General features: G+C 47.9%; 1 protein-coding gene across 2 annotated transcripts; it reads right to left on the bottom strand.

The window, feature by feature from the left end:
- Positions 1 to 524: 524 nt before the first annotated feature.
- Positions 525 to 60,102, bottom strand: OLFM2 (olfactomedin 2; the record flags this gene model as incomplete). 2 transcript variants are annotated; one of them, XM_084250579.1, is made up of 6 exons in its annotated part: positions 525 to 1,348; positions 2,439 to 2,545; positions 2,875 to 3,094; positions 3,338 to 3,484; positions 4,973 to 5,122; positions 60,037 to 60,102. In XM_084250579.1, the coding sequence occupies 6 exons, from the start codon at positions 60,100 to 60,102 to the stop codon at positions 671 to 673; spliced, it is 1,368 nt and encodes a 455-aa protein (XP_084106705.1). In that variant the 3' UTR covers positions 525 to 670. The 2 variants fall into 2 exon arrangements, with proteins under 2 accessions (XP_084106705.1, XP_084106704.1); XM_084250578.1 differs by lacking the exon at positions 60,037 to 60,102 and adding an exon at positions 44,649 to 44,783.
- Between the last annotated feature and the right edge of the window lie 11,987 nt (positions 60,103 to 72,089).

Raw genomic sequence — 72,089 nt, forward strand, 5'->3', positions numbered from 1 at the left:
TTCATAGCTATTTCGATCAGATTGTTTTTAGGTGACCTGTTTTTGATCGAAACAACAGGTTTGTGTCTATCCATCTATATTCCCAGAAAACTCACCCTTCCAGGACCCCCTATGGCCCAGTTATAAACCTTGTGGCATGGGACAAGGAGGCCCGATTAGAATGGCTCTCCAGGCTCAACTTACCCTTCACCTCTGCCCCTCTGGACACACAGAGCAACCAGAGGATCAAATGTCAAAGGTCCCGTTTATTCCAGCAACCCAGAAAGAAAAAGTGTAAATAGAAAAAGAAACAGATCCATGCACTCAACTCCTTAGGGAGACGGGGAGCAGGATGGGTGCAGAGTGGGGAGAGAATAGTGGGTGGGGGGCAAAGAGAGAGGGCAGAGAGACAGTGAAAGAGCTGGAAAGTCCAATCAATAAAAAGACATTCAGAGAAAGGCAGAAAGACAAGTGGAGTATCAAAATCAGATCAATAAAGGAGAACATTGAGAAAATGCACAAATAGAAATGTAAAAGCAGAGAATGAAAGCTCTCAAGTGGGGATAGGGGGGAAAAAAAGGACAGGAGGAGAGAGAGCGCCACAGAGACGGAAGATAAACTTGAAGGGACACAGGCAGAGCAGAAAGGGCCCCCAGTGGCCATCGTGTGGCAGCATGATCTGGGGCCACCTCTAGGGGTCCCCAGCAGTGCTGATGACATGGAAGAGGGTGACATTGTAGAGCACCTGGTGGCCATTGTTCCAGGTGTAGAGGGCCCGCTCCCGGGGGTTGTAATCCAGCATGGAGATGTGGGAGTACTGGTTGTGGAAGGGCACGTCCGTGTACTCATAGCTGGACGTGTTGGTGAAGTAGGCGAAGTAGACCTTGGCTCCAGCCAGGTGGGAGTTGGTCACGTAAAGCACACCACAGATCATGAAGGCCTCACCGGCACTGCGCTTGGGGTAGCCAGTGTCCCAGGACCGCATGACCTCGAGCGTGTGCGGGTCCAGCCGGCTGACCACGATGTTGCCTGCATTCTGATTGGTGGTGTACACAGCCCAGAGCCCGCTCTCGTCCACCATGAAGTCCATGTCGGAGAAGCCGCCCCAGGAATAGGGGAAGGTGTTGTTGTAGCCGGCCCCTGGGAGGCTCCTCTGCACCAGCACAGAGCGTGAGCGGAAGTGGTATTTGACCACCACATTGCTCTGGTACTTGTTATAGAACAGGGAGCCATTGTACACCACGTGGCCTGTGCCTGCCCAAGGCTGGGGCAGCAGGTGCTGGATAAAGTTCTGGCCTTTGATGAAGTCTCCCAGAGTGCGGAACTCCAGGACTCGGCGACCCTTGTAATAGCCATCCATGTACCAGACCTACGGGAGAGCTGCTGGTCATGGGGGGGACCACAGCCAATGACCCAGAGGTTCCAGCAACCACTCAGGCATCAACCATGACCATCAGGGATCAACAGTCACTAAGTGTTCATTACTCAGAATGGGACTTCTAGTCACCATTCATGACCAATCATGACAAGGCTAGTGACAAGGATGATTGGTCTTGAAATAGGCACAAAACGAACAGTGTTTGATTCCTAAACATATGGGGGATTACAGTCTCTAGTCACACTCTGACTAGACTCTAGTCCACTGGTCATTGGATGTGGGGTAGTTAGAGGCTATTGGACAGGCTTTGAGTGATAAGAGGTCACTTGAGTTCATTGCGCATAGGTAACCCCTCTGACTACAAGGTGACCGGGTGTGGCATCATCACTCACTAATAATGGTCATGTGAATTAGCATTTGTGAGTGTCCTTACTAGTTCTGGTTTTTGTGCTAAGCATCTTTAAAACTTAATGCTAAAGTCATCATGACCATTTTTTAAATCAAGTGTCAGACACTAAGGAACCTGCTTGAGGTGTCCTGGCTAAGAATTGGTAAAAGCAGTATGCAAAATCCAAATCCCAAACCCAATCACTTGGTTGCACCACCATAACCCCTGGGAGGCCAACAATCAGCAAGCCAACCATCAAGCAGGGTGGAGCTAGTTACTACTAATCTGTGACACCCAGTGTCCCCCCAATGCCCAATATCAGTCACTAGGATTGTCACTGCGCAGCTAATGGATGGTTGCTGTGGGTCAGAGGTGATGTGCCATCATGACTGTGGAGGCCACTGAGTAGTGTTGGGAGCCCTCTAGCCCTTGGAAAGGCACTGGGCACTGGGTGGTTACTTAGAGATCAATGATCATTGGGAGTTAGTTAACGGTGCTCATTAAAGGTAAACAGACTTGGGATTCACATGGCTGGAAGTTTCTTGGTCACTAGATAGTTAAGGGGAGGTACATGGACCCCAGAGATCACAGGACACTAAGAGTATCACTGTTATAGAACTGCTAGGCAACTGTGGACAGCCACAGGCTAAGTCCTCCCTGGCTCTGACTCTAGGGGTGGGCACAACCACTTACCCGGCTATCTGCGCTGGGGGCCATCGTGTCAGTCATCCAGGAGCCAAAGCGGGACCCCATGGCCCGAATGGTGATGGGGTTACTGACTCCAGTCAGCTTCCCACAGCCTGAGAGACAGAAACAGGGAGGAGATGAGGGTGGGGGGTGGGAAGAGCCAAGGGAGGCAGGGCAAGGATGAGGCGGAGTCAGAAAACTCGGAAAATCTGAGACCAAGGATGAGGATGCTTTGGAAATCTGGTCCTAAAAATGGAGTCAGATTGGAGGTGAGGGGCTGGAAGTGAAATGACAGGGCCGTTTACAGCTAACTCCTAGGCTTATTTTGGACTTTGCATAGGGAGATCAGAAGTCAAAGACTTCAAAACCATGTCCCACTTATGGGCACATAGATGGGATTGGGCATGGAGGTCAAGGGTCAGGGTCAAGGGTCAAGGCATACCCAGTTTCTGGGCACAGGCGTGGAGCCGGGCCTCCAGAGCCATCACCCGCTGCTGCAGGTCCTCGTACCCGTATGCGCCCATCTCCTCCTGGATGGCTGCAAGGCTGCCAGAGAGATTCCTCACCTCCTCCCTCAGGCGCACGATGGTCCGTGTGTCTGCCTTGTACTGCTCCAGGACTGAGCTCAGGGGCAGCAGCTCTGTCATCCTGTCCTTCAGCTCCTGCCCACCAAGACAGAACCTTTGCTGATCCTGGCCTCTCACCTTTGACCCAAACCTGACCCCAACCTTTGACACATGCTTCATTTTTTCTTTGATGTATAACTGACCCTTGACCTTTGGCCCATACAGAGTCCTACACCCCCACCAATCCTCAATTCTTCCCAGACAACACCTTACTGGGAATTAATGGGCACTGATCCCAAAACTTCCCTTGGCCTCTGACCTGAACCCAGAAAGACCTACCTGAAAGCTCTTGGCTGAGAGAGATCCATCAGCGGCTCGGAGCCGTGTGTCCAGGCTCCTCATGGGGGTCTCCATGCTACGTACATACTGGAGGTCACGGTAGGTCCGCAACTCAAGGACCTCCATGGACTGGGAGACATTCTGGACCTAGGACCAGGGAGGGTGAGGGAGAGCCAGACCCCTGTCCCAAAGACACCATGGGCAAGCTGGCAGAGCCAAAAGTCAAGCACCCAACCAACAACCTTCTTTCCCTGATCTTACCAGCAGCTTATCCCATCCATCCATTAACTCCCAACTCATCTGGCCATCTCTCCCCTTCTGCCTGGTCTCCCTGTTGTCCATACAGTCAATAGCCAGTTTTCCATACAGTAGCCAAAGGGAGCTTTTCACAAGGAAGACCGGCTCACTTCCTCCCCCAACAGACCCGGTGCTGGTCCTGCATTCATCCACTCAGACCACTAGTTCCCTTCACTCCTAGACTTGGGCCCCGTCCCCCCTGGGGCCTCTGCCCTTGTTGACCCCTCTACTGGGTTGCTCTCACACCAGCTCCTTCTCATCCTTCTGGTCTCGAATCCTCCTCAGAGTGACCCTCTGACCGTCCTGCAAGTAGCCCCTACCCTCTCTCCCTTTACCTGGTGATTTTCTTCTCAGCTGTGACTATCATTTGCCTCCTTCAGGTGGGACCTCAGAGGCAAACATCGTATCTAGCTTGTCGGCAGCTGAATCCCCTGTGCCCAAAACCAGCCCTAATAGATGCTCAATAAATGCTTTTTTGGCTAAACGAGTGAACTGAAATTCCCTTGCCCTGGCCTCTCCTATCCTACACTGACAGCCCCAAAGCTCCCACCTCCACCTGGCCAAAGGGAGCTCCACATGACTGAGGTGGCAAACCCACAGAGAAAGCTGTATGCCTGCTGAAATATATATATTTTCATGACATGAAGTTTGCAGAAGCTGAACAGCCAGATACCATCCTGGATGTCACAAAACATTTTTATAGCCATAGTCAGCAACCACTGGACACCACATGGACACCCCAGATGGCCAGGGAAAGCAATTCTGGTGGTATGGGCACAAAGGCTCCTGCAGCTAGTGGACGGGAGATCCCAGGGCCAAAACGGGTCTCTTCCCTTCCCTCCCAGGCCCATTTCCTCCTTTAGATGATGATGGTGGGAGGCTGTGGTCCCTTTTAACACTGAGCTGTTAGAGGTGACTAACGGCAGTTCCGCTGGGCAGTGGCATGGGACATAATGAGTCTATAAAGGACACGGAAACACCAGGGAGACATTAAACAGAGATGTTTTATATGACCATGATGAGAAGGGGAAGGAATCTGAGCTTGGGATGAAGGGTGAGACCCTCCCCAGAGGACACAAAATGCCTTCTGAGTGGATGAGACTCGCAAACTGAAGAGCTGAGTGGGCTCTTTAGTGCACAGCCGGGCTGCAGACTGGGTCCTCCTTCCTGTCTACACACAGCATTCAGCATCTCCAAAATATACACTTGTAGGTGAGCCAGGTTATCCGCCAGCTCTGAGTGAACCGCACGGCAGATCTGGCCCAGGGCTGACCTGGATGGGGAAAGAGGGCAGATTGGAACCAGAAGACATTCCTGGGGAACGTGGAGGAGCCTTACCTTCTCCATCAGCTGCCGCAGCTCCCGGCTTCGGCCATCTCGGGAGCAAGTGCTCTGTGCAGGGATCACAGCCGTGCAGATGCATTTTCCGTCAGGGGCTTGAGCGGAGGTGTACAGCTGCCAGCCTTCCTCTGGGCTTTGGAAGAGAGTCTGCGGGGAAGTTGATGTTAGAGAGCAGATACCCAATTGGGAATCCATTCGACCCCTGCTGGGAGAGAAAGGGGACCCCGGGAAACAGGTGCCCTTGGCCGGGCCCCCTGGAATGTGCTAGGCCATGTTCTGAGTGCCAACTAAAGGAGCTCCATTTACAGATGACGAGACTGAGCTATAAGGGGGTAAGGAACACGGCAAGGAATTATGGAGTTCCAACCTTTCCACAAGAGAGGAATTTTTTTTAAAAAAATATTTTTTTATCCATGCATACAAGACCTGGGGTACAGGCCAGAGGTGCGGGGGGGTGAGAGGATTCACCAGAGACAAGAGTGGGGAACAGAACAGGCAGATTGACTGAAATACACTGCTGAGGGGAGCAGTGGCGAGTCAGGAGAGGTCTGCTGTGCCATGTGGGTTGCTCCCTGGCCAGGTCAGGGGATCGAACTCGTGCTGCAGTGGCTGCAGACAGCTTCACAGTTTGCGTCTTTACCCGTTGCACCACCAGGGAGGCCCAGGAATTCATTTTCTTACACACATTCACCTCCAAAACCATCATCAGAACATAAACCCACTTTATGTTTATGTCAGAAGTGGACCTTCCTTTCTGTTCCTCCAACCCAGGGTGACACATGGACTCCAGATATACCTGGGGGGGGGTCACTAAACAACCCTGTTTTCACCCCCCCATTCCCACTCTCCCGGTCCCTGCCCCTGAGAAGATTGGACAAGGTTATGGCTAAAGGTGACAGAATCCTCACAGACACTTCTGTGAGGCCTCTGACCTTTGGCCCAAACCTGACCCCAACCTTTGATGCATGCTTCACCTTTTTTCTTTGATGTACAACTGACACTTGACCTTTGGCCCATATGGACAGGGCCCTATACCCCAGCCTTTGACTCCTTCCAAATTACATTTCTAGTCAGTTAATGCTGCTCAGATAATCAGGTATCGTTTTATGGCTATCTCCCAAGGCATGCTCCAGGAACACTGGCAATCTTACCAGGTATGTCAGGGAAGGGGTGCTGGATGGTCAAATAAGTTTCTACATTGCCAGGTGAAACAAGTTTCTTTAATGCAGGACTTATCAGAACCTTTAAAATGCTAATGTGAAGGGAACAGCAGGGTGGACACTTTAGGCAACAAAAATTCTGAACGATCTGGAGGGATCTGAGAAACATTGAAAAGCAGGGAAATCCAGACAGCCAATCTCATAACTTTCCAAACTCATAAAAAAATACCTAGCAAGTGCCTGTCTTATGCCAGGCATAGTTTTTGAGCTAAGGATGCGAAGGAGAAGGGTAAGGAAAACATCTGGTCAATGCCCATAGACTTGGTGGAGCAGATATCAAACATATGACTCCACTGATAACTCCAGAACAATATGCTGCAGTGAATTCCCCAAACTACTCCCAAAAAGAAAGTGCAGGGAATAAAGATCTTCCCCAAGCTTCATGTCTCAGAGAAGAGACATTTCACCCCAACTTGAGGGATGAATAAGCCTGGAGAAGGGGAGCACAGGGAATGGGACAATTTTGGCACCACAAATTCTGAACAATCTGGACATATCTGAGAATCATGCAAAAAGCATTGAATATTCAATAAATGAAACATGCTGGGCCCCCAAATCAGGTCCCCTAGGTCTTCCCCAGGACATAGTCACAGGTCCCAATATTTTTTTATCGGGGCATGATGGTCTTTGTTCTAGAAATTTCATTAAGCTCCTTCTGTATGTCAGACTGTATTCTGGATATTAAAGACACAGCAGTAAACAAAACACACACAAACGTTCCTCAAGGGATTACATTAGAAAGAGAGAAATACACAAATAAGTAAATATCAAGTATTTAAAGAGTGATGAGTGCTAACAGGAGAAGCAATGCGTGCTATCAGGAGAAGCAATGCAGTGACGAAATTATGATGGACACTGTATTCGGGGGGTACTTAGGGATTGAGTAGTTAAGGTGACCTGGGAAGTCCTCCATGAGACAGTGTAATTTGAGTCAAGACTTGAAGGAAGTGAAGGAGAAGCCATGCAGATATCTGGGGAAGGAACTTCTAGGCAGAGAAAATAGCAAATGCAAAGGCCCTGAGGCAGGACCATGCCTGTGCTTGGAAAACCTGGAGGAAACTGCCTTGGACGTAGCAAAGTGAACAAGCAATGAGGGCAGGGAGGAATGGGGCAGCACATTCAGGACCTGTGGATCACAGGGAGGACTTAGGCTTTTGCTTTGAATGGGATGGGAGCCATGAAGGGCTCTGAACAAAGAACAGCTTGTCACTTGACTCAGGTACCCTCTGGCTACTATAGGGAAAACAAACTGTGTGAGGTGCGGGTGGGAGGACGAGGGCAGGAGACCAGAGTGGAGGTTCAGGCAAGCCACAATGGGTGACAGCCAGAGGGGTAGAAGACAGTGGAAGATTCTGACCCTACCCAGAGATTCTGATAAAAGTCCAAGTGTCCTACAGGGAATTAAGCCCACAATAACTGGTCTGTTGCACAATTGTTACTGATAGCCCAGCAGAGGCTTTTCCCGCAAGCTATAGCAGAGATAAACCAGGCTCTGGGTTCCCAGCAATCCCAAAGACTCCAACTATTGGCCCACCCTTTTTTCTCCCACTCACTCAAGTCTTTTTTTTTTTAAAAAAAAAAAGCATATTAGAATGTGAGCAAATGATATAATTGTACAGATGAGCTTGACTCCTCCACTAATTTATAAGGAAAACAAACCATTCATAAATGCCATCTGAAACTATTGTGATTAGTCATTCCTTTCGCCTTATGTACACCCTTCTGGAGCTTGGGAAACCCCCTGTTTACAAGTCCACGTCTCCCCATGGAGGACTGAACTCACTCACCACCCCAGCCCTCTTTGCACACAGGGATGATTCAGGTGGAGTCACCATTCAGGATCCCATACTGTCTTTGCACTGGGCAGGCAAAGGTCTCTCCCACCCAGCAGTGCCCAGCAATGCTCCTAGGAGCTAGTGAGCCAGTTCTTAAAAAAAAAAAAAAAAAAAAAAAAACCTCCATGAACATGAGCCTAAGTATCCCACTCTGTGCACCCCCGGCACTGATCCCCAAGCAGTTTGGACAGAACCCCCAGAAGAGTCTAATTTATACAGATACAGAACAGCCCAGTTCAACATAATTAACATCTCCTTCCTACATTTCCTACTGTCCTTTGAAGCAAACAAGCCATTTTCTCTCAACATATGAAATATTGAATTGTAAAAGAGAAGCAAGATTTAAGTGGCGCACAGAGAAGGTCTCCACGGCTTTCCTAAAATAATTGTCTGCGTTGGACACACCTCGCCAGAGCATTCTCTGCAGCAGTGTAATTAAATGCCTGGGGTTGGTTGCCAAGTCTGAGCAGAGCCAAGATCCTGAGTTTCGCCTGTCAGGTTCAAGTTCAAACATACAGTCAAGCTCGTGTCCTGGGAACAGTTAGAATGTCCTGGAGAGTTTCTTGTTTGAGAGTCTAAATGCCAGCTCTTCCAGGCTGGGTTTAGCTCGGAACCAAAGTCACAATCTTGGAGGACACAGCCCAAGGGATAGAGAACAGCCTAGACTAAAGGAAACGCTTGTAACAGCAGGTGTGAGAGTCCGGGAACTCTCCAGGGATAGAAATCTCTGCTCCAGCAGCCTGTCTCACTTTGGATGTCACAAATGCATTGGAGAAGCCAGCTGATCTCTTGGCTGAGCTGCCGGTTCCAAGTTTAATATTCCTGCTAATGGGTTCTAAGAGGCCAAGCTTTGCCCTCAAGTAGCTGCTCCGCAAATTGTCTTTTCTGGCTGGAATTTTTCAAATACTTCTGCATAGGCTGTTGTCCCAATTAAACAACATTCTCCATAACAGGTCCAGGATGGACTGAGTATGAGACATGCAGGGAAAGTGTTTCTCACTGCGGTGCCCAGGATCATTGTCTCAGGTGGCCACCTAAGATCTTAATTCAAAAACAATTCCCAGATGCCCTGGGAGGAGAGGGATTGCTATTTGATCCCATGGGCAGCCATCCACTGAGTACTGGCTAACAGGGATTAGCCAACAGGAATAGAGCAAGTGGCTGACTCTTAATAACACAAAGATATGATTGCCTTTGAGGCTGGATAATTTAATCAGGAGGCAGAAGTGGTTTGGAGCTTATATATTTATTTGTAACCTGCCTAGCTCCAGAGAGGACTCCAAGTGGTTTACAAGGATATGTAAAATACCACACGATAGCTCCAATTAAATAGGAGAGCAGGAATTAGATGTTTCTGGAGGGCAGCCTGCCAACCCATAGCCAAAGCCTTAAGATTTCTGCATTTGCTTTGAACACAGCCAATCTGAGCCTATGAATTTAGCCCAGGGAAATTGTATGGGCAAGCACAAAATTGCTGCAAGGATGCTCATGAAAATGTTGTTTAAATGGACAACTGGAATTTTTTTTACCTCCGCTTGCCTGGCAATCAGGGAGCTGACTTCCAAACTTGAGGTGCCTCCACAGGAGGGACTACTACACAGCCATTAAAATTGGGGGTCGGTGGCAATTTTTATTGACTTCTTTAAATTTATCTTTCTAAATCTTCTACACAAAGCACATACTGTTCTTGTAAAGTTTTTTTTCAGTTCCTTAACATTTCCTTGCAAGGGACAAACGGAAGACAAAAGTGGGGGCATGGACAGAGCCAGAAGGGAGGCTAAGAAAAACTTATCTTTTTAAAACCTAAACAACCAGCATATGGTTGGGCCCTAAATGGGACTCTAAGCTCCTCAGCAGCCAACTCAAAAAGGGAAAGCTGGTCATTTGTGCGGCTTTCAGGCTCTTGAAACAAAAGCGCAGCAGATGCTCAGGAGAAAACTTAACTATTTTTGGTACCAAGAACAGGCAAGGATCTCTCCCACAGTCCTCCCAAAAGGAACCCTTGTGATGTCACCAGCATCGTCCCAGACAACATCCTTACTATAGAAATGACTGGTTCCCTCTGGATAGTTCTTACTCCTATTTCCATGGTAGAGCAGAGCGGGGTGGTTACGAGCAGGGTTTTGGGGTCAGGGAGTCTGGTGTTTTGTCCTGCCTTAGCCATTCACTTGCTGTGTGACCTGATCATGCTGTTTTAACTTCTCTGTGCTTGTTTCTGTACCTGTAAAATGGACAGGATAACTGAACCACCTCACAGGATTGATGGGAAGCTTGAATGAGTTAATATGCATACAAGTAACTACAGTAGTCACCAGCATGTAGTGAGCGCTACATGTTTGCTATTATTATTATATTAGCACTCACATAACACTCTAAAGCCAACACAGTAACTTCACGAAGTCACACTTGACGTGGGCACTGAATGGGGATGATCTGGGAGAACACATGGAGGTCCAGTGGAGTTGGGGTGGAGGCTGCAAGACAATGAGAGTCAAAGGAAATTGGAGGGTGGAGAGAAATGAGTGAGAAAGGTAAGCCCAGAGGAAGAGGGGGTGACACTTGCTCCATCCCAGGCCCCATATGTCCCCATCAGCTTCCTCTCCTAGAGTATCTCCTTGATAGTTTGGTGGAGGGGAGTCCTATTTCATCTTAACAATCATGCAGATTCTCTTGGGCCCACCTTCTAGCCGCCTCCACACTTCTAGGAACACACCATGCTTTTCCCCACCCCAGGCCTGTGCGCTAGCTGGTCCTCCTACCAGTCACATTCATCCCATCTCAGAGCCAAACTCTTCCCTATTCCTGGGGCTCATGCATAAATGTCTCTTCTAAAATCAACCTCCACTGTCCCTACCCATGTTACCCACCTCTCCAGACATTCTGAACATTTTCCTGACACCTCTGTAAGTCAAGCATATTCAAAATTCTTTGCATGCTTTAACCAATTTAATTCTCACAATGTTAGGAGGCAGGCCCTGACACTATTCCCCTTAGATAAGGTGGAAACTGGAGGAGAGGGATCAAGTCTCACTTGGATCATCACAGCCTGTAAGTGGCAAAGCTGGGATTTGAACCCCAGCCTTCTGGCTTCACAGTCTACACTACATGCTGCACCTCCTCTTATAGCCCGGGACACAATGGCCATTAAGACCTCACTGGTGTTACCAGTGGCTCAAGATCTGCCTTTGCCCCCCGACAGGAAACGGCGTGGGGCTGGGGAGCTGAATCCCTGGGGCCTGAAGCCATGAATGTTTGTTGAGTAACCTGAATCTGGTCAACAAACAGCACACAAACATCCTCACAGATCTGCTACACATATCCTCTGCTGCCACCTGACTGGCTCTCTCTATCCCCAGAGAGCCGGAGGCCAGACTTCAGACAGGTGATCATCAGCCGCAGAGGTGGTGGTGGCTTTTCTCTGACTGCTGGGATGGCAGAGGAGCTGTGATGAATGATCCGGGACATGCTTATCTGCCACATCTGAGCTGTGATGAGGCCATGTCCCTTTGGTGGGCTTGAGATAATAGCAGGCTGCCCCTGTCACACCTTGAGGTATTGAGTAAATCCCCTCTGAGTGATAAGCTTGACAGGTCTTAAAGAAGATATCAGCTTTCCAGTGCCAAGAGGGAGACCAGGGCCTCCTTCAGCTTGAGCAGCTGGGGCTTTGCCTGAGAGAGCGTGTGGCTAGTGGAAAGGACTGACTTGAGTCCATACATTTACTCATTCATCCATTCACCCACTCATTCATTCATTCACTCCCTTCCAACACAGTCAACCCATCTTGCCTGGAGAGGCTATCCAGGCTGGCAGCATGGCACAAACTCTCTCTCTAAAGTCACCACGTCTTGGCAGAGTATGCTCAGCACCCCCTGAGTTTAGATTCCAGGATGCCTTAGGCTTTGCCATCACAGTGCAGTCTACACCACAATCAGTGAATCAATGAAACAGACTTTCTTGGGAAGAGACACAGGTCTCAGAATTCAACTGACTTTCCCCTGCCCTGGAGTCCTCAAGTCCACAGGGGTGTGGGAAAGGTTTGTCTTGTGCCATAATTTACAGATGCTGCCTACTCCTTCTAAGAGTGACCGGGATTGTATTAGAATCTCACCATGGATCCTGACAGACAGCCCTAAAAGTAGGGTTTATGGACAGCTTCAAGGCCATGTCAGCCATTAGGGAAGCTGACTTTGAGATATTTCTCACTGCCCACCCCACCACTCAAAAACACCTGATCTTAGATCATTCTGGGAGAAAACAAGCTCGCTGGAGCCTCCTATGTCTCAGCGAACTCCTTTCAGATCTTTGATGAACCCTGGGCTCTTACTGCTCCGGGACCTTTGAATGTATTGCCCATCCCCACAATCATCCAGGTGAACCATGATGAGGGCTCACACCAATGTAGATACAATAGGGACAGAAAAGTAGGTAGATTCTTGTGTTTTAAAGACAGAGCACACAGGATAGAGGGACCAGATATGGAGTGGGAAGGAAAGAGGGGAGTTGAGGATGACTCCAACTTTTTCGGCCTGAGCAAAGGAGTGGATGGATGGATGCATGGATGCATGGAGATATCATTTACTGAGATGGAGAAGGCTGGCAGAGGGGCCAATGGAAAGTGAAGGAGAGGATTTGGGGAGATGGCAATTCAGAGTTCAGTCTGAAGATATGTTCAGTTTGTGATGCTTATAATCACATCCAAGTAAAAATGCCATGGCCACACCTCGGGAGTAGAGCAGAGAGGGCTTGTCTAGAGATATGCATTTGGGTGTTGTCAGCAGAGAGATGGAACTAAAAGTCATGAGCATGGATGAAGGAGAGGCTGCGTCCCAAACATCTCCCACTGGGGTTTCATACTTTATCACTCATAGAACTCGCTCTTTGCAGCAGACTAAATATTTCTAGTTCCTCAAAATTCTATATGTTGAAACCTATTCCCCAATGTGATAGTATTTGAAGATGAGTGTTTTGGGAGCAAGTCTAGTGCCCTTAAAGGTAAGTTCCTAAGAAGTGCAAATCAAAACCACAATGAGACACCATCTTACACCAGTAAGAATGGCACATATTAAAAAAAACAGCAACAACAAATGTTGGCGAAGATGTGGAGAAAAGGGAACTCTCCTGCACTGCTGGTGGGAATGCAAACTGGTCCAACCACTATGGAAAGCTGTGTGGATGTTCCTCAAACTACTAAAAATGGAGCTACCATATGATCCAGCAATTCCACTCCTAGGTATTTACCCAAAGGACACAAAAACATTAATTCAAAAGGACACCTGCACCCCTATGTTTACTGCAGCAACTATTTGCAATAGGTAAGCTATGGAAACAACCCAAATGCCCCAAAATAGATGACTGGATCAAGAAGATGTGGTACATATACACAATGGAATATTATTCAGCAATCAGAAAAGATAAACTCGTGCCATTTGCAGCAAAATGGATGGAGCTGGAAGGGATCATGCTCAGTGAAATAAGCCAGAAAGAAAAAGAAAAATACCAGATGGTTTCACTTATCGGAGGATTGCAGAGGATCCAAATAAGGGATTGGGAGAAAAAAAAGAAGTTATTAAAATAAAGTGAAAATCAAAATCAACAAGCAACTATAAACTAGAGACATTCTGCAGGGAGTGGAGAGGGGAGTTGGATCAAAACGGGTGGGAAGAGCACAAGGGACTATGGTGATGGTACACAGGTGAATTGGTGGTAGGAATTTCATGGCGCCTATAACTGAGATGAGAAAGCATACATTGTAAAAAAAAAAAAATGAAGAACGATGTAAAAAATATTTTAAAAATGTAAAAAATTAAATTAAAAAAAAAATAAGGTAAGTCCCTAAACCATTCTCCTCCTCTCTGTGAACCAGGAAACAGCCTCACCAGACACTGAATCTCTGGTGCCCTCACCCTGGACTTCCTGATCTCTAGAACTGTGCAAAATAAATATTCGTAGTTTCAACTGGCATCTCTGGTATTTTTGCTACAGCAGCCTGAAAAGACTAAGCTACTTTCTAAGAAGGTTTACAAGTATTAAATCTTTTTTTATATATATAAAGGACTGGCAAGTGATTATTCTTTTCTTTTTTTTTAAAGATTTATTTATTTATGCATAGAGGAACTGGGGTCTAGGCCAGAGGTACTGTGGGTGAGAGGATTCACCAGCGAGAGTGGGGAGCAGAACAGGCAGAGGGACCAAAGACACTGCTGAGACAGAAGAAGTCTGCCTCGCCATGTGGGTATTTCCTTGGCTGGCTGGGGATGGAACTTGTGCTGCAGTGGCTGTGGACAGCTCCACAGTGCTGTGCTTAATCCCTTGCGCCACCAGGGAGGCCCCACAAGCATTAAATCTTTAGAACCTTCCCTCCCCAGTAAGGTAGGTACTAACACTGTCTCCATTTACAGATGAAGCACAAAGAGGAAAGTCAGTTGCCCAAACTCAGGGGTTAAGTCTCCAAGTTGGGATTTGAACACTGATCCTTCAGACTCTCCATTCCTCTCTGTCAGCCACTATGCTGGGGAAGAGAAGTTCCTCCCTCTGTAGCAGCTCAAGCCTTAGGCCATCTGATCCATTCTCTCAAGAGAAACCAGAGCCATCTTTTGATGCATCATCCCCACATTAGGCCCTCTATGGCTCCCAGTGCCCTCGGTATAAACCCCAACCACCACCCAGACCAGTCCTGTCAGTTGGGCCCTGCTGAATTCTCAGTCTCACCACTAGCCTGTCTGCAGCCAGTTATTTTTGTTTTTCTTCCTACCTCAGGACCTTTGTCCATGCTGTGTTCTTTGCTTAGGATGCTCTCTACCTCCCTCTGGTGTAGGGGAAAGTTTCCCCCTCTGGATGTGGGGGAAAGATGCTCAAGTCTCAACCTAGTGGGGTGCTTTGAGTCCAAGTTGGATTCCCCCCTCCCTCCTACCTAAATGTTCCTCTGGCATTTCAGTATCTTCTGCCAGCACATGCACACACAGAGCCCTGTGACAATGGGACATGACAATTCTATGCAAAGGAAGGTCCTTTAGCATCCCATCAGTGGTAACCACCACCAGCAGGGCAGTTAACATGGGTGGCATGCATCCTATTCTAAATGTTTTGCCACTATTTTCTCACCAATCCTCTATGTAGAAGGACCACAATAAATGTTCAAGTTCTGGATCTTCCACTTCTTCATGAATTCCTAAACAAATCACTTTTCCTCTGTCATTTTGTAAAATGGGGCTGTGCCCCAGCCCCCACTTCCATGCACACACACACACACACACACACACACACACTGTGTAAGCTGTGTGACAACTTAATTTTCATTTCTTTTCCCTTCTCCACCCTGGCTTTGTAAGGTTCAGAACTGCATTTCCCATATTCACTTGCTCCCTGGTTTCCAAGAAGGTTCAGTCAATAGGAGGCATTGATGGAAGTTGGGCCAAAGGGCAGGACAAAGAGAGAAGCAGGGGTATCCTCCCCCTCCCCACTCTGTCTCCCAGGCTCAGGCCTCGGCTCCATGTCCTCTCTAGCTTCAGCTCCCACCAGTAGTCCCACTCTTGAGCTCTATTTATACCACCTCTTGTATCTGAACCCCAGTCTTTCTCTCTCTTTCTCCCCCTCTCTCTCTTATTGCTAATCTCTGGGTTTCATCACACTACCCTAAATAGTTTCTCATTTCTTTGTAACCAATTCACTCAATTAAAAATCTCTGAACTGGGCCTTCCTGGTGGCCAGAGGTTAAGTCTCAGTGCTATCACACCTATGGCCTGGGTTCAAACCCCAGCCAGGGAGCTGACCCACATATGGAGCAGCAGACCTCTCCTGTCTCGCCCACTGTTTCCCTTAGCAGTGTATCTCAGTAGATCCACCTGTTCTGCTCCCCTCTCTATCTCTGGTGAATTCTCTTACACCCCTCACCTCTGGCCCACACCCAGTTCTTCTACACAATAAATAATATATATTTTTTAAGATTCTAAAAATTTTCAGCCTGACTATAATAGTTCTATTTCTCTAATCAGCCCCAAGAAGTATAGTAGCTGCTCAATAAATGCCTATTCATGAACAGGTAGCTGTAGTGTTTAACAGCACTAGCTTCTTGGGTCTGAATTCTGATTCACTCTTTCCTGTGTGACCTTGGGCAAGTCACTTAACCCTTCTGTGCTGTTCTTAACCTTTCTGCTTTCCTATGGAAAATCTGGGATCACAGTGGCAGGGCTTCACAAGGCTGTTGGGGGCTGAGTTCACAGTATCTAGAAGTAATCGCAGTACCTGGCTCATGCAAGTGAGCAAGTGTCCAGTCAATGGGAGCTCTTATATCAGCACAAAACTGGCACTGTTCTAGAAATGTTACATGTCCCCTGCTGACTTTTTCTTTTAATAAACTTAATTTTGGAATAATTTTAGATTAACAGAAAAGTTGTGAAGATAGAACAGAGCTCTCCTATGCCACCCAATTTCCCCTATTATCTTACATATCTGAGAATCATTTATCACCAGTAGACAATCAACACTGGTGTATCATTTTTACTAAATTCCAGGCTTTATTTGGATTTCTAGTTTTTCCACTTACAACATCCTTTTCCTGTGCCAGAATGTCATCTGGGATCCCACATAGCATTTGGCCATCACATCTCCTTAGTCTCCTCTGATCTCTGATAATTTCTCAGTTTTTTTTTTGTTTTTGTTTTTTGTGACCTTGACAGTTTTGAGGACTAGTGGTCAGGGACTTTGTAGAACATCCCACTTTAAGGACAGGAACTGGGCGCTAATTTCTCCCAGGGGTTTCCCTTTCACAGCCCAAAGTCCAATGTAGCTGCTTCATAGACACTTCCTGAATGAATGAATACATGAACGACAGTCATTATTTCTTTATCCTCCCGCACCATGTTCTGCAGGCATCCCTGCCAGAGGCTAGATCTAGAAAAGTTCACAGTGAAATAAAAGCTCTTCTCCTTTCAGAAAGATCTGGTTTTGATCCTTTCTTTATAGACATCAAGGATTCATTTCTTTAATATCTGGGGTCTTTTGTACCAAAGAGAAGCAGCTACATTTGCATCCGATGGCTCATTTTTCAAGGCAAAAGAGAGAGATCTTTCTGGCACCAAAGCTGTCACTTGATTTCTCTGCTTCTCTCTCCTGGCCTTTGGGCCTCTGGTAGGGGGAGCTGCGGGGTGAGGCACTCTGGAATTATCTACACTTTGATGTCCTTTCTGCTTCACTCCAAGAAAGCTTAATTAGAACCTCGAAAAGTTGCAGAGACTTAGTTGACCTCAGGCCCTAGTGCGGGGGCCTGGCTGGCAATGGAGATTAATTAGAAGCTTTATTTCCCATGATTCCAAACAGCTCAATACTTGCCAGGGGGACCAAGGAGGCTGCCTTGGGGTAGACAGATCTTGCCCCTTTTCTAACATGAACTGGTGAGAAATGGGGATTCCCTTTAACCACACAGACCTGTGGGTCCAGCTGCCTTTTATCTGAGCTCTGGGAGGCCAAGTTGAAGGCAGGGAATGTAAGAAAAATGCCCACAGTGAGGTCATTTCCCCGCCACTGCGGTCCCTGCCACCGGAAGATACTGGCCCAGGTTTAATCTCTCACTTGAAGTTTGTCAGAAGTAAAAATGAGCCTGGGTGAGCTTTTTAGACACTTCCCTCAACTTACAGGAATTCAATTTCTGGTCTGGGCATAAATTTGCAGCCATCAGCGCCCACGGTGGGGGCCGAGGCTGTGCATATTGGCTGGGGATGGATTTCTGAAATCAATCCGTCGGCGCAAGGAAAAGGTCGTCATGGAGGAAATTTATCTTCCATGGCTGATGGAGGCATTTCACACCAATTGCCAGGGACACCCCTGCACAAAATGGAGGTGTTTGCGGTGAGGCCCCCAGGTAGGGCCTAGAGAGGCCTTGAAGGCTGGACAGCGTGGCCAGGAGGTAACAAGGAACCACCTGCCATGAACAGCTTACAGGAGAGGCCGGGAGCCAGGACAACTGGAAACCCTACTTCCATGGGCTCCTTGTGTGCCCCTAGCACATTCTTTTGGGGTCTGAACCTTTTGTTAGTTGACTGTACCTCTGACACACATTCCAAGGTTTCCAGGAAATGAGTCTCAAAGGCATTAAACTCCCTGGCCAAGGCAAGGCTGCAAAGTAGAGCCCCTCAGGATGCCGACTCTGGAGCCAGGCTGCCTGAGTTCAAACCCCAGCTCTGCTCGGTGACCTTGGGCTGGTGACTCAGTCACTCTGGGCCTCCATTTCCCAAGTTCTAATACGGACCTAAAAGCAGTGATGATGTCACTGTGGATGTTGGGAATATATTCAAATGGTGGAATCCAGGCAATGTGATAAACAAGTGAGTGCATTATAATTGATTATGGAAATGAAAATAAGCAAGTATGTGCTAATGAGGAACACAAAAAGGCAGCCTGCTATCTGGGGACCAGACTGTCTGCATTTAAATGCTTGCTCTGTGTTACCTTGGGCAAGTTTCTCTCTCTGCATCTCTGAGTCCTAGGCTCAAGCAGGGAGAGGGGCGTTGATGACAATACTGGTTTTTTAAGAGTTATGTGAGCTAATATATTTGAATGACAAGTGAAAAGGCAATTATAAAATGGTGTGACAGGACCATTTTGATGGGTACGTTAAGAACAGAGGCTGGTTATGGAACCTGATTTTGAGGGTACAGGGTCAGTTTTCTGGAAGAAACAATAGCTAGGGCCTCCCCGGTGGTGCAGTGGTTGAGCCCTGGGTTGTGAAGCTGCCCGCAGCCTCTGCAGCGCCGGTTCGATCCCCGGCTGCAGGCGAGGGTCCCACATGGCACACAGACCTCTCCTGCCGCCCGCTGCTCCCCTCAGCAGTGTACTTCGTTGGTCTGCCTGTTCTGCTCCCCGCTCTGGCTCTGGTGAATTCTCTAACCCTCCCACGCTTCTGACTGTACCCAGTGCTTGTATAAATAAATAAATAAATAAATAAACAAACAAACAAATAAATAAATATTAAAAAAAAAGAAACAATAGCTAAACACGCAGGTGGGAGCACAGGAGTCAGCAGGGTAAGGAGCAGGCCCAAGCAGAGGGGAGACAGCATGTGTTCATGCCACACATTTACTGAGCACTATGAAAGGGGTAAAGATCCCTGCCCTTATGAGGGTTCCACTCTAATAGGAAGAGGCACAGCCTTTGGAGACACGTGGAGAATGTTCAGTGAGGGCCTTCAGTTCAAAATGGGAGGCTGGAGATGAGCTGGATGTTCTGTTGGTGCCTCCAGAGCCTCTCTCCTGGCTGTTCCATCTGCTCCAAGCTGCGGGAGGCCGACCTCTGCAGCTGTTTCCCAGAATCCCCTGCCCTCTGGCCTTCAGCAATGTCTGGCCAATAAGAGCAGCGACAGAAGACAGGTAGAGAGGGTGGGCACCCAGGAGAAAGAGTGTGGAGTGTTTCATCTCCTCTTTCCTTCCTTTTAAGTAAGCAGTGGACTAGCAGTGGTTGTGTTCTCTCCTGAAACTGGAGATTCCACTGGATCCCCCGCTGCTATGGGGGGAGTTGTGTCTCCCACAAGTTCTTATGTGGAGTCATCACTCTCAGGGCCTCAGGGTGTAGCCATATTCACATAAAGGGTCTTTAAAGAGGCAATTAAATGAGGCTATTAGTGTAGGCCCTGATCCAATACAGTTGGTGTCCTTATAAAGAAATGAGGACACAGGCACACACAAAAGGGAGACCAGAGTGAGGACGCGAGAAGACAGCCGACTAAGAGCAAGAGAGGTCTCAGGAGAAACCGACTCTGCCAACACGTTGATTTTAGACTTCTAGCCTCCAGAACAGCGAGAAATTAAATTTCTCTTGTTTAAGCCACGGTGTCTGTGGTATTTTATTATGGCAGCTCCAGCAAATGAATACACACTCCTGCAGCAGCTATGGGTCTCGTTCTTTCTCTCTTTCCTCCTCTCCTCCATCCAGGGGAAGAAACAGAGCCCCCCTGTTGTCACCCCAAGAACTTCAACAACCCCCTTGCTTCTTCTCCTAACCCAGCCCTGTGTAACAATCGTCTCATTGAATATGCTTCACTCGTTCCTTTGGAGGGAGCCACGTCTCCCACCCAGAAACCTCACCTGACAGTCACATTGAGAAGGTTGGGGTCTGGCCACACTAAGTCTTGAATGATGGACTCAAACTCGCCCTGACAGGGCGGGAGGAGGGAGGTGCTCTAGTTTTCTGCGTGTGCCAGTTTTCCTTTGCCATAGGGGCTGCTGTAACAAAACACCATAGGCCAGATGCTCTAGACAACAGAAAGTTATTTTCTCACAACTCTTGAGGCTGGAAGTCCAAGATCCAGTGTCGGTAGACCTGGTTCCTTAGGAGGCCTCTCCCTGACTTGCAGACGGCGGCCACCTCTCCCTGTGTCCTCACATGGCCTCCTTTATGTGCATGTCTGCATCTTTTCATGGAGACGACCATCATATTGAATTAAGGCTCACTCTAATGACCTCAATTAATTACCTCTCAAAGACCCATCTCAAATGTCATGACATTCTCAGGTCCTGGGGATGAGCACTTCAACGTGTGAATGGAATGGGGATGAGGACACATGGTTCAGCATGACCTGAGTGTGAGCTGGGCAAGGATTTGGTCAGGAAGATGGAGGAAGGTGGCCTGGACCAGACCAGTCAGATGCAGAGAGTTGCCAGTGAGCTCCAGGAAAGCACATGGGGGCCAGGGGTGGGGAGAGGAGGGGCTGACTCAGCTCATCCTTTGGAATTTTTTGGAGCTTTCAAAGAAATAAATCTCAAAGACACAAAACAGCTCCAACCCAGAGGCCCATCCTCTACTACGAAGGGAGGGGACAGTGACAGCCACCTGGGTCACCAGAGCCCTTTGTTAGTGAGAAAGGGCTACTTGAAGGAAAATAGATCTAGCTGAGCATCACAGCTGCTCCACGCCCAAGCTGCGGGAGAGCAGCCCTTTGGCCCCTCTCCTCTGGCGCTGGGTGGGAGCCAGCAGGCACCCACAGATTGTTCTGCCAGGTGGCGGGACCCAGAGGGCTTTTCAATCAGTGTGTATTGTGGCCACCAGAGCCTGTGTCCTCTGAGGGACAACACCACAACACCACCATCAGCCTCAGCATTAACTGGAGACCAGCTCCTCATGTCATGAGCCTGAACATCAACACTTAGCCTTGCTAAGTGCTGTCTGTGCACCAGGCACCTTACATGTGCAAGCCACATTCAAAGGACATCCCAAGTGCCACCTCTTTGAGGTGTCATCTTTTTTTTTTCAAAGATTTATTTATTTATGCATACAAGAACTGGGGTACAGGCCAGAGGTGTGGGGGGGGGAGGTGAGAGGATTCACCAGAGTGGGGAGCAGAACAGGCAGATTGATGGAAATACACTGCTAAGGGGAGCAGCGGGAGAGTCAGGAGAAGTCTGCTGTGCCATGTGGGTAGCTCCCTGACCGGGGATCGAACTCGTGCTGCAGTGGCTGCGGACAGCTTCACAGTACTGTGCTTAATCCCTTGTGCCACCAGAGAGGCCCTTGGGGTGTGATCTTGAGCAAGTGTCTTGAACCTCACTGTGTCTCAGTTTTCCCACTTATAAAACAGATATGCTTGTGCTCACAGAGCTTCAGATGTTCATAGTGTTACCTGGGGTGATGGTTCACGGGTGGTGGGAGAACTACAGGGACTACACCTGAGGGGAGAAAGCAAATACTGTCCAAAAATTAACAACAATGTAAGAAAAATTTTTTCATAGTGTTAAAAAGAAAATGACGAGCCCAAGGTAGAGGTGAGTGTGTTGAGCCCACCAAGATTTAATACCTAACCTAATCACGGTTTCAAAGTTCCTCAGAAATGTAGCTGTAACATGGAATTTTCAGGTCAGCACCAATGAAGTAACTTTTTCCATTCGCCACAGGAAGATGAAATAACCTGCCACAAGACCTTTCTCTATTCGCCATGGGCAGGTTCCCCAAGTCTGAAATAATTCCCTCTTCCCTTATCTTACCTTCCTTCAGACTATAAAATCTTTCATTTTGTACAGCTCCTCAGAGCACCTTTCTACTTGCTAACTGGGAAGCTGCCTGATTCACGAACCATTTCACAAAGCCAATTAGATCTTTAAAATCAACTCAGTTGGGTTTCTGTTATTTAACAGTAGTAAGGACTATGTAGGATGAGCTATTGATAGCACTGTCTCCGTTCGCCTCACAACAGCAGTGTGGTGCCCAGATGTTACAAACTGAAGATCCAGGAGGAAAAGTCAAGTGGCAGAGCCTGAAGTGCGATCAGTCTGTTCAGGGAAAGGAGGCCGTGCTAGATGGCTCCCTGCAGGGAACTGAATACAGGAGTGTGGTGCAGAAGGTCTGAGAGGGGAGTTGGGAAGATGACATGATCAGGAGGATCAAGAGTAGCAACCAACCGCAAGAAGCTGCAGGTCTAGCAGGGCAAAGAGAGGAGAGTATTATTCGGGCCACCAACCTGAGCCCCGAGGAGAGAGGCAGTAAAGAAAAGGGGTAAGTCACCTGGCCTCTCCTCACCACCAGCTCCCGCCACAGTCCCCCATTAACTGAACCTAACAGGAAGCCAGTGAGCAAAGAAACCTGGGAATTGTAGTTTTCAAAGGTCAGCTCCCCTTCACTACAAAGAAGAAAGGAATAGATCTGAGCAACACCAGTAAAATGACCAGCACACAGGACTCGGGGCCCAGACTGCCTCTTTCTAAAGCTGTGTTAGCTACACTAAGCTACTCACTTACAGAGCATTTGCTGGGATCAACTGCTCCATTTCATGCCCCACAATAAGATTTTGAATGAACACTCATAATCCTGGAAACTTCTTCTTCAGTTAAGAGCTAAGTTGAAAAGTCACTTCCGCAGAAAAGCTTTCCCTGACTACCTCCTTAAAGAAGCCGTTCTGAGTCCCCATCTCCCGGCCTGGCATTTGGCTTGGCATAAACCATACTATACAAACATATATATGAGGGTATAGTGTAGACCCACTAAGCAGGAAGGGTGCAAGGACTTCATGTCTTGGTCACTTGGTCACTTGACACAAAGTAGGTGCTCAATAAATACCTGTTATTTTTTTTTTAAACCTTGAATTAATGCTTCTTTCTCTGGAATCTGTGGGGCTACACAGATGCTGATATTTCTCTCTACTCCCCTCCTGCCAGCCACCCCAGCTACTCCAACTCTACCTTTCATGGCTTAGGGTAAACATGACCACCTCCGGGAAATCTTTCACATCTGCAGACAGGTCAGGGTGCCCTGCTGTGCATGTCTCCACAGTTCCCTACCCCTTCCCTCTCTCAAGGTTCTTATATTTTATTCTTTTCCTTATCTGGGTAAGACTCTACATGCCCTAAGTAGGCTGTGAGCTCCAAAAGGGCTCCAACATCACCAGTACATACTAGACAGAAGAGGCAGAAGAAGGAAGATGGCAGGCAGGCAGGTAGGCAGGCAGGCAGGAAGGAAGGAGGGAGAGGGGATAGAAGAATAAACAAATGTCTCCTGCATACTCCAAGTTCTCCAAGAGGGAGACTTCATTCTCCCCCCTACTTCTGTTCTCTCAGGCTCACCTCCCCACTTCCCCTCCCATCTCAGGATAGATAAGGGGGCTATGGGATCTAAGCGCAGTTGAGTCTAGGTCTGAAACATGTAGACCCCAGAGCCTAAAGGCTTGAGCTCAAACCCTGGCCTGTCTACTTTCTAGCTGTGTAGCTTCAGGCAAATGATTTAACTCCTCCATGCCTCAGTTTCCTTATATGCAAAATGAGGATGATAGTAATGCCATCCTATAGGACAATCCTGTAGAATTAGACAAGCCCCTCTGATCTGTTTCGGGGCAGTATCTTTTCCTCTCTGGAAAGTGTGGGAAGCAGAGGGCTGAGTCTCCAACCATTAATGAATCCAGAAACGATCTCAGCTGTGTCAGGGGAGCCCCTGTGCCAAGTTGGCCTGATTTTCATCCCCAGAGAGCCGAGAACAGTTTCTGGTGTCAGACATCCACACTGTGACTGGCTAAAAGCTTGGTGCTCCTATGACCCTCTTCATGGGGGGCTGGGGATAGAGAAATGCTCTTGGGGTTCTGCCCAGATCTCCTTTCTGACAAAGCACACCCACCCCACAGCTGCTAAGAATGAATGCTCATAGCTAGCACCTGTGACCTTCATGGAGCCCTGCCTATTGGCTCTTGGGAGCCAGCATGCCCCAGGTGCCCAAGAGGCAAACCCTGCCCTCAGAAACAGCCAATTATTTGATTCTTACAGGGGTCCAAAAGCCCACCTGCAATGCAATTTACATTCCAGAGGGTTCCCTACCCCTGTGGATCAAGCCAAGCCTGGAATTTTACTGAGGCCTCATGTATGGTCAACTGATCCCCCTCCCCATCCTGCTTTCCTTACTCTCTATTCCCTATTAACTGTGCTGCGAATCCCTGTTTCAGATTCTGCTTCTCAGGAATCTAACCTAAGATGGAGGAAACAACAGATAGTGACCATAAGCCGGTACTTATTTGGGTACCCCTTCAAAGCTCATATCAAGACCCAGTGTATGGCAGAAAAGGACACAGTGCAGGTTTTCCGATCCCACACAGACCGGGTAAAGGAGGAGTCAGAGTCCTCAGTGGTTTTTGCAGGTCTTTTATTGGGATTTACCCGGTACACAGCAGGCAGGGGTGCTGGGGGGCCGGGAGGCTGGCAGTCCTCCCAGCCCCCAGCAAGTCTTCACTCTATCTGGGCTCTCCGGAGATCTCTGCTTCTGCTTCTCTCTCAGCTTCTGTTCGTTCTCGGCTTCTACAGGCGTCCTCATGACTCAGTCCTTAAAAAGCCCAGTCTCAGCCCAGGTGAATCCCATCTACTTCTGCCCACACCCTATTCCAGGTGCCCGCCATCAGGCATGCATTCAGGACCGCAAGGATCCATCATCTATCCTGATGGCGGGAGGACAGAAAAGCCTGACATTTTTCCTTACCCTACACCCAGGTACCTAGATTACAAGCTAGATTACAAATTCAATCTATCAGCCAATCCTGAGAGAGGCTCTTGTGCCAAAGCATCCCAAATTCTGTCCAGTGCGCTCAGTCTCCCCACATCCCCATCACCTACTTTTAATGTAGGGTCGTGTGGTAGTAAGCTCCATGCAGCACTTCTTCTGCATGGAGATTACTACCTCTCGACCCTACATTAAAATTATCGTGTTTCTTACCTGTCTCCTTCATGATACTGCCAGTTCCTCAGAGGCAGTGATGTTTGCTACTTTGTTCATTGCTGCATCCTCAAACCAGAGCACTGCCTAACTCATATTAGGTGCTCAAGAAACATATTTTGGAATTAAAGAATGAATCTTTGAATATATTCATTCAGAAATAGCTTTGATCTCCTCTTTCTCTTACAGTTTTATCTTCAGAAGCTGTCATTTGTCCCCCTCTTGAAGATTATGTCTCTGGTTCAGTCCCTTTGGGCTTACTTGGACCCATCCAAGTGCCTCCTCCTTGATGCCTTGCGCCCACCCTCACTTCCCCCATGCCTCCACCCCCACCTCCCCCAGCCAGAGGGCACCTGAGAGTACCTGGGTCAGGTTATGCTCAAAACCCTCTGCTCAAAACCTTCCATGGCTCCCACCTGGTTGAGGCCAAAGACCCTCCTGGGGACCCAAAGGTTTTGCTCCATCTGCCCCATCACCCGCCCTCCCTCCTCCATGCTCCTCTTTGCACACTCTGCTCCAGCCGCACGGTGTCCTCACTCTTCCTGCATGTTTCTTCGCTACAGGTCTTTGCACTGGTGATTCCTTCTGCCTGGACTGTCTTTCCACCTCCTTCAAATTTTTAATCAAATATCATTGTTTCAAGAAGCCTTCCCTGACCCCTCCCCCAGTAAGAACTACCAATATCTCAGTGCTGCCCACCCCCTTCCTTACTTTACTTCCAACATATGACCTCACGTATCACTAATGTGTACTCATTCTCCCCGCCCCCCCCCCACCAGAATATCAGGCAAGGATTTTTACCTGTTTTTGCTCATTGCTGTGTCATCACCACCTAAAATAGTACATTGCACACAACAATCACTTGGTGCTCATTATTTGTAAAAATCTGTGTAACAACTCTAAGAGGTAGGGGCTGCCTGCCTACTGAGGGGGGAAGCGCTTTGTTTGGGTCAATGTGGCGGGGGTGCTGCGGGGGTTCCATGATCTGGGGCTGCAGGTATCTCTGTGATGCATGTAATCGTGTGCAACTGTGTGTTCCGATCTGAGCCTGAGTATCTATATCTGCCTGATTGTGGACACAGGAGGCTGCCCAGACATGTTCAGACAGTTTTTCATGTCAGTGTCTGTGTGTGGAAGGAAGGGAGCAGACCAGATGCCGAGCAGATGAGAGCACAAGTCTGTGCTCAGTTGTATATGTCTGTGTGGGTTAGAGGAGGATGGGGATTTGTGCATCCCCAGCCAGCGCGGGCGTGTGCGCGTGTGCGCGTGTGCGTGTGTGTGTGTGTGTGTGTGTGTGTGTGTGTGTAGGGCTCATTCTGCAAGGTATGGATGGGGTTGGAGCTGAGGTTGAAGAAATGTGGTAGGTGAAGGAAGAACCCCTTCAGCCACTGGCCTGTTATTTATAGACGGATCCTAGTTCATAAATTCTAAATGTTTTTTTCCCCCCTATCTCCCTCACTGCCGGGCTCCTATACATATTCATGAGTTTCCTGCCTTGGAATATTTAAGTGGTGGAAAGGAGGAGTAGGGCGGGTTGTGAGAGAGACAGGAGAGAGTCCTCGGTGGTGCTGGGAGGACATGTAGTGGGGAGGAGGACAGGGGTCCCTCTGGATTTGCCTTCTCCCCTCAGGGCCCCCCCTCCAAGCTGCAGTTGGCAAGATGAGGAAGGTTCATGGCCAACACCACGATCTCCCAGTGCCTATTATTATTCTTCCCCAGTGTCTGTGGAAAAATACCACCCGCTGTGGAGGCAGGGGGGTTGGGGGGGGCGGGGGAGGCAGAGAAGGTGCCTGCGCTGTTCTCTCAGCTTCAACTCTAGCTTTGTCTTAGAAACTCATTACCTTGGGACCCCCAGTTCAGGATGGAGTGGGGAGGGAGCCCAGCTTACCATGAGGCAAAGGAACTCTGGAGGCAAACCATGGGGAGGTCACATGTGGCTTCCTGGTGGGCCTGTGGAGGGGACTAGTCCACATGGGAAGAAATAAAGTATGTGTGTGTGGGCCTCCCTGTGTCAGTGTGTGATTCTGAATGTGGAAGGGACTGTGGTCATCTATAGAACTGTTGGCCAATTTTCCAGTTCCTCTTTCTCGGGAACACACAGGCCCACACCTCCCCTGCGTGGCTATATGGCTTCCTTTGGCCAATGGCTGTGCGAATGCAAGTGACTTCCGGTGAGAACTTGAACAGCCACTAAGTGATTCGCCACATTCTTGCCCCAGCGTCTGTGGAAGTGCATGTTGATGAGCAGTCTCCATCAGGTGGGGGCCCCAAGGGACCACGCTAGGCAGAGACCCCCAACAACCAACATGCAACATGAGCTCATTGGCTACACTAATCCACTGGAACGCGGGAACTGTGTTACACCCTCAGACTCACCTATTAAGACTGGCATGGTGCCCGCGAGGGTGTGACGCAGATGCACACCACATGTTTGTCTGTATGGTCAAGAACATGCTGTGTGCACAGCATGTCTGCAAGGCCCTTGGCCTAAGTCTGTGGGGATCAGCAAGAATATGAAACTATGCCCACGAGTGTGTGAAACAGAGACAGAATAAGGATGTGTGAGGCCATTATGTGGGGGAGAAGACACAAATGTGAGAGGCCAGGCACTGCACAACCCCAGGAGCGCTGCTCCCCAAAGACAGCCTGCACCTGGAGCCATGCCACTGTTACAGATGTGAGTCCCAGGGTGGGAGACCGTGTCTGGAGGTGCGGGCTGGATCCACTGCTGGTGCACTTGTGAAATAGTGGTAAGATCGGTGCATATGTCTGTGTAAGGACATGTGTGTCTGTGCAAAGCATGCTGCTGTGTCTGAGGCACATACACCAGTTTGGGCGATCTCTGCAAGTGTCTGCTGCAGAGTGAACATGTCAACTCTGCTGAGCACATTTCCAAGCTCATGGGCCTGAGCTGGCTCCAACTTGGGTCCTAGGATGACCTGATATTGGAAAATAAAATTCACTTTCCCTCATCAGTCCTGGGAGATGCTGCATCATTAATCGCAGAGGTACTCAACAGTTTGAGCAAAGTGATTCCTACAGGGAGCTCCCCACAGGGCAAACTTCCCTGAGACAAGCCCAACCTTCTGTTTCTAATCTCGTGGCTCAGCTGTGGTCTCTCAGGAAGTGGGTTCAGCTCTTGTCCCTCTCAAGACTCAGGTTCAACTGGGGTCTATCCCTGGACATGGGTTTGGCTTTGTCTCTCTCAAGCGAACACCATAGTTCTGAAACAGCACTTCAATTCAGTGCTGTCTCCAAGGGCCGGGTTTATCTTTGGTCTCTCCCTAGATCCACATTCGTCTTTGTCTATCCAGGCCTTCGTCTTGACCCTAGTCTGTCTCAGAGTCAACCATGGAGTATCTCAAGATCGCAAGGGTGTACCCCTGTTCTGTCCGAGGATTGAATTCATCCCCAGCCTTGGGCCCTGAGCTGATGTGGGCTATCTCAGGGCCATTTCTCCAGGTCTATCTCCGCATCTGAGTCCACCTTGCGCTAGCGCAGCCTTCACAATTGGGTGAGAAATCCGCAGTCGCACTCCTCCAGAGCGTCGCCCCCTCAGGCATTACTTCCCCTGAAGCGCTCAGGCCTCTGATGACCTCTCACTGCAAATGATGGGTGTGTCCCAGGATTAGGAGGGTAAGGGAATTCTATTTTCCAATGCCATTATGTAAAATTCATTAAAGTAGATTTTTTGGGTCTTTTAAGGATTATGAGGAGGCTTTCTTGGTGGGCTGTTACCAGTAGCATTAATCTTCAGCAGTGGGCAGTGTTCATAGGAGCCAACATGAGTCTCACCTCAGAGAGCTGGGCTTCCCCACATCTGAGCTGTGTCTAAGCTCAGATGCCAAACTCCAGGCCAGGAGTTCAGGGGGGCTCTGATGAGGGCCTTCTTCTTGGGAGTGGGCCACAAGGAAAGTCAGCACACTGCTGCGCGAAGCTTCCACTAAACAGAGACTAGGGAGATTCTCTATTCTCCTCCCACCTTCCCATACCTCCCAGAGGACATCAGAGCCATAAGATGGGACCCCTCTTTGCTCGTGCCATAGTGTATGAGCTTTGCTCCCTCCTAACCCTTACCTCTTTATACAAAGGTGGGTCTGCCCCTCCTCTGTAGGTTCCCGTGGCCACTCTTTCTTGGATCTTAATCTGTCTTCTTGGAAATCTTCTACAATCAATACCTTATCTTTTTCTTGCATATTCAACCTCTTCCTCTCAGGCAGAAATTTCTCACTAGTTTTCAAATAAACTCAAGTCTCCTATTAGAAAAGAAAATGCCTTATTTGAATCTACCTTCCAACCTTCTCCTCCTCCTCTTAGCCTACACGAACTACCCCCATTTGCTCATTTCCTGGGCTTGCCCCTCTACCACTCTGATCTAGTTTCTGACCCCATTGTGCCTTCAACACAGCTCTTGCAAAGTCCACCAGTGGCATCCGTGTTTCTAAATCCAATGGGTGACTTTCAGCCTACAACCTTTCCACACCCTCAGCAGGCTTGACCTGTTAACCACTCTCCTTTTCTTGGTATCGTTCCTTCCTGGGCCACATGGCCCAGGCTTGCATGGTTCCTGCCTGCCTCAATACGTCCATTTCCTATGGACGTATTTTTCCATTTTTCCTCCACCTGGCCATTAAATGTCACAGACTAGGGTTTTTCAACCACAGTACTATTGGTATCTTGGCCAGATAACAATTCTGTACACTGTAAAATGTTCAGCAGCATTCCTGGATTCAGCCTCTTAGACACCAATAGTATCCCTTCCCAGTTGTGACAAAATGTCTCCAGATTTTGCCAAATGCCACCTGGATCCCCAATCATCTCTAGGCTCAGTCTTACGTTCTCTTCACCTTAATCTATCTCTAATCCTTACCAAAGTTTCCACCTCCGTGTGCAGGAATATAGATACTTCTGACTCCAAATCCATATATATGTCTGACTCCTTCAGAAGTCTTAAAAACATCTCAATCTCAACATGCTCAAAATGAAATATAAGGTCTTGAATGTAGTTCTCATACAATATTCCCTTCGTCACATCTCTAAGTCAGTGGTTCAGGTATCCAGGCATTATCCTCACCCCCGATTCCATTTCCTCACCAAATCTGGTGGACTTTAACTGCTAAGTATTTGAGAACTCATGCCTGGTCCTCCATCTCTACCACCACTCAATGGCCCAAACCACCCTCACAACTCAGAAAGTCTCTCTGATCTACCTTGATCTAGCCTTTCTCTCAGCAGTCCATTGCATACATGGGAGCCTCTGGGAGCTTCTGCAGTGCACATGTGATCACATCATCCTCTCAACCAAAACCCATTGCTAGATCCCTTTTATTCTTAGAATACAGATATAACTCCTTAACAAAGCCACAAAGCCCTGTATGTCTGCCCTTTCCATACCTCTCAGCTTCCATGCTACACTGCATTGCCTTTCCAAAGCCTTCTCTGGTTTGTCATACTGTCCACACTTTCTCTTACCACAGGGCTTTTGCACAAGCAATTCCCTCTGCTCAGAGTTTCTTTTGTTTTCTGCTTCAGATATCAGCACTTATGTTCCCTGACCTCCCAGATTAGATCAAATCTCTATTAGAAACACCTGAAACACTGAGGATCTTTTTCCCTCAAAGTTGTTATTATAGCTGCCACTTACATTTACTTGTGAATACTTGATCTTCACCTGTTTGCTCATTTTGAAGGAAGTTCCCTGCAACCATGTCTGCTTGACATCTTATCTCCCATCATGGGCATAGTAGGTTCTCAAAAGTTCTGGCTGAGTACATACATGGATGAACAAATGGCCCACTACTTTCAAAGACAAGTTTGAGTCTCTTGCCCTGGCATTTGAGGGCTGACCTCTTAAAGGTCAGAGCAAAGACTAAAGGGCACAAGATACCAAGTGGAGATGAAAAATTCACAGAAGCACGGATGACCAAGAGAGTCTAAGCACCACCTCCAGGGAAAGGGTAAATCTTAGGGAGATACTGGCCTTCCAGGAAGCATGGAGGAGTTTAGGCCATTATCTACTCCTGGCTATTAAAAGGCAAAGTGTTCCAGTTAATATCCGGTCTGCTCTGGTCCCCTTCTCTTTTAGAAATTCTCCCTAGATTTTATGCTTCTTTCGAACTACCACTCCATTTCTCTGCTCCGCTTTTTCTCTCACCCTTACATCTGGTCCACCAGCAAGTCCTGACAGCTCTTCTTCCACAATGTGTGCCAAGTCTGCCCACTGCTCACTATTCTGGATGCTTCCATCCTGGCCTCACCACTGCTCGCTTTTGCTTGGACTATTGCAGCTACCTCCTACCTGATCTCCCTACTCCACCATCACGCCCTGGAATCCATTCCCCAACAGAGAAGTTAGAGAGATCTTCAAACAATATGAATAGATCAAGGCACTTCTACTGCCTCCCCCCTCGCCATACACATACTGTCATGCAGGATGCCTCTGTCTAGCAACTTCACATTGCATCTAGAATAAAAACTAACAACTCCCTTTGGACTACGAGGCTCTGAATGCAGACTCCTGCCAACCTGTATGCAGTCTCCTGCCAACCTGCACAATCTCAGCCCTTACTCCTCTCAAGTTATCCAATCCACTCTTTCCTTGGGACTGAGTCTCGTGGCCTACCAATTAGTCAGCAGGCAATGACTCCCTCTTTTCAGAAGGCACATTCTGGTGTCAGGGTCTCTGCATTTACAGCCTCCTCTCCCAGAATGTTCTGCCAGTGTTTTTCATAGCCAACTCCTTCTCATCTGTCAGTCTCTACTCAAATGTCATCTCCTCAAACTTCAAACTTTCAATTATAAGATGAATAACTTCTGGGAATCTAATGCGACTATAGTTAACATATTTGAATGTTGTACTACATATTTGAATGTTGCTAAGCACATTCTTCTTAGCACAGACACACAAAGGCAATTACATGAGGCGATGGAAAAAATGTTAACTAACCCTATGTAATCATTTCACAATATATTTAGCAAATCATCATGTTGTACATCTGAAACTTACACAATGTTATATGTCAACTAAAGGGGAAAAAATGTCTCCATCCCAGAGAACTTACCTTTATGTCCCAACAAAGTAAGGCTCCCAGTCACTTCTTTCTCATCTCCCTTTGAAAGTGCTCCTTTTCTTTACAGCACCTATCTAGCTAAAATGAGCTTATTTATCTGCTTACATGTTTATTGTGTCTCTGGTAGAATATACACATCACAAGGCTGAGGTCAAGCCATCATATTCACAGCTGTATCCCACCACCTGTGCCAGTGTGTGAGACTCTAGACCTTCAGCCTTTGCCAAGTGAATGAGTGAATGATGACAACTATCACTGCCTCCCCTCATGGTGCTCTTTCCAAGAGAGTGTGCCTAACCATAAATTTACCTCCATAAGCATGTGTTCCCAGGTGCCTAGGTGTCCGGTTTAAGCTAACTGGACAATATATGGATTCCCAGGACAAGCTGAAAGTGTCAGATTCTCCAATCTAGTGAGAGGGAATTGGAACATGGAGCTGAGATAATGAAAAGGTATGAGGCTGAAGGGTCACAAGAGACTTAAGACTGCAGAAACCTGGAGGCATGGGTAAGCTAGCATGAGGGGAACAGAGACAAGGGCCCCCAGAGTGAAGGCAGGGACAAGAAAGTGGCAAGATGCTCTTAAATCCATAGTCCCACCTCTGGTACCATCCCTCACCCTGGCTTAACTCCGCACATTGCTACTTCTGGATCACAATTTCTCATTTGTTGTTGGTCTTTTCCCACTAAAACATCAGCTCCACAAGTACAAGCACCTCATCTATTTTGTCTACCTGGCACATAGTAGGTATATGATAAATAGTTGCTAACTGAATTGATAAATAAGTGAATGAGTGATGGCTCTCCAAAGCCCCAGAGCCCCAGCTATCATATTTTGTGCAACTCCTTACATAAAGCTCCTATTTCACTGGGCCATTTTAGGGCATTTTCTATTCTGAACAGACTCTCTGTCACCCACCCACCCCCAAGCAAAGAGGCTGGAACTGTGATGCTTGGAGGCAAATGAAAATGGAAAGAGATGACAGGGAGGAACCCACCAATGTGAGAGGAAACTAGGGCTTTAAAGGACTGAGTCTCTCAAACTAAAGCAGGAAAGAAACAGACGAAGCAGGAAGGCTGAAGGGACATGACAGTGGATTCCAGGACAGGCAGGGGGATGAGAAAAAAAGGTGGACAAGTGGACACAAGGGACCAGGATCTCTGCATTTTCAGGAGCATATTCATAATGGTAACCACAGCTCTACTCACTGGTGTTGGTCCTTCACATGCCCCAGGCCCTCCCTGTGGTGGCACCTGAAGCCTTTTCCCATGCACTGGCCACCATGAGCAGCTCTGATGGGTGGGGGGTGTCAACCATGGGAGAATCTCAGCTCAGGAAGCCAGTGGAGTAATGCTGGGCTCAAGGGTCTGTGTTCCCAGAGAGTGTTGCTGGGTCACCCAGGGGCCCACATGACTGTGGATTTACTCTCAAGGGTCCTCCAAAAAGAGCCTGGGAGCAATTTGAAGCAACTCCAGGAGTCCAGGGAATTTGGGGGGGAAGAATGGGTCATTTGTGTCCCAAAATAGTGGCTTGGAGATACTGGGGCACCTGAGGGTTCTGTAACTGTGGATATCTATGTTTATCCACAGGCACTGTAATCATCTATGGTCTGGACACATATGGAACATCTGGACACATCTGTGACCAGTCATGCATATGTGCACACATTTGTGTAAATCCAGAATGACTGTGTGCATCGGTGTGCAACTGGAAGCACGTGCACCTTGCACTGCCAGCCATGGTCATGAACATTCCCTTCATTCACAGGCATTCTGTTCCCAAACTGTATACAACGTATCCTCAAGCCAATCTGCATGTGTACTGTATCTGTGACTACATGTGAACCCCGGGTGTCTCTGTGTCTATTTGCCTTTCTCCTTGAGCATCCATGGGCGGGTATCACTCTACAGCCATGTATGTGGATTGCCTGTACAGCATAAACAGCTCAGTCAGGGCACCCATCACACAAGTGAATGCTTCCCTGTAATTAAGTACGGTCTTCTGTACACCACTCTGAACAGTCACGTACACATGTGTCTGTCTACCCAGACAGACATGTAACCTATCTGTGTGCTCTCAAGAACAGCCAGCCCTTTCATGTATAATTCTCTGCGTCCATTTGTGCCCACCTGCCTGTATGCACGAACTTCCTTCCATTCCTCTCAATAGGAATTGACATCTGTGTACATTCTGTCAGCTGCCCTCTTAGGTCTCCCCAAGTAACTCATTAGCATTGCAGTCAGTCCCGAAATATTTCTGCAGAATTTATGTTTTACTAATAAGCTTGGTGTACTGCTGAGGTCACCTGGTACTTACAAGGGCTAATGGATCCAGCCTTGGCCAGCAGGGTTGGGGAATCCTGGCCTCCCAGAATAGCCAGAGAATGTACTCACCAGAATGAACAAATTTCCCTTCCTTCTCACTGCACCAAATGTCCCAGCCTGCAGAACCTAAGTCTCATTTCAAGTTATGTTTATGGCCCTAACACTACCCTGGCATCGCACTATTGGATGCATCACCAGACTTATTATATTCAAAGCTGCATCACATTTATGGGCATTATACTGAGGGCTCCATCAACAGACCTGTCATTATACTGAAGGCTACATTATATCTCTGGGCATTACATAGAAGGTTGCATCATCAAACCTGTCTTTATGAGAAGACTGAATCACCCTTTTGGTCACTGAAGCCTAGGCTGAGCATGATACTGAGGGCTTCATAACTAGCAAATAAAATTTTGAAAGTAACCCTTTCCCTCTGTACTAGTAACTCCCCTGTGTGGGGCAAGAAGGGTCGGGCAGAGGTAAGGTTGAGAAGTAATCCTAAGGGGCTACAGCAGAGGTCTGGGAACCCTGGAGCCATGCACCAGGGATTGACATTACCAAAGACAGAGAAGCAAACATATATCAGAACTTGGAATGGCCCCTCATGATCCACCAGTGCTGAAGGGGTTGGGGAGATGCAGACCTGGAAGCGGCAGCTATCGGCCTCTGCTGGCCCGTCCAGGAGTCCTTCAAAACATACCTTACCACACCTTGAAGAGAAACGCTCAGCACACAGCACAGGCTGCACAGCCTGGTACAGCGGCCATGCCCTGCCAAGCACCACCATGTGCCGCACCTGACACACCCGAGCACGCTACGCTCAGACGTTCCCCACATGAGACATGGTGGTTTCATTCCCACATGTTCCTCAGGCACGCCCGGGAGCTATTGGATTCTCCTTACAGGAAAGGGCATGTCTGCCATGAAAACACACCCAACATGTTCAAACACGCCGCAACATGACCTGACACGCATGGCAGGCTTCAGCATGCGTGCACATGCCCCGGCACACCCCGGGCAGTCTGCCTGAGTCTCTGTGCCTGTGGCCCGCTGCCTTTCTGGATGGACTGGGGGGTAGCGGGGAGAAGGCTGCTATAAATTAAACATTAAGACACCGTCTGAGTGCTGGGCCTGTCATCCACTCATTGGCTGACTCTCTCCCAGGAGGCTTCGGGACTGCAGGGTAGGGGAGAGGGCAGGGGAAGTGGCTCGCTTAATTAATTAGTCCTAATTGAGATATCTTTGTAAATATTCCCTTATTGAAGGACACGATCCCATTGTTTCCTGGGAATTTGCCGGCTCTATTTGTCTCCAGTCCCTGAGTATCACAGAAATGACAAGAAAAGAAATAGCACTCCTCAGGACTGCTTGAACCTTAGCTGTGCTTCTGATAATAATGGTGACACTGAGAGACAAGAAGGGAGGCTCAGAGATACTCAGAGATCCAGACAGAGTGGCAAGCAGAGAGACAGAGATGAGGAAATACAGGGAAAGAGCAAGCCAGGCAAAGCCAGGCAGAGAAACTTCACAACAGGGAGGACCAGAAGTGGGGACAGATGGACCCACGGGTGGGCAGACAAACCTCCCTCTGCCTTTTCCAGCCTCGTCCGTTTCCCTACCTCCCCATCTCCTGGGCAAACCACCCACTGCGGCAGCAGCTAACAATCAAGCCTGATTCCTCTTTGACCCTAACTACCCTCCCCTTCTCTTTCCCTCCTCCAATCACTCCTGCAATCATCTCCCTTGTTCAAAATGAGCTTCTGCAGCTGCAGCCCAGACAGCTGTTCCATGTTGGAGCCAGCACTGGGGTCTGGTGGCTGGGTCCTAGAGGGATGCCCTCCTGGGCAGCAGGGAGGTGGGTGGTGAGAAGAGAGGGCTCCGGGGTAGGAAGTCTCCTGGAGGTACTACCCATCCCCACCCTAAGCTTCTACTGAAGCTCCATCCCCATCACTAGTATCGCCAGGGGTGCAGACACCCTATGCCCACTCTGGGACCTTCAAAGGTTCGTGCGGGTCTAGTTCATCTTGTCCCGCTCACTGAATCCTACCCAACACCCGACACGGGCCCTGGCTCTGTCCTGCCTCAAGAGCCCTCTCAAGGCTGAGAATTCTGGTCTCTCCCCCATCTCCTATCAGGATCCTGGACTGTGATGCAGCAACTATGGTGGTGTGGAAACAGAACCCCAGAGAGAAAAACACACAGACAAGCATAAACTGTGAATGAGATGAAAGATATACAGAGACAGAGATGACAGAGTCAGAGACAGAGAAAAAGCCAGATATATACAGACAGGACAAAACAGATTTAGAGACAAAAAAAAAAAAAAAAAAACAGAGATAGAGAGAAGCTGAAGTATGACAGAGCCAAAGAGAGGGAGATATCCAAACACAGGCAGACAGAGAGATAATCATCAATATCCACTCAACAAACATGTACTGAATATCTGTTATTGTTGCAGATACAGTTCAGACACACAGACAGAGAGAGAGAGAGAGAGAGAGAGAGAGAGAGAGAGAGAGAGAGAGAGAGAGAGACTCAAAAGACAGAATAGAAAAGCATCTAGACTGAGACAGAGACAAGGACTGGAAACCATCTTGGTCCCCTAGGTATCCCAGGGGCTGTCTCTTCACTCCCACACACAAATACACCTAACCCTACATCAAATTCTCTCAAAGTGCCAGGGCATCCCCAAGATAGCTGCCTTTCTTCCTTGCCCAGCTTCAAAGCTGCTCCCCACTGGAGCTTCACAAAGAGATGTCAGCCACCAAAGTCAGAGGTGAGAAAGATGCTGGGGGCATGACAGACACAAAGAGGCAGAAATCAGTGCTTCCCTCTAGAAGATGAGGAAAACAGTCACTCCAGGAGCCCCAAGGCCCAGACCATGCTCCCTTGACAGCTGTCCATGGTGCTGACAGGATGGGCAAAATCTGCACCTCAAGCCATTTCTATGCATTGTCATCAAGCTTGTGGGTCCAGAGGACTGGTCAGCAACACTTACAGTTGAAGGTTCCTGACCATCTCAAACACACCACCTTCCAACCCATCCCAAAGCCTTCACACACCCTCTTCTCTGGCTCTCTCTCCCTCTGCCTTACCAACTCTGATTTTGCTCAACTCTTACTCATCTGTCATGTCTCAGGTCAAATGTCACCTCCTCAATGAGGAGGGCTCTGATGCCCACTCCTTCACAATTGCATGCCCTCACAGCTCCACATCTTCTCCTTCACTGCTGTGTCTCCAGCCCCCCAGCACAAGACTTTGCATATAAAGTGATTTAATAGTAGCTAGTTAGGGATGATTCTGCTCTGCTCTCTGCTGGCAAGACCACGCCATACTTTTATGGTTAATTTGGCAATTTGTTGACTATTGATTCAAACAGGAAACAAGGGGGAAAACATTAAGAAATGTGCTTCTAAACCTTGGAAGAAGTCTTGGGGTGGGGATCACAGAAATATCCCTCAAGGCTCAGAGGCATCATCAGGAGGAAGAAGGAGCAGTTATCTTAAGAGGCAATACTGAGATGGTTTGGGAAATACCTGCTGTCCAAAACATGAAGACCCCAGTAATGCACAAAAGGGATACAGTTCCTGCTTGCACAGCAATTCTATGCTGCTGGTGGCAAACAATGACCAAGATGATTTTAGATAATTATGAGTACTGGGCAGAAAATAGATGAGGTTCAAATAATAGAGTAGGGACATTTGAGCTGGAATGGTCACAGGAGCTCTCTCTGCAGAGGCAACATCTGAGCTGAAATCTGAGTTTTGAGGAAGAGCAGGCTGAAGGAAGCCCTGGGGGAGGGTATTCAAGGAGGATGGCATAACAAATTCAAAGTTGCAGAGGCAGAACAAGAAGAGTAACAAGGGATGGAAGAAGGTCCAAGATCTAAGACTTAGGTTGGCTGAGTCTTGTAATATTAATACTAGTGGTGGTGGTGGTGGCAGTGGTGATGATGATGATCTCCATTACAGACACCTTCATGTGTCAGGTATACCATAATGCCCATATTACTATTCTCCTCATTTCATAAATGAAGAAATTGTGGCTTAACAAGTTGGGCCAGGGTAAGAAGTTTAGATTTGGTGCCAATGAGGCAGACAAAAGTTAAAAGGAGGCAGATTTCACACTCATATTCCAGAAGAATTTTCTAGCTATTTGATCTCTTGAAAACTGCAACAGGCAGTCTCATACCTTTCCTGTTCTAAACCTCTCCAACTCTCCTATCCTCCAACATTTAGGATGACATGCAAGCACCTCAACCCAACACTTTCTGGCCACTCAAGGCACTGCCACACTCCTTCCAACCTAGCCCATAAGTCTCTAGCAACTCTGAACTGCTGGTAGTTGCTCTGTGTCCACCAGGATGCTTCCTGACTCTGAGCCTTTGTCTGGAATGTCCTTGGTCTGTCTGCACCTTGCTGATTCCTTCTAGATTTTAAGATTCCGTTTCAGCAATGACATCTCTAAGAAACTTCCATCACACTGGCTGGTTTTGGTTGCCCATCTTCTCTGCCCCCATAACACTGCAGATATAACATCCCTACCATCTCACACACCATGTCATGTCACAAGCACCGAGATGAGACTACGATTTGCTTGAAATCAGGGGCCTTAATAATCATTATATTTCATAGTCGAGAACCCTTCCCACTACAAACTACATGCTCAATAAATATTCCCTCATCCTTTGAAGTACTGAAGCAGAAGCAGGAAGTCCACAATTGGGAGCCTGTGAAAAAGGCAGGTATGGGTCAAATCCACAATATGCCTATTTTTCTCCGCTATCTAGACCCCTATTCTAGTAAAGCCTCCATTATCATTCACCTGAACTGGTACAGTGGCTTCTTCCCTGATCTCCTGGCTCCTGTCCTCACCTCCCACAGTCTGCCCTCCCCTCTTCCTCACCCCTGCAGGGGCCAAAGGGAAACCATGGGCATCGAAGTCAAGTCCTATTCCTCCTCCTCTAAGTCCTGCCAGCATGGTCCCTGGCTTCCCACTTACTCACTAAACAAATATGTATCGAATACCTACTGTATAGTAAGTCCTGTGCTAAGCACTGGGGCTACAACAGTCAACATTAACTTTTGTTAATGTTTTTAAAAGATGGAGCTTCCTTTGTGCAGCTAATAGTTATAGTGGGAAATCAGACAACAAAATAAGTCAACTACACAGAGTATATTAGAAGGTTAAAAGTGCAACAGAGAAAGAGAAAATAAGAAAGTAGGACAGGTTAGATGAGGAGCTGCAAGTTAAGTATAAAATCCCTATAGGGCTCCCCCGAAAAGTGATGTGGCTCTGCCACCCCCTGACCTCATCTCCTCTTGCTCTCTCCCTCGCTCACTCTGCCCTAGCCACGGTGGCCACCTGACTGTTTCTCTAACACATCAGATATGTCTCCACATCAGATATGTCTCCACCTCAGGGCCTCTGCACTTGCTGTTCATTCTGTGACTCTCTTCCCATAGATGTGAACCCTCCCTAGATGTGAACCTTCAGATATCCGCTCAAAATCTGTGGACACGTCCTCAGAAAGACCACTCAGTCTAACAGCCCATCACTTCCCATGCACTAGGCTTCCATACTCTTTATAGCACTTGCATTCCCACCTGGAACAGCATTATTTATTTATCCCCATCTCTGCCCTAGAATGTCAGTTCTATGAGAACAAGGACATCTGTCTGTTTTGTTCACTGCCATATCCTTCACATCTAGAATAGATCCTGGCATATAGTAGGCACTCAATGGGTACTTGTTTCATAAAAGAGTAAATGAATAAATGAAGACACCCTCTAATAGAATGCTTGATACTTAGGATGAGAGGAGGTGGGACCAGTGGAGTGGGGTAGTACTTAGGGTGGTTCATAATATTTAAGCACACTTTTTGATCCAGGTCACGGTAGGCCCACACTTCTCACCCACTTTGGGGTTAGATAAGCCATATGATTTGTGTTGACCAATGAAATGTAAGCAAATGTAGCAATCCCTTTCAGAGCAAACCTTTAGCAGTCAGTGGGACTTTTCCCTCCTTCACCTCTCTTGAGGACCAGACCACCGAAGATCCTCCACCACCCCAGCTCCCGGGTGAAGAGCACAAGAAGTGCTTTCCAGCCAGCAGAGATATGCCATGACATGTGGACTGTGCCGAGCCACAGAGGTGTGAGGCTGCTGGTCACCACAGTGCCATTTGGCCTCTCTCAACTGTATCTGAGTATCTGGGGCCTTTGCTCCCCGCAAGAAATTCTTCAACAAAAAGACATGGATTCTGAGCATAGGTTTTACATGGGAAATGCCACAAAGGGCTTTTTGCTGAGAGCTGCTCAGACAGTGCTCATACTTCCCATGAATAAATGAGTCCTCCCCTCCTCCATAAACCCTTCCTTCCCTCCAACCCTCAAGGGGGAGGGAATGGAGAAGGGCAGAGCATATAAGACACAGGTAACTCACTTCAGGCCCCATAAAGACGGCAGCTGCTGGCGACTGCTGACAGCTCTTAGTCTGTTCTGGATTTATGAGCCCCAGGTGAAAAGCCATTCCACCAAAAACTGCCATCCCACAGGGATGTTTATGGCTGGGAGTTGGCCGAAGACAGTAGTGGTGGCAGCTTCCTCCTCACACCTTTCCAGAGATGGTCCAAAACAACATCTTTTAAATCTCCTAGAATGTTAAGCTGCTGCTCCAGGTTGAATTGGGGAGTAGAAGCCATAGACAAAAATGGCCAGAGGGTTTGCACGCATCCCCACCTCACCACTCAGGTCCTTTATTAAGCCACACACCATCCATAAGGTATCCAATCTTCTGCCTCATGACTGGGAATTTTCACTGCTTGGGTTCCTGAACCCCTCAGCCTACCTATGTTTATGCTCTAACCTTCTGACATTCCTTTTTACTGACCATCTACTATGTGCTTTCATTTGTTTTCCCTAATTCAGAGGAAGATAAATTGTTGATTTAGACATTTGACAGGTATTTATTCCATGCCTATGATGTGTTTGGCTACAATAGGGAATCAAACAAATCCTCCTTAGTGAACACCTATTATGCACCCAGCCATCTGTTTCCATTTGAAGGTAGAATTTGTAAATCCTGATGTAGATATAATTGTTGATTCAACCACTTGACAAATATTTATAGTGGTCTTAGAGTTCAGAAGTGAGCAAAACACAGATATTCTCATGGGTCTTAAGGTCTACCTGGAACTCTGAACTCTCCTTGAGTAATGAAGATATTGGAGCTTAGAGATATAATAATTGCACCCCAGGTCACTCCACTAGTAAATTGCAGGAACAGAAGTCAAACCCAAACATGTTTTTTAACCCTGCGCTTACCGCCCCCCCCAATACATTTAACTCAGAGTCCTATCAATAACTGAGCAGGCAGTGAGTTGAGGACTTTCAAGCACATATATGCATGACATGGAGGAAACACTGAATAGTTTTGCTGAATAAACAAAATGGATGGAGAATGGATGAGAAGAGAGATGGATGGACGGACGGATGGATGGCTGGATGGATGGACGGATGGACGGAAGGATGGATACACAGAAGACAAATGAAGAAGAGATGGCTGGATAATGGATAATAGCTGGAAGGAGGGATGGGCAGATGCGTGGGTAGATGGAAGTATGGATGCAAGGAAGGATAGATGGAGAAACAGATAATGGATAATGGATGGATGGAAAGATGAACAGAAAGATAAAGACCTGGATGGATGGATGGATGGATGGATGGATGGATGGATGGATGGATGGATGGAATGATGGATAAACAAGAGGTACAGATGGAAGAATAGAAGGATGGGAAGCTGGATGGTAGATCTGTTACCCACAACATTTCTGTGAAGTATGAATTCCCATTTTATAGATGAGCAAGTTGCAGCTCAGCGTGGTGAAGTCACTGGCCCAAGTCAAGAGCAGTCATAGTGCAAGAAGGGGGTAGCCTGGACTCTAGCCGTGGTTCATCAGACTCCCAAGAAGTTTTCTAGAGCACCCTCAAGTTACAGCCCCTCCCAGGCCCTACCCTGTGCCCTTTAGCACTTTACTCTGCAGAGCCCTTCCGGCAAGGCTTTGTGAGACTGAGAGTTGGGAAAGGGGTCAAGGATGGGAGAGTTATTTGCTTTCAGAAGAGTTCATGAAAGTGTTGGCTTGAGGTGCCATCAGCTAAGGATGAACTAGTGTGAACACCAGGTCTGTTAGGGTACATACACACACACCTCACCGAAAACACATAAATACATGGCACACAAGGAATCCATCCACATGCACACTTAGGTAGTCACAGATTTGCACATACATATTTGCACCTAAACTCACACATTTACAAAGACATACACACCCTACTTATATGCCTACAAAATGCTTGCGTGCTTATGTACTTAATTGCATACACATGCGCACACACAAAATCTTAACTCAGAAATGTTCTTACACACTTATTCCCCAGACACATTATATGCTCATATTTACACGCCATATGCTGCACATCACATGTGCATACATTTACATAGACTCACACTCCTTAGCTGGTTGGAGAGGGGAATATGGCGTCTGATTTCAATGAGATACCATCTCTCTCCCTCCTCAGAAGGCAAAGCAAGAAGGCTGGCTCAGAGTCATGTACACAACTCATACAGCTATGCAATCATGTAACACACACCATAGTCAGGAAAACACTCACTCAGGGACACACCCACACTCATTCTAGGACACACTCTCACACACATGAAGACACTCAGCTAGCAAAGCGGATGAACTTTCTGCCTCCCCCCACACACACACACTGTCTGTCAGAAGCATAGACACAACAGGGAATACTCAAATAATACCACTCAGTGTGACAGAGAGAAAGACACCATTTCACACGCTGACTTCAAGTCTGAAAATCTGGACTAAAAGCTTTTATCCATGTCAAGCCTACTGCCATCTCCCCCAGGGACCCTATAGCCTGGACACAATGCACGGTGCCCCCCTCTCTGCTGGTTTTCAACCCTTGGGAGCAAAGATGTCTTTCCTCTCAGGGAGGGGAGAGAAAGAAGTAGTGTGATGGCCACTGGAGGCTGAACGGGGAGCTGAAGTTGGGGAAACAAGAGCAGGGAAAGGAAGACCAGAGCAATCCAGCTCCATATATTGGGAGGAGTCCCAAAAATAGGCAGAAGAGGGAACCGGCTACTAGGGGCAAGGAGTGGAAGGAGAGAGGCAGGTCTGGAAGATGCTAAGGGAAGTTTGCAGCAGAGACCATTCCGTCTCCACTCCCAGGACCACCATTATTAACCCCAATGCGTCCCGCCCCACTCCCAAGGCTCTGCGTGGAGGCAGCCGGAGGAGGAAGGTGAGGAAGGGAAGGAGAGACATCCTGAGCGTCTAGGGGCAGAGCAAGCCCTGCCCCAGTCAGACCCATCTGTCTCCTAGAAAGGGCGAGTTACGGGAATAAATATTCAGCGCATGGTGAGGAGCAAAATCCTGCGGGGGGTGGCGGGGGTTGAGGGGGGAGTGGTTGTGCAGTGGAGAGAAAAAGAGACAAAAAGAGATACAAAGTCAAAGAGAGAGTAGCGGAGAGAGAACCCGGGAGATACGGAAATACAGGAGCAAACCAGAGGGGGGACCTGGGGGGGCGGTGACGAAGGGGAAAGACAGAGCTGTGAAGGGACTGCTCGGAGACACTGAGACACAAATGGGCCAATATCATGACGGTGGAGACGCTCGGAGACCCCGAGACTCCCCTATTCAGAGACAGGGTTCCTCCCAGTCCCCCGAAACTACCCTCGCGCTCCGCCCCGCTCAGTCGGGACGCGGCTCCATTCCGCAGCCCGGCCGCCTCCGCCCGGCTAGAGGAGCCGGGTCGCCGCTCCACACTGTGCACTAGTAGCAAAATAACAAGAACAAACAGCCTGGGGACGGCTGGGGGCCAGGGGCTCCTCCGCCGCCGCGTCCCGTCTGGGGAGGGCGCCCCAGACCCGGCGCGCCGGGAGCCCGGGGGGCGGGGGCCCCCGGGGGCTGCGGCGACGGCGGCCGCCCGGGCACCACGCCCCCCGGGAGCGCCCCCAGCGCCGCGGCCACTCACGATTTTCTCGGAGGCGCCCGCGCGGGACACGGTGCCGTTAAGCCCCACGAGCGAGGGCAGCGTCTGCGACATCCAGTTGGTGACCATGGCCATGGTGCTGAGCACGGCCCCGATCTTGAGCAGCGGCACCGACATCGCGCCCCCGCCTCATGCCCCGCGGCAGTGCGCGCGCGTCTCGGGGCCCGCCACCTGGCGCTCCGTCCCTCGCCGCCCAGCCGCTCCCGGGGCGCGAGCGCGAGCTGGGGGCCGGGGCCGGGGCCGGCCGGGGGGCTCGGGGACGCGGGCTGCGGCGAGGCGCGCCTCGCGGGCTCTGCTTATAAGGCGCCGGCTCGGCCCCCCTCACCCCCTCCCGCGCCTCCGCGCCGGGCACTTCCAGCCGCCGTGACGTCACGGCTCCGGCCCGGAGCCCGGCGGGGGGTGGGGGGCGCCCAGACAACCCCCACCTCCCCAGCGGAGCCCCGGCTGTCCCCCTGTCCCGGTCGCCCCTCAGAACGAGGGACCCCCTCCGGCGGCATTCCCCACCTGCCGCCCCCCGCCTCCGCGGCCTCCCCCGCCCCGCCCCCCCGCGGGGTTCCCGCCCCCTCCCCCAGCGGGGTTCCCGGGCCACCCCCCCCTTGAGCCCCCTGGCGATCCGCGCCGCGTTTCAACGGGCAGCCGGCCTGCTCCCACCCCCCAAGTTGGCAGGCGGCCGGAGTTGCAGGTCCCCACCCACCTACTGCCAGGACCGGGACCCGGGGTCTCAGCCGGGCAGAGCAGGCGTCCGGGCCGCGGGGCCGGGGCTGCGGGGCAGACTGGTCCGTTCCCCAGAGCCGGGCGCCGAGGAAGGGTCTCCCCTCCTTGGGGAAACGGTTTCCGTGCGCCAGAACCACTCTGGGGACCCTTTGGGCTTTTCGGGACCTGGGAAGCCCAAAGTGGCGGGTCCCGAGCCAGGAGACATGACTCGGATAAAGGTGCGGGAACGGGGGGTCACTCCGGCAGCTGGGGGTTTCCCATGACGCCAGCGGCGGCTTTATAACCGGGGACTGCTGAAACAGAGCATTTTGCAAACAAGTCCCAGGAGGGTCCCCACTCAACTTGAACTTGGGGTGGACACGGAACGGACACTTAGGACCGTCCTCCACACCCTAGGGCCTCGGGCCTGCCAGTTTCGGGGTTCGCAGTGTTCAGGGCCCCCACCTTCCACCCACGCACCAGCCCGCCGCGAGGGCGGCTGGGCCGCGGGGAGGCGCGCCCGGCGGGTTTTAATTTCCTCTGTTTCTCCTGCACTCACGCCCCCTCCTGGCGTCCCCGCATCACCTCGCGCCGCCGCCGTCGCCCTCAGTCCGCGGCCGCCGTCTGGAGGCGGCGATGACTCAGGCCTTTCTTTGCCTGATTGTGGCAGCTCAACGAGGCGCGAGGGCCCGCCTGGAGAGAAGCGCTGGACACCCGGCTGGGGGGTCTTTAGCCCTTCTTTTTTCTGAGCTTAACACCGAGAGGCAGGTTCTGACCCTGAGTGACCTCCAGCAATCACTTCTCTGTGCCTCAGTTTCTTCACCTGCAAAGTGGGTGGGTGGCTGTGAATGACCCTGAGAATCAAGTGAATGGGTGGCTGTGAATGATAAACCTAATATGGAAAGGCTCAGGTGTCCTGAGAATCAAGTGAAAGATTTATTGAGCATCTGCTATGTCCAGACACTGTGAACAGCAGTCAAAAATGCTTGCCTTTGAGGAGCTGAACCGTCTGTGGGGCAAGACAGACAAGATATAAGAAGGGGGGGAAGTAAAATACAACGGATAACAGGAAGAAGGGGGATGCGACTAAGATGGAAAGTAAGCTTTATAGAATGGTTAAGGAAAAGGCAGTTGAGTAGAGACCTGAAGAAGATGAGGGAAGAAGTCATTTGAACATCTAAGGGAAGAGTTCCCTGGCAACCAGCATAGCATGTGCAAAGGCCCTGGGGCAGGGGTGGAAGTGTTCAAAGAACAGGAGGGAGAACAAGGTGTTTGGAGCCAAGTGTGCTGGGGGAGACTAGAAGAGAGATGGTGCTTGTAAAACACTTTGCAGGGACATGATAAGTGTTTCATGAATAGTAACTGCCATGTTATCATTTGCAACTGATAATGAGCTTTAAAAAGTGAAATGTGTCCTTACCGATATGTCCTAAGTATGCATTTATAAGTGCTGAATGCTTGGCAAGTGTGCTTTCTGTAACCTCCCTTGAAAAGTACTTCCCTATTTGTAGGTGAGAACCCTGGGCTCAGAGAGGAGAGGGAACGATTCAAGGTGACCCAGCAGGCAAAGGAGGACCCTGAATTTGAATCTAGGTTTATCTGATTTCAGACTCCAAAATCACTGGCTCTAAGGCTTAAGAGGATATGGAACTCAATTCTACTCTCTTACTCTCTCACCGTTGGTGCTGCAGGAAACACAAGGAGTGATCTACACTCGTCTGCACTTGCCATCTCTGCTTCCTCACCTTCCATCTCCTCCATGCTTCCCAAACTCCTCTCACCAAAGGCACTGGTGACCTTCCAGTGTGCCAGTCCCACAGCCTCACACAGGCCCTCATTTAATCACTCTTACCAGTTAGTCTTCATGCATCATTCCCTTCTTCTTGAGAGTCATTCATTTCTCGATTTCAAAGCCACCTAATTATTTCCTAGTTCTGTCCCATCCCCACATCTCTAGATGCACTGTCAGTGTCCCCTGCTTCCTCCTTAAATGTCTGTGTCTCACAGGGCTTTGTCCTGATCCCTAATGCGTACTCTGAACACTGTGCCTGGACCCTCACACCCGCTCCCAGAGTTTTGGTTCTGTCTAGTACATTCTTATCTCACGGCTTTGTACTTTCTGTTCCCTCTATCCAGAACACTATTACCACAGATACATATAAAATTTGTTGTTTTACCGCATTTATAACTTTGTTCAATCATGGTAAGGCTCAGAGGTCTGTCCTATCCCTCTCCAGAAAACTACATTTCCCAGATCCCCTTGCTCACTGACTTGCTATTAGTTTTGTCCAATGGGAGACAGTGGAGGGAGATTGGCTAGTAAGGAGGAAGGGAAGAAGCCGGGGTATTTCTCCTCTCTGCTTGGGACAGGATGTTTTGTGAGGCTACTTTATACCCTCCTTGGCCCCAGTTTCCTTCTTCATGATGATAATCCCCTTCTTCATCACACAACCCTTCTGCTGTATCCCTCCAGCAACTTTCTGCTGTGGCTTATTGCTGGGCCCCCTGGTTCACTTTGCAATTCTTCCATTTCATAGCTAACCAGTTCCCATGTATTAGGTTGCTCTCTTTGAAACACTTAGAGTGGTTTGTTTCGATGGACGTGGTCTAAGTCATTGTATCTGAGAAATCTTCCCGGGCCACCTCATCTGTAATGCACTCTGTCCCTTCCTCTACTCCAATTTGCTGTGTTGTTTTTTTTAAAAAAAACATTTACTACCATGTAACATTATCTTATACTTTTATTTGTTTATGGTTTGTCTCCTCCACTGATGTTCAACTTCACAAGGATACCTTTCATGTCTGTATTTTTGACAGCTGCATCCCTAGGGGCTAGACCAGTGCTTGACATATAGTAGGTGTCCAAGAAATTTTTATTGATTGACTAAGTGAATCTAGAGCTGAGGCTTCCCATAGGTATATCTATAGCCCAGATCTCCACCTGGAGCTCACATCCACCTGTTTCTTGTACACTTCCACCTGTGTGTTTCAAAGAACTGTCAATAATAGCATGTGACACCCACTAGAAACATCTCAATCAAAATGAAAGGTACTACCAAGTACTGGTGATAGTGTAGAGAAGTCAAAACCAGTCTCTTGGTATTGCAACCAATTGCAAATTGAAACACAATTTATACTTTCTTAAAATGTTAAACAGAAACATCCATAAGACCCAACAATACCCAACAGAAATAAAATCATATGTCCACAAAAAGATTTGTACATGGATATTTGTAATGGATAAAACAGTCCAACTGGTGAATGGCCACACAAACTGTGATACATCCGTTTAATGGATGCCATTTGGCAATAAGGAAGAATGAGGTGATAGAAGCTACATCATGGACGAACCTCAAAACTATTTTGCTAACAGAGAGGCGTCAGACACAAAGGCAGCATTTGGTATGATTCCATTTACATAGTGTTCAGAAAAGACAGAGCTATAGAAACAAGAAATACATTCATGATTGTGTGTGGACGGACTACAAATGGAACTGGGCACCTTTTGGGGGTGGCGGACATATCCTAAAACTGGATTGAAGTGATATTTGCCAACTCTGTAAATTCACTAAAAGCCACTCAAACAGCTGAGTTGTATGACTGTGTTGTGTGTCCTGCAATCAGCCCCAATGGGGTGTGCAGATAAAGGCTGCCTCACCAAAAATCAATTCTCAGATACTAGCCGGATATCCAAAAATCCAACTCAGTTCTGCTCAATTTTGACACTATCTAACCAGAGACAGTGTCAGGGTCCACAGGCTAAGACCACCTTCCACATCGGACACTGGTCACAAGCCCCAGGAACTCACCTGTGCTGCTGACCAAACAGCCACAGATTGGAGGTCCCGCGACTCCCTGCTAGCTCACTGCAAGCCCAGATTATTATATCTGCTTTTCACAGACTAGCTATAGGTCAGCGTTTCCTATAACCCCCTCCTCAGGTCAATTTGCTAGAACAGCCTATAGAACACAGGAAACCTGTTTATTCACGACATGACTGATTTATTATAAAGGATATATAACTCAGGAATAGCCAGGAGGGAGAGATACAGAGAACAAGGTATGGGGAAAGGACAAAAAGCCTACACTTACAGTCTAGGCATGCCATTCTCCCCCAAATCTTCACTACCCTGGAAGCTCTATGAAGCCCCTCCTTTGGGGCTCTTATGAAGGCCTAGCGACACAGGCCTGATGGTTTCACACAACTGCTCTCCTTACTCCTGGAGGTCAGCACAGTGGACTAAAAGTTTCAACCATCTAATCACATGGTTGGTTTCCATGGCAACCAGCCCCCCCAATGTGTTTGACAGGTCTTAAAGGGGCAACTGGTTGAAAGTGTATTTGCACAGCAGTTGGACCCCAGGTTCCTTCTCTACCAGGCCCAGTCTAACCCTTCCTTCTCCTTCTGCTTACAAGGAGCTGGGATTCCAGGTCTAGTCTTGCCAAATAAAATAAAGGATAGATAAACAAACAAACACCTTTGTCACTCTCCACACAGGAAATTTCAAGGCTTTTAGGAACTGTGAGCCAGGAACTGTGGACGAAGACCAAATATGTTATGAAAGAAAACTATTTAAAAGAAGAGCATTCTGAACCTTTCCCTGCAATTCCCCCTTTCCTGAGATATTTATATTGACACAAAAATGAGTCTTCCTTAAATTTGGTGCCCCAGAATCCTTGTTTCACTCACTGTGGTCTCAGATGCACTCACAGTTAGAAACTATAGTACACTAACCCCTTTCTTCTTCCTCCTCATCCCTACTCCTCCATTCAAACCAGCACCAATGCTAGCTGATTGTGCCACAGAAATATCTACAGAAAGTGTCTTCTCTCTGTCACCAACCTCATTCTAAGGATCATCTTGGGGAGTGACTGTTTGTGCCCCCACACACACACACACAATTTATATGTTGAACCCTAACCCCCAATGTCACAGCATTAAGAGGTGGGCTCTTTGGGAGGTGATTAGGTGATAAGGTGGTACCCTTATGAGTGAGATTAGTATCCTTATAAAAGAGACCCCAAGAGAGCTCCCCCATCCCTTTGACACAAAGAGAAGACATCAAGAACCTGGTCCTCACAAGACATTGTACTTGCTGGCACCTTGATCTTGGTCTTGCCAGCCTCTGGAACTATGAGAAATAAAATTTCTGTTGTTTATAAGCCACAATCTATGGAATTCTGATATAGCAGCCCAAATATACTTAGACCAGGAGCCACAGAAAATATGATTTTCTCAGGAGACAATGAGTTTGTAACTTTCAGAAACAATAATAATACTTGCTAAGGTTTATTGAGGACTTACAATGTGCTATGTACCACTTACAGTGATTACAGGTAGTAATTCGTTTAACTCAGAATACCACAGTGAAGTAGACAGGATTACAATTTCCACTTAAAAATGAGGAAATAGAGGGCCTCCCCGGTGGCGCAGCGGTTGAGCGCTGGGTTGCGAAGCTGCCCGCGGCCTCTGCCGCGCCGGTTCGATCCCCGGCTGCTCCCCGGCCACTGGAGGAGGGTCCCACATGGCGCGCAGACCTCTCCTGCCGCCCGCTGCTCCCCTCAGCAGTGTACTTCGGTCCTTCTGCCTGCTCTGCTCCCCACTCTGGCTCTGGTGAATTCTCTCGCCCTCCCGTGCTTCTGACTGTACCCAGTGCATGTATAAACAAAACAAACAAACAAATAAATAAATAAATAAAAACATGCCTCTATTTAAAAAAAAAAAAAAAAATGAGGAAATAGAGACACAGAGATGCCAAGAAACTTTCCCAAAGGTCCCCAGGATTCTCGCCACAGGGGAAAATGGTCCATCCTGACCACACATCATGTACAAAAACCTGTTCCAGGTGGATTGTACATATAATGAATTGATTGTACATATAAAGGTGAAAGGTAAACAGTAACACCTTAGAAGAAAATATAGAAGCATATCTTCATTACCCTGGGGCAGGCAAAAACTTCCAAAAGTGGACACTAACAAGTACTAATCTCGAAAAAAAAAATCATGTGAATTACATTAAAATTAACAAAGAATGAAGACAAATCACACAATAAGAGATTTATAATCCTTATATCCAACAAGATTTATACCCTGATTTTATATTTATATAAAATATGAACAGAGATGTAAAATCTGGATATAGATATACACATACCTCTACATATCAGTATGAAAAAGAAGACAGCCTGGTAGTGAAATGGGCAAAAGAAATAAATAGACATTTCACAAAAGGAGAAACCCAAGTGGCCAATAAAGAGATGAAAAGGTATTTAACATTATTAGGCATCAGGAAATGTAAATTAAACCCATAAGGTGACACCACTATACATCCACCCTAAAGTCTAAAATGAAAAAGACACCACCACCAAGTGTTGCTGAAGACGTGGAACAAAGAGCGCACTCCTACACTACCGGTGAGGGGTAAAGCAGTCAACTTTTTGAAGAGTCTTTGGCACTCTGTATCCAGCAATATCTCCTAAAGCTCAATGGCATTTCCCCCATGCCCTAGGAATTCTACTCATTACATACAGTTGAGCCTCATTAGTTGCAGATTCCATACTGGCAAACTCACTCCAGTATTTGTAACCCCCAAGCAATACCCCAAGGCTTGTGCAGCCATTCCCGGACACGTGCAGAGCGGCGGTAACTGATTCACAGTTGTTCAAGTCCTGAACTAAGGTCCAACAGGGTCATTCTCTACCTTCTCGTTTCAGCTATTGTAACTAAATACATGTCTATTCTGTGCCGAACTTCTGTGCTTTTTATTAAAGATTTCCCTGTTTTAAGTGGCCCCTATGCCTGGGACTAAGTGCTGTTTAGAGTTTCCAAGTGCAAGAGGGCTGTGATGTGTCTTCTGGAGAAAAAACGTGGTTGATAAGCTATGTTCAGGCATGAATTATGGTGGCTTGGGTTGTGAGTTCAACATTAATAAATCAACAGTGTATATTAAATAAGGCATTTGTAAATACCCATTAAACAAGGTTGCATACTGTCTGGTTGACAAAAATATATCTGGGAGAATCTAGTCCCCAATGATTCAATGCAACAATTCATTATTTGCTAATTCAGTGCTCATAAGCTCTTTACACAATATAACTACTGTGAAAAAAGATAATCTACTGCTTGTGTGTACCCAGCAGAAATGCAAACAAACTTTTGCTGAAGACTTGTAGCCCAGTGTTTATATCAGCACTGAGTGTCAGCTACAAAGTTCACCAACCCAAATGTCCAGAAACAGTAGAATGGATATATTCACACAATACAGAACACCACAAAACAATGAAAACAAGCAATCTAGCCAAAACAATAATATGGAGGAATCTTGTGAACATTACATTGAGCAAAATAAGCTAGGTGCCAAAAAACTATAAACTGAATGACTCCGTGAAGTTAAAAAGTAGCTCAAACCAACAGGTGGTGAAAGAGGTCAGCTTAGAGGTTAGTTTTTTTTTTTTTTTTTGGAGGGGGGGGAGTGCTGGCAACAGAAAGGAGTATGAGTGGTCTTGAGGAGTCTACCAACCTATTAAGCTATTGTTGGTAATGCTATTTCGCCTCAAGACAATTTATCAAGCTGCACCTTCAAGATGCCTGCACTTCTCTGTTTTACATCAAGAAGAAAGCTTACTTAAAAATATGAATGAGGTATCAATTATAAAATATCAGATCCATCTCCATTTGATAAGCAGCAGGTAAAAATTACAAAATTTTCCAATAGATAATAAAGGCAAGCAAGCCAGAGCCCTCTGCAACAAACCAAGGAGCCTCATTGACACGTAAGGCATGAATTCCTGTGCACACATACACAGCTTTGCAGCCCTCGGTTCAAAACCCGGCATTAGTCTTCCAGTCTGTGGCTGCTGTTTGTTTTTGCCTTGGTTACAGCGAGTGTCTGGGAATGGTGTTGAAATGTGTCCCCTTTTTCTCCTTAGAAGGCTCCCAGGGTCGTCTCTCATATCACCTCTGCTTGCCTGATTTGGAATTCTAGGAGGAGGTTGAAAAAGAGACAGTGGGCTTTGTTGGGGACCTCGGACACTAGACAATGAGAAGAACACACCTCTTGCCCCCAAATGTGAGTCCTGCTAACCCTCTGGCTGCCTCCAATTTGCCTCAGGCTTTCTCAGCTCCTGAAATAGTTCTGTCTTCACACCTCTACTCTCCCCACTCCAGCCTGTCTTCATGCCGTAGCCAGAGCATCTGTCCCTCACACAAATCCAACCATTCCTGGCTTTAAAACCTGCTATTTAGACAACAAAAAGCAAATAACCCAATTTTAAAATGGACAAAGGACTTAGACATTTCTCCTTTGAAGACACACCACTGACCACTGACCACTGGACACGTGAAAATATGCCCGACCTCGGTGACTCCTGATGTAATGCGATCCAAACCACAGTGAGATCATCTCACCTCTCTCAGGATGGGTTAGAATCAAAAAGTCAGCTAATGACAAGTATTAGCAAGAAACTGGAGAAGTTGGAATGCAGATGCACCAGTGGGAGAAACTCAGAATGACCCACCTCAGTGGCAAACAACACCCATATCCTCAAAACATTTAACACACCCTCACCATATGATCCACAACACACTTCTGGGCACACGGCCTTGTGCTGCTTAACGATGGTGACCCCAAGAGGCTACAGCAGCTACCAGATTTGGGGTGGGCTAACCCCCCAGGTATGTGGAATGCCTCTGTGATGGCCACGCAGTGACCAAACCACCTAGTGGGCATTGAATTCCTGGGATTGAATTCCTGTCATTTAGTCAAGCAAGATGGTGTAACCAAAAAATTGAAAGGCAGCTCTCAGAGACATCTGCACATGCATGTTCAGAGATGCAGGATTTGCTCTTGCCAAACTGAGAAGGGACCCAAATAGCTGTGGAAGAATGGACAGCTAAACTAAATATGGCATGTCCATAAAATGGAATGTTCTTCAGCACTAAAAAGGAAGGAAATTCTGACACAGGCTACAACGTGGATAAATCTTGAGGAAAGAATGCTGAGTGAAAAAATAAGCCAGGTTCAAAAAGACTTACATCAGGTCCCTAGAATAGCCAAATTCATAGAAACAGGACATAGAACAGTGGGTGCCAGGGGGTGGGGGAGAGAAGAAAGAGAAGTTGCTGTTTGATGCACAGGGACTTTTGGTTTTGGAAGATGAAAAGAGCCCTAGGGAAGGACCATGATGATGACGCGTGTGTACTTAGCACTTCCAAATGGTCTTTTATATGATGTTTACTTTGCTGCAATTAAAAATAAAAATTTTAACCCTGCTACTTAAACATAAACACATACACACACATGAACACATCTCCCTTCTATGGCTGCTTATTGCCAGATCAATAAGTTGTAAAATACTTAACCCAGTTTTCAAGGCCCTCACAGGCACAATCTACCTGTCCAAGCTCACCTTTCTCACCTTCCCAGTGAGCCACCCCCTGATTCCTGATTCCTTTCTTCAGAACCCGCTTTATGTTGTTAGGTCTTGTTCCCTTGGCCAATGACCCTCTTGCACATAAAATGTCCACCCTCAAATCTCTACACGCTCATCCTACAAGACCATCTTCAATCTTCAAATGCCACCTCCTCCAGCAAGCCTGCCTGACCCTGGACATTTTGTACATTGCAACGTGCCTGTCTCCCCAGGACCATTCAACAGAGGGTTATATCACACCCTCCTTGTCCCCAGTGGCTTGCTCAATGGCCGTGACATAGGAATTGCTGGCGAAATTAGAAAGAATCCAGCTCCTTGTGTGCTTATCGTGTATTTTTCTTGGGGGCATAGCGGGCGAAGAGTTATTTGCTATTTCGTTCAATGACTTCAATGTACTTTGCCATTGGGTTTCTTCCACACTATGGTTCCTGCCTCCTCATATGCTACAAAGGCTCAGATGCTAGCTCTCCAGAACTGTCTGGTTAGAACTGTATATAAAGTAGGAGTAAGTAGGTACTGAGACCCTCTAGAGCTCCCAGAAACGACGCAAGCAAGCTCTACTTCCAGACTCTGTAGAGTCTATTTTGACTCCTCTCTGCTCTTTTCTGGTTTCTCCTTATCTTACAGCTAAGATCTGAACAGATGAAGATGCGAGACACACTGGGTTTTCACTCCGAGCATGAAGATATTGATGGTCTCAGACAAGAGTTCACAAAGAGCAGAAACAAAGTTTCTTGCCCATCACAACACCCTTCTCCCCAGCACAGCTTGATTCAACTTCAGAGATCTTAAATCTTCCATCCATCCCACCCCTTGAGAGTTCAAACTGTGACCCAGTCTTCAAGGTCTGGTAGCAGGCTCAGCACACAGAAACGTTCCACACGAATACTTCCTCAGTGCATACATGAATGCACGAATTAACAAAAACAGCAAGTTACTGTCTCCCAGGCACTGACATGGAATGCTGGGCAACAAAGCTGCCTGAATCAGCATCTAGGCCCCTGGGAACCCCATCCATGCCCGAGTGATCATGGACACGTGGACACAGTCACTGTGTGCACACACGCACAACATGGTCGTGTCACACACAAACCCAGTTCGGACAATGCCAGTACTGGTCCCCACATACACACACATACACACACACACCCATGGACACCACAAACACAGTCCTGTCAGGTCAGACTTAAAGTGAGGTGACTGACATGAATTGTGCCCATGCACAGTTGGATCCTTGTCTTTTAATTTTTGGCGTTTTGTTCCTCATTGTCTGGGACAATTTTGACTTTCTTAAAAAATATTGCACTAAAATATTATTTATCTTGGTTACTGAGGTTTTTTGGCATTTCCTTTAATTTTGCACCCCAGTCAAATGCCTCCCTTGCCTCATCCCACCCCCCACCCTCAACAGCTTCACAAAGGGACACACAGTGTCTGCACTAACTACATTTCACCACTAGGTGTCGCTCCAGCTCCTTCATCTTGGGCTAAGGCCCAACCCTGAGCTTGCTTAGAAAGAAAATGTCCAATTCACGTATAATCTGGGAGTCCTTAAGATTTCCTTTTATTTCATTCCACCTGGGATATACATATAAAGGAGCTTGCCTTATTAAGGAGAATATCGCCTTAACCCCAAATAGTGGTGTCCTATAATGGTGGAATTTGAAGCAAAGATGGGTTTTTCCTGATGCCTCTGATACAGGAGACTTTCCCCCTCAACCCTTCATTGGCGCAGGGGTTCCATGGCTTGAGAAAAAAAAGACTCAATGGGAGGGGCGGGGGGAAAGCACTCATTCATTTAGGCAACAGATAGTTGTACACCTACTGGCTGTTTTATAGGCACCAGAGATACAATAAAGATCACTGAACCCTAAAGAACTGGTTCTCTATGGGGAGACAGACAACGAATGAAAGAAAATGGTGGAAAGGTAGAAAAATAACAGAATAGGAGCTCAGAATAGCGGCGGGGAGGTTATTTTAGATGGCTGGTCAGGGAGGGCCTCTAGGAAGAGGTGACATTTAAGCAGATGGAGAGGTAGGGAATCAAGTAGCTACCTGGGGGAAAGTGTCCCAGGCAGAAGGGAATAGTAAGCATAAGTGTGGAGACCCTGGGGGATGCATGAAAATGGAACTACTCCTCCCCTCACTTCCTGTGATGATCCCAGGAAAGAGATGACTCCCTCCCAACCCCCACCCCACCTCCGCAAAAGAAAATCCCAGATAATGTCAAAGATATAACTAGATCTCAGGGAAAACTTCCCAGTGGTTAGGAAGGAGGCACCTTTACCAAAGGGAAGATGGTGGAACTTGGAGCTGTCATGCTCCCTGGTAGCTCCAGGGCATTCCTCTCCCCCTTAATCTACCTTCCCCTCATTCCTCTGCAGTCACACCAGACTCTTTGCTGCTCTCCAAACACACTAACCTTGCTCCCACTTCAAGGCTGTTGCATTTGCTGTCCATCCCCACCCTCCACACTCCATCTTGAGTTCTTTTCCCCCTGGATACATAGAAACCTCCCTTTTTCACTGCCTTCAGATATCTCCTCAAATATCACCTCCTTAGAGCCATCATTTCTGACAGCACCTGCTAAAATACCCCCCAGTTCACCACCATCACTCTTCCATCCCCTTTACCATATTAATTTTTATTATTCTACATGTCACTTGTATAGTTTTATATATTTATTTACTTGTTGACATTGTATTTTATGTTTATTCTGTTACTGTCTGTATCTCCTGTCAGAAGGTCAGTTCCAGGAGGGCAGGGACTTAATGACTTCATTCATGGATTATTCCCCAGAGCTGAATCATATTTACTGATTGAATAGACAAATGAATATTTTCTAGAAAGGACCTCTGGTGAAACCCCGGGTACATCTGAGATTTAAGAGGCTCTGGAAGCAATGGAGGGGGAGGAAAGGGAACAGAGCATACATTCTCCAGATTCTTTTCCCTGGGGCTCCAGGCTGGGTGGACAAGCTAGGGGCTGAGACCATTTTGTTGTGATGTTGTTATGACACTTCCGTGCCTGTGGTGGCCTCCTGGAGGCCCTGCAGCCCCTCCAACAGATTACCCCAGTTTAGCCCCGCCCCATCCATCACTTCCTCACCCACCCACCGACGCTTGTTTAGTCCCGCCCCCAAGATGCCCCGCTTAGCCCCGCCTCCACGGAGCCTCGCATTAGCCCCGCCTCCAAGCCACTCCCGCCCCCATCCTGGGGTCTGATGGACTCTTCAACAGCTCCTCTCAAGGCGCTCTCTCTCGCTCTCTCGCTCTCTCTCTCTCTCTCTCTCTCTCTCTCTCTCTCATAGTCAATCTTGAGAAGAAGATAAAAAATCTAGAGTTCTCGAGGAGCAAACAGGGATGGGAAGTATCCTCAGCTGGCGCTTCTAAGGGTCCTTCTGGAAACCAAATTCAAGTTTATCCCTGGATCATTTCCTGTCAATAAGTCTCTCGGGCTTATGCCTTTTTTGGCTTCTTGTTTCTTTACTTCTCTCTGGCTCACATCGAATGAACACATAATGTGCGCAGCCTGATAGGCATCCAGCACACTTCCCATCCCACCTAGTTGAGAGTCCAAGGATGGTGAAATAGCCGAATGAGCAAAGAACTCTACCTGTGATCTGGAGATCCTTCTATGTAGAATCTAAGCTCCAGCCTTTCCAATGTCCCTTTTGGGCTGTGCACAAAGGTCAGAGTCCTTTCTTCTGACCCGGAAAGAGAAGGTGTAAGTACACTTTTTCCTCTGAACTTCTACCTAAAAACCCCTACCAGTACCAACAAATGCACTGTCCACACCCGTGAAGTGGGTTATTTAACAAAAGAGCAAACATGTGGACTCATTGTCTTTTCTACTCCCAAGCTGTCTAAGCTTGAGCAAGTGGCTTAACTTTTCTGTGCCTCAATTTTTCCACCTGTAAAATGAAGGTAACAAAAGCACCTGCTAGCAGGACCTGACAGGATTAAATGCCTTAGTTCATGCTGTGTGTTTGATACAGACCCAGTATACAATAAACACTTAATAAATGTTAACTGTTATTATAATCATTATTTTTTATAGCAGCTTCCCTCTGAGCTCCTACAGATAGCAGACTTGAGGGGATTCCCATTCCCAAGATGGAGGAGGAAAGAGGCTTCTGAATAGCTAAAGAAAGCTTGGACCTTACAGATTTTGCAAGGCCCCCCCCCAGCCTGCCCAAAGAGAGGAAGCTACCTACTTCTGAGAAAGCATGACTGAAGTGTGCAAGGCAACACACATACACACAGATACGTGGATGTCGGTGTTTGCACACACACCCTTACCCTTCCCACCCCCTGTTAGTGTGATTTACTTTTTTAACAGAGTGGTACAGGTCAGCCCAAAGCTCTCACACAATCACACACCTGCTCACACACATTTGGTACAACACCCAGGCAAATGGACAGGGTCACGGGGACACTGACACACAGTCCTTTACACACGGTCCTTTACACACAGCTCTCGCTACCCAAACACCACCAAGATTAACACCATCCTCACTCGCTGTCACATCGCCCGTCACACACAGACACACAAGTCCCAATGGCAGGCTCACAAGCTCTCACTGCCATGCCAGCCTTCCTGTCACAGCCTGTCTCTGTCATACAGAGGCTCCCTCGCGTACAAACACCCTCTCCCATACAAACACCCTCTCCCAATCACACCCCAACTCACCCACAGTTGGATACACACCTGCACAGTCACACACACAAACTCTGTCACACCCAGCCATGACACAAAGATACACACGTTTACCCAGCACCTCACACATGTCTCTGTCAGTCACTTGCACGTGAGTCCCACCCCTTCCCCACCCTGGGGGTGCAGGGAAGGAGTGGGGTCTTCAGAATCTGGGCACCTCCGGCCATGATGGGGGAGTGAAGGGTGAGCAACACCCTAAGCCCCTGAAGTTTCCCCCCAAACCCCACCAAGCTTCAGCGAGATGACGGGTGTGGGCTCCGGGTCACCGAGCGGTTGAGAACCCCGAAGCTGACACCAGACTGTCCCCCAAACCAACCCAGCTTGAGCCTGGAGATGAAGCCCCCATCTCCCTCAAGCCGGGGTGGAATCCCAGCCCCTCCCCCGCTGCACTGACCCTCGCCCCTCGCAGCCCTGGGAGGGAGGGGGTCGTGAAGCCCCAAACCCCGTTTCTGAGGGAAGGCTCTAAGCCGCCCCCCCTTCCTCCCCAGGAGCCCTCTGAGCTCGCACCTGCCCACCAGGCCCCTACCTGTCCGGCGAGGCCTGAACACAGCAGCGGCAGCAGCAGCAGCGGCGGGACCGTGAGCGGCCACATGACGCGCCCCCGGCCCGGAGTCCGGGTCCCCCCACCCCCGCCCGCCCTAGTGGCGCCTCGGCGCGGGGACCCGCACCCTGCGCGACCCCGCCCGCGCGGGCGCCCCTCGCCGCCTCCCCCGCCTCGCCGGCGGCCGGGATTCCGCCTCCCCCCGCCCCTCGCAGCTTAGAGTCTTTGTTGCGGGCTCCGCCCCCCGCCCCGCCCCCAACTCGTTTGTGGGCGCCGCCGAGCGGGTCTGGGGGCCGGGGAGGGTGGGAGCTGACACCGGGGAGGGCGGCCGGGACGAGACTCGCAGCCCCCTATGTCTTGGGAGGCGGGACGTGGGGTGGGGGCGGAGGGTTCCGTCACGTGTTTGTAAGTTTTACCTTCCCTGGATCTCCCTACGGAAGGTGGAAAAGAGGGTGGGGCGCGAGGGGAAGCTAGGAGGGTGGCGAGCAGGAGGAAGGTCTGGGGGCAAAGAAGAGACATCGAGTACCTCCTTCTTCAAAGAATAAAGAATCAAGAGAGAAACTGAGGCAGACAGTAAAATTGGACTTTTGTTAAGGGGTCATCTTCGTGGCAAGGGGGATGGAGCAGAGATGGAGACAAGAAATGGGAGGCAAAAACCGGGGAGGGGAGACTGGACAGACCATCAGATGGGCTGGCCAGTCTGGTGGGCCTGAGCCCCAAGAGGGACATTCTTGTTCTTCACTCTCCCGTCCTCTCCCCTACTCACAGGACCTCCCACTCAGAGTCTCCCTTCCCCTCACACCTGTGACAATCTCTTTGGTTCAATGGTCCAAGATGAGTGGCCAGAACCTGAGAGCATGAAATATTAAATGCTCCTCCACACAACCTATTTGCTTATAATGGGCATCCTTGTCCACCTGCTTCCCTCTGGAAGCCCTCCAGTCTTTTTCCGCCACTCACACTTCGTTGTCTCACCAGTCATCTTCCGACTTCATTGGCCCAAAATGACTTTGGGGGAAGTAAGTCTGTTATGAAGGAATCAACCATGAAATATAGGGAGTGGGGAGGCATGACATTTTTCTGGCCCTACTGTGTGCCAGGCAGATAGCATATGTTAAGGATGGTTTTGTCAAAGCAAGCAAGAAGTGCTTGGTGCCAATAGACCTGATTTCAACCCTGTTTCACAGGTTATTTCTTGGCTTTGTGGTCTTAGCAGGTTCCCTCCCCTGGAGCATTGACCCTCCCCTCTTGCAGCCCTGGGAGGGAGAGGGTAGCGACCCCTCCTAGAGCTGTTGGGAGACTTCTGTGACTTGAGAAAAAAATAGGGCAACCTCACCAGTGCTCAGGCCCAGGAGGGCATTACTACAATGAAGCCATGGCATGTGGGACACAGAACAGAATCTGAACCATCTAGCTCATCCTTCCATCGCTTCCCTAAGGGAGATGGTCCTTTACTAACCCCTCAGGTGAAGCCTGCAGTAGGTGTGGGGTAGAAGAAGGATATTGGTTAGTGGAGCCCACAAACTCTTGAGCAAGAGTGGGTTGTGATCAACACTGGGAGGAGGAGGACTTGCGTGTCCCTTCTCTACAGAGTACAGTGCTTTTTCACGCTGTTTTGGGATGATGGACAATGTCCTTCTCAAGCTCTGGTCACTTGAGATAGTCACTGTAATGCTCAAGCCACAGCCTGTGTTGTGTGGTTGTCCTTAGATTCTTCCCCCCACTCTTCCTGCTCTGTTCAGTGTCAGAGGTGATCATTCCTGCAAAGTACATTTCCCAGGTTCTCTCATCTAGATAGATTCAGCCAATGGGAGGACATTGGACAAACAAGGTGTGTCTCCCTTTTTCTACTGTGGGTGTCCTAGCAATGGCTGTTGTGTCTCCTCTATGCTCACAGACCCCCTGGGCACTCCACACCATGGCTCAGCTCCTCCCAGGTGGGTGGACACACCCCTTTGCTACTTCAGTCTTTGAGAGGATGGCAGCTTGCTACTCTAGAGCTGAGTCACCTTCTCCCATTATCTTAAAGCTAAACCCATACCCCTGTGACTAAATTCCCATATGAAATTCTCACTATTGAACTACCTGGTATGAACTTTGTTTTTCTGATTGGACCCTGGCCAATACATTCAGTGCCATGGTCATGACCACAGCTGTGTCAGTTGCAGTCTCAGTGACCTGGCCATGTTGCTGTCAATGTCCTATTGAACTATGATGTATGCTTCCTATCAGCACCCTGGCTTTGCTGGAGTCAGCATTATGGTCAGTACTATGAGCGGTGCTGGTCCTTTATGGTTATGTTGTGGTCAGCATGGTAGTCAGTTTCTTTACTGTGCTCAGTCATAATCATTGTTCAAGTTGTGCTGCAGTCTGTCACCTGTGGTGACTGGACGCTATGGTCATATTGTGGTCTGGGTCATACTCAGTGTTCTAGTTGTACTGTGGTCAACTTCAAGGACAGCACCAAGGTCATGTTATGAGCACAGTGCCTACTTTCCTCTGGGTCAGTGTTGGGGTCAGAATTGAGATCATTGAAGAGAGATTGACTTTTCAGGGATGTTGTGTGACAAAACATGGGTCAGGTGGCTTGGGGTTGGGCATGGGGCAAAGGCTACTCTCTACATTGTGCAGAGGCAGCATGGAGGGGCACTGGATCCCTGCCAACTCTCATCCCCTAGCCAGTGGGTTTCCCTAATTGCACTTGGGTTGTCATTGACCCTCTCTTCAGGCCTTTGTTTTCCCATCCCTTACACAGGGCCTGACACAGAGAAGATGATTCACTCATTAAAATGAGTGAATGAATCCATACCATGCATGTCTAAACATATCTTTACTCTCACTGATCTCTCTGTATGTTGTTCAGAACTCCTTTGGCAGCAAGTGGCAGAAATCTAACTTGAACTGGCTTAAGAAAAATAAAAAAAAAGACTATTTATTGCCTCGCACGCCGGGGGAAAATATCTAGATGTAATGGACTTCAGGCATGGCTGGATCCAGGGGTTCTGTTATAGCATCAGAATTCCTTGTCCATTTCTTGTCTCTGTTATCCTCAGCAAGGATTCTTTTTTAGCTAAGAGGTGATAAAGATGGTTCCCGAAGGGTCTTCTTCCAACTTCAGCAATGTGAGCAAAAAGAATTTGCAAAATGGGCCTCCCTGGTGGCGCAAGGGGCTAAGATGCAACCTATGAAGCAATCTGCAGCCACTGCAGCATGAGTTCAATCCCTGGGCAGCGGGCTACCCACATGGCGCAGCAGACCTCTCCTGACTCACCCACTGCTCCCTTCAGCAGTGTATTTCAGTAAATCTGCCCATTCTATTCCCTACTCTGTCTCTGGTGAAACCTCTCACCCCCCCATGCCTCTGGCCTGTAACCCAGTTCTTGTATGCATGAATAAATATTTTTTTAAAAAAAGAATTTGCAAAATACAGACTCCCATTGTCCTATCCCAAGTCTTGTGCCCATCCTTGAGCCAATCACAGGTTCAGAGAAATTATGTGGCTTGGCCATACCTAGTTCATACAACATCCCCCTGAAGTCAGAGAATGGAGTTAGCCTCATCCATACTATATTGGGTAGAAAATGGGCAGATATGAGACTTTTATCACCGAAAGAAAGAATGTTGTGCAAGCAAAAATCAAAAGATGGGGGTCTCCCCAGTGGTACCGCAGGGTTGAACGCAGCGCTGTGAAGCTGTCCATAGCCTCTGCAGCTTGGGTTCAATTCCTGGCCAGCCAGGGAGAGACCTACATGATACAGCAGACCTCTCCTGTCTTGGCGCTGCTCCCCTCAGCAGTGTATTTCAGTAGCCTACCTGTTTTGCATCCTGATCTGTCTCTAGTGAATTCTCTCACCCTCTCATGCCTCTGGCCTTGTTCAGTTCTGCCTCATGCCAGTTCTTGTATAAATAAATAAATCTTTTAAAAAATCAAAAGATGGTAGGATGACTCTCAGCAACATCCCAACCTTGTAGTGTGCATTGTTATACAACAGAGGCTACAAAGCTAAGAAGTAATTTTTTCAGACTCCCTTGCAGCTAGAGTTCCATATGCCAATTAGATTTCTATCAATTGGAAGCATGAACTGTGTTGGGGGGAATGAGTAGAAGTAATATTTCTACTGCATCATAGAGACTTCTGGCATACACAGTTGATGAAGACATTGGATTTTCCTGCAGGGATGTTATTGTCTTCAGTCACCAGTGTCACCAGCTTCTGTTGACAGGCAGTTGCATGTAACAATGATGGTAACTTCCAAATCCCTAATTTGCAACTAGAGTGATGAATTCTACTCTTTCAAAATAACTTTACTGAGCTATAACAGATAATTCACCCTTAAAAGTGTACAATTTGATACATTATTAATTTTTAAATTGTCATAAAATGTAACATAAAATGTATGTAACATAAAATTTGCCATTCCAACCATTTTGAAATGTACAATTCAGTGGTATTAATTACCTTTGCAGTGTTTTACAATGATCCCCTTTATTTCAAGAACTTTTTCATCTTCCCAAATAAAAACTCTGTAGCCATTAAGCAATAACTCATCTTTTCCCCTCTCCCCTGAACCTAAATCCTCTCATTTGCTTTTTGTGTCTATGAATTTGCCTATTCTAGATATTTCATATAAATGCAATCCTGTGATGTCTGCCTTTTTGTGTCTAGTTCTTTCACTTAGCCCTATGTTTTCTAGGTCCATCTGAATTGTAGCATGTATCAGAATTGCATTCCCTTTCATGACTGAATAATATTCCATTGAATGGGTGTACCACATTTTGCTTATCCATTATGGTGATGTATTTTTGAAGTCATAGGTTCCCAATCGGTTACTTCCCACCTTTCTATGAATAATAGAGGCAAAAGCTTCCAGGTAGGTCAGTTAAGAAGTGATAATCTATAGCAAGTTTTCTGTAGCAAGTTTTAGGCTTTGTCTAGAAACCCACCCTCTTGCCTCACAATAGTTTTGTAAGCATCATACTCCCTGGTTTGGGTTCTTGTTTCCTACAAAAAAGTCTTGATTGAGAAATGCTTGGAATGTTCATTTCTCTTGTATATCTGGAGAGGACCTCAATATGTATGAAGCTCAAATATATAAGGCTAGTCAGTGCTACATCTCTTTTATAGCAACCATCCTCATTCATCCAGGCCCCAGTAGGAAATAATCCCCATGTATTCTTTCCTTGAATTCTTTTTTTTTTTTAAGATTCATTTATTTATACATACAAGAACTGGAGTACAGGCCAGAGGTGTGGGAGGTGAGAGGATTCACCAGAGACAGAATGGGGAACAGAACAGGCAGATCTACTGAAATACACTGCTGAGGGGCACAGCTGGGGAGACTGGAGATGTCTGCTGCACCATGTGGATAGCTCCCTGGCTGGGGATCAAACTCGTGTTGCAGTGGCTGCAGATAGCTTCATAGGTTGCATCTTAACCCTTTGCACCACCAGGGAGGCCCCTTTCCTTGAATTTTAGCAATGACCCAGTGAGGTAGAAATTATTATCCCCAAGGTTCAGAAAGTTTAGGCAAATTGACCAGGGCCATTCAATTGTAAAGGGCAGACAGGGAATTCAAACTCAGTTCAAAGTCAATCTAACTCAAAGCCAACCCACTACCCTTAGTAGAATTATATTGGGTTATTTGTTGTGCATCCTTCCTTCCCATTGAATTCACATGGGTAACTAAGAGTCATTCCTGCTAGTGACCCCTGGAAGAGGACATAGAACCTGGCCCTGACAGTTGTCCCAACTGAGGGTGAAATTCTCCAGGTTCTCCCTGGATAGGGGGCTGCTCCCTTGGCCAGGTTGTCAGCAGCTTGGCACTTGTGGTCTGTCTGCCATGTAAGCTGTTGAGACATAGAGGAAAATCCCCCACCACTCTGGCTCCTTGGGCTGGACAAGTAATCAAGACAGCATCAGACAAGTTAGTAAAGGAAAAGTCAATTTAGTAACATGCACATGGGGGAGCTACAATGATTATGCAGGTCTCATTCTCAGCCAGGGAAAATGGAGTGTAAATTCCAATGAAAGGGGCCCAGGAACGAAACAGAGAGGAGGGATCTCACATGGTGAGGAGAGGATGACTTCATATAACAAAACTTCGCCTCTGGATATCTGCCCTGCCTTCAATGGGTGATAATTTCTCTGATTAAAAAAAAAAGCTTATTTCTGGAGATATACCTAAGTCAGGCAATCCGAATTCTTTAAATATGGTAACAGCCTTTCTAGAGGCCAAAGGACCTCAATTGACCTTACTTCCCCATACCAAGATGACACATATTAGAAAAGGCCCACTTTGGACATCTTGGAAAAAGACTACTTGGTATCCTTTTGGGGAAAACAGAATTCACAAAGCTAACTCAGCCTTGAGACTGGAGACTTCCTGAGCATTCACAGGAAGGCATAGGGGTCTGGGGGGGTGTAGGTATGGCATAGACATCATCTTCCTTGATCCAAGTTTTTAGATGGAAAAATTGAGGCTCAGAGAGCTTAACACTTGAGATCAAGGCTACACAGAAGGTGTTCAGCAGAGCTAAGACTGTAACTTGATTGGCGACTCCAAACACAAGGCTCTTTACATTGTGGTTTCAGAGGAACATCTGTGCCAGACTCACTGGTGGTGTTCGTGCAGCATCAGGTATGTGGGTCCCACCCAGGTGAGCTGACATCATTTTACCCCACCCCAGACCCTCCCAACTCCATGGTAGTCATTCCAGTGCCCTCAGGTCCTGATCTCCCAACCCTGCCCCTTTAAGTGCTCATACAGAATGGAGTACGGCCCCTTTCCCTAATCCTGGAGAGGCTCCTGGAGGAGACCATCCCTCAGCCTCAGGGTTCCCCACAGACTGTCCCCACCATACCTACCCACATATGCGCACACACACAGGCTGAAGGAGGAGGCTATGGGAAGGGGGACTTGCCCACCACGTGCCCAGGGAAACAGCAAACAGACACACAAACGTGCATGCATACAAGCTGGCTCAGAGACATCACACCTAGACAGGCGGCCGGGCACAGCATCATACCCAGACAGCACAGAGTCACCAGAACCAGCGCACCTAGTACACAGCCAGTACAAGTCCCACCCACAGTGGCTCCAGGAGACACACACCACCCCCATCAGAACGTGCAAGAACTTCAGAGGTGAGCCAGCCAACGTTGCTCAAGAAATAACTCTCACGAATGCAGCTGGACCGACACACACACACAGGCCCCAACCCAGAAAATACACAAGGTCACAATCAGACACACACAATCAGCTCACACACATAAGCCCTGTGTAGACATGCAGTTCACACATTAACACACCCATCGACCCACAATATAATCACATGAAGACACACATAACAGAGATTCACAAAACAGACCCATAGTAAATATATTACATACATGCTAACCCAGTCTCATCAAACAAGCAGACAGTTCATACACAAACACAGACACACATAGAAGCACACCAGTGTCACCAATACACAAAACACACCCACAGATCTATAATTCAGACACAATCACACACATAAACAGCAGACAGCTCACACATTCACAGGGACCCATGAGACACAGACCTCCTCTAACGTGGGAACTCCAGGCGGGGCAGCATGAGAATGAGGTTGTGTGAAGGGGAAGATGGAGGATGACTCAGGAGGCCTCTCTGGGGGAGGAGGAGGAGGGCAGGCTGGGGTCCAGCACATGTGGTTCCCATTATGGGACTGGGAATTGAGGGATGAGTTGGCGGGACATGGAGGCCCAGCATCACTTCCCAGACCTGCCAAGCCAGGAAGGAGCAAGGCCTTAGTCCGAGGTTATGGGGCCGGAACTTGGCTCAAAACTACAGCAGCTCCTACAAGAGTCATCTGTCCTGAGCCAGGTCTGGCTGGGGCTCACTTCAGCCCCCACAAGCCCTGGAAAGGGTTTCATGGAAGAGAAAAGTGAAGGGCTCAGAGAGGTGAGGCCACTTGCCAGAGGTAACATAGCTAGGAAGTAGTACAGCTAGGGTACAGCCCAGCTCCAGAGTAGATGCAATAACTCAATTCATCCACCAGCATTGGCCAGGTGGCTATGAACAGGCAGCCTCCATCCTCAAGTAACTTAGGGTTATGAACATGGTACAAGCCCAGACGGCAGGGCTCTCTGCATGTATGGGAGACTTAGATCTAGCCTGGGAGTGAGGAGGTCCGGGGAGTGATACTCCATCTGAGTATGAATTAGCACTGGCAGGATTTGGTAGGCAAAGAGAAGAGAAGGTGCAAAGGTCCTGAGGCCACAACGTATAGGCAGTTAGGTTTTCTAGTGAGAGATAGTGACAAGTGAGGTCAGCACTGCCAGGTAGAAGACTTGGACTTTATTTTGGGGCAGAGAACCACAGGGGAATGGTGAGAGGAAAGGGACATGGGGTTTGCAAGACCAGCATGAACATCACACCCAGGATAGCTGAAGATGCACCTCCCCGTACACCAGAATTTCCATTCTTTTTTTTTTTTTTTAAGATTTATTTATTTGTGCATATAAGAGCTGGGGTACAGGCCAGAGGTGCAGGGTGGGTGGTGGTGAGAGGATTCACCAGAGACAGAGCGGAGAGCAGAACAGGCAGATCTACTGAAATATACTGCTGAAAGGAGCAGTAGGTGAGACAGGAGAGGTGTGCTTTGCCGTGTGGGTTGCTCCCTGGCCGGCCAGGGATTGAACTCGTGCTGCAGAGGCTGTGGATAGTTTCACAGTGCTGTGATTAACCCCTTACGCCACCAGAGAGGCCCAATTTCCTTTCTTATATATTTATACACCCTGGAGACACTTATCCCATGCATATAAGACACGCAGGGAAGTGGAAACAAGACCAAAAGAGAAAACACCTGAGAGTTCATGAGCAGGAAAATAAATGACTAAGCTGAGGAAGGTCACACGCTACAATTAACAAGACAAATCTATATTCCTAAGAAATAAATGACAGAACCACCATAGAGCCAGCAACCCCACTTCTGGAAAGACAGCCAAAGGAAACAAAACCATTATCTCCAAAAGATATCTGCCCTTCCATTTTCATGATAATATTGCTCACAATTGTCAAATTAGAATTTGAGATCAAGGTATCCAATAGTCAAGTCAAGGTAAGGACAAATAGATCAAGAAAATGTGAAACATCCTTACAATGGAATATTATTCGGCCTTAAAAAGGAAGGGAATCCCACCATCTGTGGGCCTTGTACTGAGACAAGCTAGACAAACAGAAGAAAACAAATACCAGATGGTATGATTTATATGTGGAACCTAAAAAAAGTAAATTCATAGAAACAGTGGAAGAGTGGTTGCCAAGCACTGGGAAGAGAGGGGGAATGGGGAAAGGTCAATAAAAGGAAACAAGCTTTAGTTATAAGATGAGTAAGATCTGAGGATCTAATATATAATATGGGGACTATAGTTGATAACATTGTAAAGTATAATTGAGGTCTGCTGAGAGAGAAGAACTTCAATGTTCTCACCAAAAATAAAGGAAAATATGTGAGGTGATGACATGTTAATAAATTGGGGGGAGGGAGATCCTGTCACAACATATAGGTCTCAAATCAGCACATTGCACATTGATAATCTTATAATTATATTTGTCAATTATATCTCAATAAAACTTAGGGGGAAACCAAGAGGAGACCAAAGAGCAAAACCCCACTGAGCTAACAAAGCAAGCTGCAAAAGAACTTGTTCAATATTGTATCAATTAGAGGTATTCCAAGAACTTGCCAAATCATGCTGTGTGTCAGCCCTGGATACAGTTCCCTGTAGGCAGTAAACATGGAGAAATATTCTGAGGATAAAAATTCCCACACTCAAAGGAAGGGAAGAATCAGCAATTAGTATTTGATGGGGGCAGGGATTCTGTGGGGAAGAGGAAAACGGTCTGGAGGTTGATGATGGCGATGTTCACACCAGTGACTGTCCACTGACCCACCGGAAACTTAAAAATGGTATATTTTAGGGGACTCCCTGGTGGCGCAAGGGGATAATAGCAACACTTTTAAAGAATTTGTTACGTGGCAAACACTGGTCTAATGTGGCAAACATTTGATCTATTTTAACTAATTTAACTCTAACTCACTCTGATGTTGTAGGTAGTTTTTCACCCACTTTGCAGCTGTGGAGACTAAGGCTCGGGGTGGGTGGTCACCACTTGTCTCATGGAGGAGCTGAAACGTGGACCAGGTAATTTGGCTCTAACCACTACATGACACTGCCTCATCACCTTCTATATTACATCCACGGGATTCATAAAGCTGGAAACATCAAGAAGCCATTGGGTCTTGGAGGGGGTGTGGGAAGAGGCAGGAGGAACTTTCTAGAGATTCAGGAAACAGACTCCATCCTGCTTGGGTTATTTAGACAGTTGCCAAAACACATCAAACAGAATACTTAAGATCCATGCATTTTATTGTATATAACATGCACCTTGATATAAAGAAAATTTTTGAAAGAAATATGCCAGATCCAGCCATACCATTCTGGGTGTAGATCCCAAATAATTTACAGCAGGTCTCAAGAAGATATTTGCCCTGTCATATTCACAGCAGCATTATTCATAGTAGCCAAGAGTTGGAATAAACCCGAGTTACATGGATGAATGAATGGATAAGCAAAATGTGATAAATCTATACAATGGAATAGTATTTAGCCTTAAGAGGGAGGGACATTCTTACATGTGCTACCAAGTAGATGACCCATGAGGACACTTATGCTAGTGAAATAAATTATGAAAAAGCCAGTCATGAAACACACACACACACACACCCTGTATCCGTCCACTTATATGAGGTCTCTTTAGGAGTCAACTTCAGGAAGTAGAATGGTAGGTCCCAGGGACTGGGGAAGGGGAGTGATGAGTTATTTTAGCATAAATTTGCAGTTTCACAAGTTGAAAAAGTTCTAGAGATCTGTTGCAGGCAATGTGAATCTACTTAACTCTACTGGGCTATACACTTAGAGATGGTTGAAATACTAAGTTTTAGGTTATGTGTGTGTGTGGGGGGGGGGGGTTAACCACAAAAAGAATATAAGAAATATCCCAAGAGGTGGGGGCATGTACGAAGGAGATGAGAGCAGCATCGGGGAAAGACAGGACACTCTCAGGGTCAGTCTGATCTTCCACCTGCTCTGCCTCCTGTCTCCCTAGCACCTCCACTGTCACCTTTAGATCTCAAGCCCACCCTCTTACAAGGAAGTCCTGGTGTCTGGCATTTTGGACTCCAGGACACACATCTGCCCTGTGGGGATGGCACCTCTTTGAGTGGCCTATGTGGATTGGCCTGGGTCTTCTTGCCACATGCCTGCTTGTGAATCCATATCTCTCATCAGTGCCCCTGGGCCTAAGTGTGTGAGATGTCACTTGGCTTTCACCCTCTCTCTATATGAGACTCTGCTTCAAGGATATTCCTCCAGGAAGCTTTCCCTGACCACGCTGCCTTTCCCTTTCTTTGTATGAGTCTCTGCTTCAAGGATACCTTCTCCAGGAAGCCCTCCCTGACCACCCTGTCTCAAGGCACACTCTTTCTGGTCCTGCTCCCTGCCTTATTTTTCTTCATGGCACCACCTGACAAGTCAAACATGGATTTGCCTACTGGCTCCCAGTCCTACTGGTGCATTAATATCATGAGGGCATAGTCCTTTGTTTTATTCACTGCTATATTTCCAGAGCCTAGAATAGTGCCTGGCACATAGTAGGTGCTCAGCAAATATTTGAATAGATGAATGAACAAATGAGTGAATAGATGAAAGAATGTGTAGGGTAGGGGGAGACCTCTGGAGCATCCATAATGGAGTTACAGTTACATGAGTCTGTGTATGTAACTTATATGTTGGTGGCATGTCTCTATGTCGGGCTGTGTGTCCTGCTGTACACGTGTGTGTCAGGCCCCAGAATGCAGTTCTGTGTGTGACAACAGGTGTCTCTTCCCAGGGGTGGCTGCACCTCTGAGTGTGGGTTTGTTAACACAGTTATGTGTGTGCATGTTGGGGGGGCTTTTGGTGTGTCTCTAGGCACAACTGGTCTGCAACT

Source organism: Talpa europaea (assembly GCF_964194135.1).
Source record: "Talpa europaea genome assembly, chromosome: 12".
In the NCBI taxonomy this organism is placed as follows: Eukaryota; Metazoa; Chordata; class Mammalia; order Eulipotyphla; family Talpidae; genus Talpa; species Talpa europaea.